This window comes from Chamaea fasciata, unplaced genomic scaffold (assembly GCF_029207755.1).
Source record: "Chamaea fasciata isolate MVZ Bird 193981 ecotype frontalis unplaced genomic scaffold, bChaFas1.0.hap1 SCAF_7, whole genome shotgun sequence".
In the NCBI taxonomy this organism is placed as follows: Eukaryota; Metazoa; Chordata; class Aves; order Passeriformes; family Sylviidae; genus Chamaea; species Chamaea fasciata.
The window spans coordinates 37288367-37360455 of record NW_027094092.1 but is presented as its reverse complement, the minus strand read 5'-3'; the positions used below and the strand labels follow the sequence as shown (position 1 = coordinate 37360455).

At 39.7% G+C, this 72089-nt stretch overlaps 1 long non-coding RNA gene across 1 annotated transcript; it reads left to right on the top strand.

Annotated features, from left to right (window-relative positions):
- The first annotated feature begins 14597 nt into the window (after nucleotides 1-14597).
- On the top strand, nucleotides 14598-47048 carry LOC136291770 (uncharacterized). Its single transcript, XR_010721712.1, has 3 exons — nucleotides 14598-14909; nucleotides 46198-46324; nucleotides 46445-47048. It is a non-coding gene; the product is annotated as an uncharacterized lncRNA (long non-coding RNA).
- Nucleotides 47049-72089: the final 25041 nt, after the last annotated feature.

The window sequence follows — 72089 nt, the reverse complement described above, 5'->3', positions numbered from 1 at the left end:
CTCATGCCATATTTTTTTCATTGATGTTTCACTCCCCTGCATTTTTGCTTTGTTTCCTTTTGTGAGTTGGTGAGGCAGTGCTGAGCTTGGTACTAGCTTCCCTTGACAGTAAGCATTAAACTGTTGCAAATGTCTCCCTCAGACTGTTAATTATCTTGGAATAATTCATTAGTGAACGCACTTGCTTTATGCCAGCTACGTTTGATTGGTGAAGCCCAGCCTGAGCTGGTGTGCTCTCTTCCAGCCTGCCCATAGCACCAACAGTGGTGGAAACCCACGTTGTTTCCCTGTCCTTGTGCTGAAGGGCTGTGGTGCTGGTGCGGGCTCTGGGGCAGGGCTGCTGGCAGCCCGAGCGGCAGTGCCGGCTGCCATGGAGGTTTGAGGGCGGGCTGGGAAGCGCTCAGGGCATTTCTCTGTGGCCGCCTGTCCCAGGCACAGCCCTGGGCGTTGTGGGTCACACAGCTGCCATACCTTCGTTTCTGGTCTTCAGCTGCTTCAGTAAGTTTGTGTATTTGGCCTGACAATACTTAAAGCAACACAGATTTTTGAAAAGGGTTGAGTGAAAGCTACTGCTTACTCTGGATCAACACAGGCTGGAGTGCAGGTTCTTGTGGGACCATGTTCCACTTTTAAGGGTTGAACTCCTGGCCTTTCGGGTTTTGATCACAGCATCATCTGTCGTCTTCATACCCATTTCGTATTTTCTACTTTTTTTTTTTTTTTACTTTTGCTTGATTCTCTAGAAGCTACTGAACTGACAGTGCCTGGACTTAATTTCAGATCTGTCAAATGGGAATCACTTTGAGGACCTACCGGAGTCAGAGAAGGAAGAGCTGTGGCAGATGGCCTCTGAGAAAGAGACTGGGACAAAAGGTCCGAAGAGGTTTGAGACTGTGACTCAGTCTCCACGGACATTCTTGCACAGAGCTTTGCAGTCACTGTCCCTTTGTAAACATATTTTGATTGTGCAAGGCTGTGGGGTGCAGCCTTCCTGCATCCTCCTCGACTTTCTCCTCCCCTTCTTTCTCTCTGTCCTCCTAGGACAATGCCTCAACTGTCTCTGCCTCTCTGTCCTCCACTGCCAATGACTCAACCTGGTTCCTGCAGCAGGGCTGCTTTCCTGCAAGTCAGAGAAGGGCGTGCAATCTGTTTCACTAGATGCCATACTGGCTTTTAAGGGAGCCACTCTTTTCATCAGACTCCTCACAATCAGATGTGGTAGGTTCAAAAATTCTTTGTGACACCTTAGAACCTCTCCCCTTCCTTCACCTCAGAGCCATCCAATTTTTCTGCAGCCTGCTATCAAACTGCAGTGCTACAAAGACAGGGACAAGGGTGGGCTGTGTTGTACATACAATTGCAGCTCAGCTTTTATCCTATATGTGTATATATTGTTTTCAAGTCTATGTGAATGAGGAAGTTCTAATGAAATCTAAAAATATAAGGGACGTTGACCTTCAAGAGATGTTTCCTATTCCAGCCGTTCAACTCAATCTGTGGTTGCTGCTGCTTTTCCTGACTGCAGAGAGAGAGGCTGAAATGAGCAATCAGCTTGTTTATGGCAGGTTTTAGTGCTTCACTGGTATAATAAAAGAGGCTTTTGCAGAAGGGATTTGGTTCTCATCTACTACAGTGTTTTCTGCTCCATTTTGCTCCATAAAAGCTAGGCTCTTGTTTACAAGAATTAGCAGCTTCCCGAGGTTTCTGCTGATTTTGAGGAATCAACCCCTTGCAGTTATGTGACACCAGCATGTAGCTCCCACTCCACCCGGTGCTTGCAGAACGACTGTTCCCTACGTGCAGTTGAGCACTTGGATTAAACACCTGCACAAAACAATTGGCACAACCCAAAGGGTTGTTAGAGGCTCTGTATCCTGTTTGGGAATCACTTCAAGTGAAATTAATGATTCTTCTCTGCGTGCAGACTTTTAAAAAAGAAATCTGTTTTTATATGTGCAATTAATCCGAAGCGGTTGGTGTGCACTCTGTGCTGTTACACATCAATAAGACAGCAGCTTTATGACTTTTAATTCCATAAGATGGGTAGTATTCAAGACAACTTTATTTTAGACAACAAAATCCTTGCACAGGTGGTAACTGTGACGTGCATATCCCCCTGACCATTTACCTTTTCTCCATTTTGGAATGAGCGGGAGAATGTCATTTAAAAGGCATTTATGCATGTGGTCCCCACATGACATAGATATTAGAGCTAAATTATTTTCATGGCAGAGATTCAAAACCTGAAAATTTCCGGTAGGCTTTGTGTGCTGATTCACAAAGTGCTGCCAGCACTTGGGATATTATCATGAGCCTTGTGATAGTTAATATTCTGTCCTAAAACTTCAGGTTTTCTCTTCATGTGATTTTTTTGTATCTAAGTTTCCTATCAAAAAAGAAAAGCCCATTTCTCTCCTAGCTGCAGAGAACATCTTGAAATATCATTTCCCCTCCCAAGAGCCAAAAAAATATCAGGAGGAAGGTAAAGTTTTCCCAGCCTTTTTTTTTTTTTTTTTTTTTTTTTTTTTTCCTTAGTCTTTGGAGTTTTTGATTCCCATTTAGCTCTTAGTTGTTTGGATCTTTCTTGTGGATTTCATGTGACTGCATTTGGTGCCAGAGATGACCAATCTACATTGTGTTTATGGTCTGATGTTTCAGATGCAGACAGAACCGTTTTCTTATGGCAGATAAATTTTGCATGAGGAGATGCTATTTTACTACAAATAAGTGCTGTCCTGTAGGTTTGCTTCATCATACACCCCTTCACATAGGACCAGTGCTTATCCCAGGATCTTATAAAGTTTCTTTTGTTCTGTCATGTAATTTAGCAAATGATAGTTTCCCGAAAGAGATAAGCCAGATGTCTTGTAGAGAGTTCTACCTGTGTCAAACAGCTAAGATAAGAATAATGGATCCTGATGGATCAACTTTTCTTACTACACTCACATATGTGGTCCTACATGGACAATAGTATGTTCACCCTATAGTATAGCAGTAAAAATCTATTGTTCCACTTTTATCTGAAATCTGATTTCTGCATTTTTACTTTTCTCTCTTGCAGTTCAGGTTCAACTGTTCTAAACAGAACTGTATAACTAAAATGCAATTTTAGTTGAATGTTTAAAGTAAAAATGAATTGATGGACCCTACATTTCTTTAGAGTCAAGCTATTGAAATCCAAGGCCATTCACTAATCAGCTACATCCTGTGAAGAAGCAAACCTGTCTGTCATCTGTAATGCAACTGTTTTCTCAGCCCAGTCTAATGGCATTCTGCCCCATTTAAACAAAACTGGACTGCGCAGTCTGTCACTGCTCTAGACATGCTGCTGGACCACAAAATATTTATACAGAGATAGTGAAACAACCTGTCTGAGGCAAGGCTTCCATCAGGAAAGGCCTGTAGATGGTGCTGTAATATAACTGGAAAAAAGTAGATTTACTGTGAGGCTGGATGGCATTGTCTTAGTCCTCAGAAGCTGAACTCAGATCTATTTTGCTTAATTTCATACCTGCAGGACTTTGAGTTCTAAGTAACCACGCAAACTCAGTTCACTGTAGATGAAGTAGTACAGGAACCTGCAGATGGGCTCAGGTGCCCTGGCACACCACCTTCACCATCTTCCTCATGCTTGGTACAGCCTGAGCTCCACCTCACCAGACTGGCACCATGATCGTATGGGAGAAAATTGTGCCATTGACTGATCTGCCTACTTACATCTTGGAAAGGACTGGGTGTCCTAAAAATCCAGAGTTCTTGCATAAGGATAGACTTTTTCCAGGAGAAGGAAATGGTCAAAAGAACAGAGATAAAATTATTTGGGTTTCCCACCAGCCTCAGTTTTTTACCAACTTGGCCCTCCTAAGAAACCTCCCAGCTCTAACCTACAGCTCACATGATGGTGGGTCAGCTGTGGCTGTCCTGACTGCAGGAGCTGGGGGGTGCCAACTTTAGCAATTAAGCAGATTTTAAGAGAAATATTTTTGCTGAAGAGTTGACTCTGTGTTGTTATGAGCTTCTCTCAATAACTGCAGGCTTGGTGTCTCCCTCCCCAACTGTGAGTTATTATTGGATTCTTTACTCTCTTTCATAAACTGCTGATTGGTGGCAGATTGTTTAGCAGCTGCCACCTGCTATAGTGCTTGTTGAATAAATTTCCCTTTTTAGTTCTAGAATAGCCATGGTCTGCTAACAGCTCTGGAGGCATTTCAGGAGCAAAGGGAAGAAGACAATGTTGGGGTTTTTTTTGGCAGGGTTCAGTACTGGTCCAGTGCAATTCTTCTGGGGATCTTGAGCCCCAAAAAGAAAAGCATTTTTAAGTATGAATAACCTCCTCTCTACCAAGGGGAGATTTAGACATGTACCTAAATTCTATCTTTTTTTTCCAGGATGTAAGTGCTTTCCTGACCTGCAGTTTCTGATCATCTGGAGTCAGGCTTGAGTGCTCCACTGAAACAGGGCTTTTGTGAATCCTAAATGGCCATTAGAGATTGTTCTGTGATTGAGATGATACTTGAATCCCGGAGAGACTACATAATGCCTTGTAATTTAAGGAGAAACTGTAGGGAGAAGACTTCTCTTTTGAGAATATTTATTTTGGGATGGTAAAGTTGTGGAATAGATTCTAGAGGGGATCACTTCTCTGCAGTCCCATCTTGGCACAGGGAGAATTCTTGTGAGCTCTGGCCATCATGCTCACCTCAGTGGGCACAAAGCTAATTACCATCTGTATCTGCAAAGCCCATTTATCAGGAAAGATCCTGATGATGTAGAGTACAAAGAGAAATGAGGAAGATGCAGCAGCAGGTGTGTAAGAAATGCTATGCATACAGGAGAATGGCAGGGGTATGGGATGGTTAAGGAGACACCTATTTTCCCCTCTGCATCTCTCAGTAAGTCTTGCCCAACAGGGTAATATCTTCCCAGCAGGTTCACCCCACTCAAAGCAGCTCTGGGCCCCCATCTTCCAGGGAAAATTAAAGCAGTTCAAGTAAGAAACTTGAATTTTTCCTTCATAAAGTCCAAGAGGAAGGAGAATATTAGCATGCGACTTTTCACATGTGGATGATTGACCAGTTTCTTCCTCTTTGCTGTTTGTCTGTGGTAGAAATTGAGGATGTCAAAATCAAGTATGTGGGTGGTGTGAGCAACTGATGGATTCCTCTCTTGTAACAGCTGTTGTCGCTTTTGTCAGGAAGCTTTTTTAAAAACAAGAATAGGAGGGGGTAGTACCCATTGTTCTGGCCAGAATCCAATTTGGATAATTGCATTCTGCCTACCTAAAATTGTAATGGCATGTTTATGCTTCCCATCTCCATAATGCCTGAGGACCCTTTGCTTGAAACTTGTTTAAATATGAAGTTGAGTCATCAACATTAATTTTATTCTGTATTTCAATCAACAAGTAATGGTTCTTGTTTGGGTAATACAGATCTTTCATAATAATATTATTTTAGTGGATCCACTCTAATATTATATTTTAATATTTTTAATATAATTTCAAGGTGAATGTCTCTAGTGGCCTGGTCTTCAAAGATAGGATCACCCATAGATGTAACTTGTAGTTATTACTGCATGCCAATCTGGAAGTCATGCCATTCACGTCTAACAGTTCAAAACCACCATGAACCACTTGGATTAGTGTGGTACAACCATCCCACATTTTCTGTTAAGCTGCTTTTTAAACCACACATATTGCAATTTACTGAGGTAGTGCCTAAAAAACATCTAAACGGAATTTAATCTGGTCTTCAATGTCTTGATCAAGATCACTGATTTTAAATCTCTCTGGACTTCCAGGAAGGTGTATGGAGCCATGCTTAGACTTGCAGATTGGTTAGTTTATATCTGAATTTAAACATAAATGGAGTTGCACTGAGCATGTTTTCATTTTAATGTGGGTATATGGAGAGAAATGCAAATTTAGAGTTTGCAGGCAGATTTGACACTGATTTAAAGCTTAGATCCAGAGCAATATATGGATCTTAGTTTTAACAAGTCTCTCTAATGCATCCTGTTGAGGTACTTGTTGGATGACCCATTCCTGGACTCGTCCTCCTGGAGTATGTTCAGGTTGCAAACTTCAATGAAACTCTCTAAAGAACAGCTTCTGTCGAAATCATTTTTACACCCACTGAGGTCTCCACCAATCTGGGAAGTCCCTGCTGAGTGGCAGATCTGTCTCAAAGGGCCTGACAAGTTTTTTGCTATGTCCTATCCATATCCTGCTCCTGTAGATAAAGCTTGCATGTTACACATCTTTCAGTGTGGCAATGGGCTGTCCCTCTTGGCACCTGGAGAGACCGTCCTCTTGCATCTCTTGCCCTGTAGCGTCAGTGCTAGACACACATTTATATCCTTCTCCAACAGTGGGCGGATTGCAGAGTGTGGAATTGCTCTTCCCAATCCATTTCCAGACTTTAAACCTCCTCATGCTGGCTGAGATTCAGGCAGTTGGAAAAGCAATCTGCATAAAAGAGCGAGGAAGCCTTTTTAAACCTGTCATCTTCATTCATCGATCAAAGATTATGATCCTACTTTCTCATTGTTTTATGGAGAGCATTTGTTTGTTTACTACTTTGGCAGCTATTGGTACATAAGCAATGCATATACTATAAATATCCCCATTATCCAGAGGCCCAGCTCGATGAGCACTGCCAGGCACTGTGCTCACTGCCATCAAGTTGATAGAAGCACTCCAGACAATAAGCGCTGAACTTGACAGGGTATGTGTATTTCCATCTTTTTCAGCATGAAAGGCAAAAAGACGAAATCTGTGCTACTCAGACACCTAAGAGAGAAGCCGGTCATCCACTGCTGAAATGTGTTTGTGAAGGACACGTGGGAGGCAGTGCCAAGGAAGGGCATGGAGATCAGCGCACATGGCAGTGGCAGCACTGGGTGGTGTAGGAAGGGGCCATTGGACAAGTCAGTGCCCTGAGTCAGAAAACAGGCTGTGAGGAGCATGAAAACAGCCAAAACAAAGCTCAGAAAGCAGGCAAGGAAGAGGAGAAGGACATTGGCAGAGAGATGCCTGCAGAGCTGAGAAAGGGAGTTAGGGCTGGCTGACAGTGGGGAAGATAATGTGATGAGTGAGAGAGGAGGTGATGGGAGGAGGAAATGAACATCTAGTTCTTTCTTCTTTGCAGGGCTGTGCCCCATCCTAGGGAATGTGAAGTCCGGAGTCCTTGCTAAGCAGTGGGCAGAGTGGTGATACCCCTTTCATGGTGATTGCCCCTTTCATGGGGCTGCCAAGGCCAATGCTGGATTCTTTGAAACCATTCAAACTCAGAAAACCTTGGTTCTTTTTCACACTTTGTATTCTTTGTCAGAAGGATTTTTCAGATGGACATTTTGTTGTTGCGTGAAGGAATAAAACCATGCATCGTGGCCACAAAGATTAGTAGTCAGACCCATTTATGCACGCAGCCATCTAACTGCTGTTATTTGCATCCATATAAACAGAAGCTATGCCAAATTCTGGCCAAAAATCAAACCCATTGTGAGCTGCCTAGAAGGCTTTAGCAGATGGGAACCATATAAATAAAATGTGATGTCGTTATTAACTGGCCCAGCAGTTCAGTGTGTTTCTAACAAAGATTATTTGGAATGGCATGAAGACCGTTCTCTCTTGAAGGATGAGTTTATCTTACCTGTCAGACTGAGGCTTTAAAAACAAAATGTACAGTCCTTCCTCTTCAGGGGCAATGATGCTTTGAACCCCATTGCTTCCCACAGTGTATGAAAAAGGGAATTGCTACACAGTTTGGATTAACTTCTGCCAGTTACATCAGAAAATTCATGTTACAACTCTGTATGGCTGCTTAATTTACTTCCATTCTAGTTCAGCACCTACTCTCTCAGCCCTAGGCCCAGTAATGATTGGCTGTTCTTTGGGATAGAGTTCATTTCAAATGAAGGAAACTTTACTTGACAGTGAACTGCTTAACTCTTTACAACAATAGTATATCCTATATCAGAACAAAATAAAGACTTGAACCCACCAAATGTACCAGCATTTAGTTGTGGAAAACTCAGACTCTGTACATGTGAACCCAGTGAGCAGAAAGAAATAAATCCATATCCTCACTGTGATCCATGTCTCCTGTCCGGTTCTAAAATCTCCAGTTACGAAAAAACTCACAGGCTCTTCCTGGAATGTTGACTAGCCCTTTAAAGTGGGCTGCGACAGTGACTGATACCTCCCAAACACCTGTTTTCTGTTCTCTCATGCATTACAACTCCCTCTGCTTCAGTTCAGACCTTACATGTTTTCCTCAGGCTTTCTCTTTCCTATTCATGAGGTGGTTGTTGCTCTCCACATTCTCTTCTCCATTTCACTAGCAGGAAGGAGAGCAGTTTTCTTGGGTTTTAACACATTTTATTGTCTGGGCATAGTTGCTCTTTGTGCTCCATTCTCATTTTTTACCAAAGGCAATGCTTCCCAGTGCTGATGAGACCCTGGTTGTGCCAGGTGGCTACTGCACAATTCTACCATGTCAAGCAGCTGAATAGACTTTCTGGAAGTTTCACTTTTGTCGAGAGAATCGTCTTGTCAAAATACAGGCTGAGAAAGTCTATCAGGAATGACGGGCTGTAGAGGGAGGCCAGTATAGGGGCTGAGTTACTCATGCCTTGGTGCCACTGGTTCTCAGGGATTGTTTTTGTTGTGCCTGGAGATGTGGCACTTCTAGATTTTAAAAAGCCATTTTGATGTCTAATGTTAGACAACAACCGAGTAATACAGGTGTGTTCCCACGTGATGACTGTGAACTGAATTATGGCAATATGTGAGCTCAGGAGAAAATGCTGCTGGAGGTGGGTAAGGAAAGCAGCACCTTGGGCTCTGCTGTTCTAATGTCTTTTTATAGAGTGATTATCAGCTGGTCAGAAGAACTCCTATCAACTCTTGAACCACTGCCATATCAGTCCAGAAATGAACTTCATTCAGTCATCTCTGTATACTCTCCATGCATTTTGTACATGCCTTTCTCATGGAACTTAATGTACATGATGGTCAAATACTGGGGGAGTGGGTGTGTAGAGACAGCAGAGCAGGACTCAGACTTGGAACAGGCTGTATTGCATATACTGCCATATCCTTTACCCTGCTACTTGATTGGTTTTTTTATTTTTTTCCAAAAGTGCCTCAGAAATAGAGCCAAAAAGAGTAGAGCTTCACTGCTAGTAAGAAAGCGGGGCTGACTCACTACTACTAAAGGTGAGTTATGTAGTTAGGGGATCTCTTTATGAGTTACTTTTCCAGACACAGAGATACTAAAGCTCATCCCCACAGGCCTGCCTGCTGTCTCCTCCAAGGCTGTGAAAAGCATGTTGCCACATGGTTAACATGACCACTGGCCTTGGTGCTGGGATAGCAGCCCGAGTGTGGGTGCACACAAGCACACACATACACATGCACAGACTAGAAAGGTGAAGAATATTTTTACGACATTATTTTTATGGCAATCTATTTCAATGGTTAATTTAGTTTAGGGCACTGATTTATAACAAGTTTATAGATCTTCTTTACTGTTCTTTGTTGAATTATGGAGGTGGCATGTGTGAAATGGAAGTACTTGGCCTATTGTTCTGCTTCTCACGCAACCAGTATAGTTGAGACAATAAAAAGATCTATAAAATTAATATATACAGAGAGAAAGGGACACAGACAGAGAGAATATGTAATGCTCTAGAGTCTGATATCACATTTATCTCTCCCAAAGAGGTTAAGACTCAGAATTTACATGTAGAAATACCAGAAAGATCTTACCCTCTTACATGGAGAGAAATGACTTCTAAGAATCCACGCTATTATCTCCTTTATTTATAAAGCCAGTTTTCATGGTGTAATTTTTTTGTGTCTTTTTTTTAGGCTAGAACCATATTGCTTTGCTTACTGCTTGGAGCTAGGCCATCTATTGCTGAGGGCTCACTGACCTGGAGCTATTAGGCAGGCTTTTATGGAGACATAACCACACTAAGATTTCAATTCCCAGTTTTCTTTATACCAGTGCATGATATCGTATTTAAATATACCTGCACGTGAACACATGCACATTGTAATGGGAAAATATTTATACATCTCTCAACAAACCCTATATACTAAAACTTATTAATTATGATAATAGCATTTTTATCTTACCTATGCTGAAGCATGTTCAGTGTATACTGCTGACTACACAGAGGGCACTTAACTCCCTATTCTACCTCCTCTGAGGCTCTTTATGCTATTTCAGGCCATTGAGAAGTGTTTCATTTAAGGTCTGGTACCTCAGGTGTTTTAGGACTTACTGTTTTTCCCTTCATATTTATAATAAAGTAGTGTTTCCAGGTAGCCTTACTTTTATCTGTAATCATATGACTAGGAAATTGGGAATTTTTTACCTAATTTTGCTTTAATGCTTTCTTTAGTAATCATCTTGTATGAGATGGTAAGGAGATGAAAGCAGGCATAAAATACACAAAATTGTACAGAGCACATGTTTTGTATCATTAACACTGTTCCTTTGAATGACTGACTGTTGGTTTACTCTTGTACCAACAGCAACAGCAGTACTCCTTTTTCTCCCTTGGTCAGAGGCATGCTAAGATAATTCTTAATCAAAGCTTTAACACAACCTTGCAATGAAATATGACCAAGGCAATTAATCCATATTAAAATGGTGAAACCACTTCAGAGCCATGGTATCTTGTCCAAGATGTGCAAATCTCTCAGCTCTCCACTGATGTATTTGCTAACTGCTGCTATTTTAAACTCTCCTCTTTCCCCAATCTCTTCTCTTTGATTAGTTTTCAGTATGTTAAATTGGGTAAACAAATAGGTGATGGGTTGATAATTGTGAAGCTGGTTGATGCCTTGTCCTTTTATGTGCCTAAAGGACAGCAGTCTTCTTTAGTAAACCTATTAAAGCACCATCATTTCTTCTACAGAGTATAAATATATGGTAATATGAGGTCTGTTTTCTTGTCACCACACATCACCACTTCTATTTGAAGAAAACAGAATAAATGCACCAAATATAATATTACAGTCAAATGGAAAGAAAATTCCTGGTTTCTACTGTCAAAAAGAAAAAGCAGAACAATAATTTTAATAGAATTTCAGTTTATCCTGTTTGGTGTTAAAGAATACCAGTTTATTTTATAAACTACAAATAATTTAAAGATTTCAACGGTTTTAATGAAGTTTAACAATTCTGTGTAAGATGGATATTTTTGTCCCCATTTGGTGTATCCTTCATCCTGTGCAATGGAAACCAGTGTTGTCCACACAGTCTAGGTTCAAGGTTACTGACACTGACAAATTATCAAAGTGCTTATTTTATTTTTAATAAACAATCTCCTTGAGTTTTTTCTCTCCAGAAACATAAAAAATAAACCTGAAAAAGCCTTATTTTTGGAAATATACCCTAGGAAAGAGAATGGAGCTTATTTTCCTGACAAACACAAAATTTGGAGAGAAAGACGAAATTACAGAATTTGGCTTAGTGCCCAGCAAATTACTGGAGAGGACTATTTGGTAATAAAAAAGAAAATACAGTTGTGCTCTACATCATTCACAGATACAGATCAGAACAGCCAAGAATGGCTCTCTTTTTTTGAAGGAGCGGCTCTGTAAGGATATTCAGTTCTGTAAGGATACGGACTGATGCAGACAACTAGAGCTAATAGTGGTACAACAAAGCGTCGTAATAATTTTTTTTTAAGCCAAGTCAGCTTATTTTTTCCATCAGACATTGAATTTCAAATATTTGCAGTAGTAACATCACAGACTACAGGCATAAGTAAGGCAATATTCAGGTAATGCAAAGTTTTATCTGAGGGTAAATACCTGCAGGTAGCATCATATGGGTACAAAAAGCGTAGATTGTTTTGCTTGGAATATTTAATTTTATTTGCAAACACTTGTCAACAGAACAGTTGCAGCTTACTTTTTGAACATATTGTGTCCCACATATTCAAGAAAGCATTTTATTTTATTTTTGAAGCTGCTAGTTTTTGAATGCTAAAAAGAACAGCTGCACTCACATCATGTAAGGGAGGATACAATTTCTCCTATATTCTGCATATATCAAATTCCAACCTCTGGTAAGGCTTGTAATACCTTCCAGGTGATGGTAGGAAACTTAAGGATACAGAACCAACTAGTTAAATGCCCCATCCAATGATCACGTTTGTTTACCTTGCATCATGGCAATATGTTGGTGCAAGTGGCAGGAAGCTGGGCAGAATCACTCAATTATCAGAAGGCTGGAGACTCTCCCTGTGGCAGAGCCTGTGGTAAGTAAAATAAGGACTTTCTTTTCAGAGAATGGACAGACTCTTAGTCTTCTGCATTCTGGCTGAAGTGGAGAAGGGCTTCTACAATTTTGTGAAGCATTAATACAAGCTAAACTTTCAAGAGTGCTCAAGCCTTCATTGGTGTGCCTCCAGTTGCTGTGGGGGTCTGCAGTCTGTAGGGAATGTGTACCTTGGCAGCTGAGTTGTTTGTGTGTCTACTGAACCCACTCACCACAGGAATGGAACTTTAAACTGTGGATTGAATTAGCTGTTGGAAGGAGTCATCAGGGAAGATGAATAGGCTCACTGTCAGCTGAGATCTTTGTATTCAGGTGTTTCTTTCAAAATTATATATACTTGTCTGTCCTCTCTTGCTTTTGTACCTTTTTGCTTCTGAAAGTATCAAAAGCTATTATTTTATCCTCTGTACAAAGTTTTTGCATGTGCAGTGGGAAGGAGATGGCAAAAAGTAAATTGGTTTCACTCTGTCAAGGAAAATGGATTTAAAATATCTATTAGGACTGAAGAGCACTTATCTGAGCCTCTTCTTAGACATTTCATCTTGTAAACAGCTTGATCCAGAAGGGCAACTGACAAGTCTTAATCAGCTGTCTTCTGCAAACCCTTTACAGAGGAGCATGCAAGGGTTACAGTAATTTTTGCTTTAGTTCTGGCATCTGTCCTAGGCAGCCTTTGGTGTGGTGTCTCAGGTAGCTGCCTATCCCTACCTAGCCATGACAAGGGCTGCCAAAAAGCCTTCCCTCTGGCTGGGTCAGGAGCTTATTTCATTTAGAGTCTGTTATGTTAATTGTGTACTATGATAACAAACCCTGTGAGCTAATCACTGTCCACTTAGGCAGAAAACCAGATATTCTTCATACCTGTCTGAATGATTCTAAAGTGTTCCTTTCTTGCCTGTTGCAGCTTTCCTTTGCAGTAACAGATACAAATATCTTTCAGGTTGGATGAATGGTGCCCACAACGTGTTTCTTTTGACAGACAGTCTTTGCAGCTGAAATTCGTGCCTATTGTTTCAAATTTCTCCACAGTCTTCTCTGTAGAATTCTTTGCAGAAGCCTTTAGACAAAAACTCTGGGCCTGCAAGGGGCAAATAATGTGAAACATGTTTCTAATGAGTAATAATTACAGGTTTAAATAGCTGGCACAATCAGTGTTCAGTGATTTCATTATTAGATGGCACCGTAATTTATGCTAATCCTGATAACGGTTCCGGATGAGAGAGGTCCAGACACAGGCGATTGCACTGCAATTATTTACACCCTGTATTTCTGAAACAATAGATATGGTAATTTGGAAATCAGATGACTATGGGTTCATTTATTCTGGTAGGAAACACATGTAACAAGTTGTGTCAACAACATAAAATTAAATAGGATTATTTGATTTCCTGTTCTAGGTTTATTCCTTGTTAGCTTTCATTGCTCTAGATGACCCATGAATCAATGGAAGTTTATTTGGGGAGACTTGGAATTTTAAAATTTTCTACCCTTTCCAAGTCTTGCATTTGGATATATGTTCTCAGTGCAAGTGAAAGACGGAGATTGAACTTCATGAGTCTGCCCTCATGTAGCTACCACCTTTGTAATTACTGCAAAGAAAGCCAAATCTTTTAATCTTCTCCAGCCATTCCTAAGTGACTGGGGTATTCATGCCTTTTAACTCCACTAGGCTCTTGTGCAAGTAAGCCATCAGTAAACTGAATTTCCAGATCAAATCATGCCAGTGTGGTGGGTGGGTGGCAGGACATCAGGGATCTTATCAGAGGTGTTTTAGAGGGGAAAAGAAATGGAGGCTGGAGTGATTTCAGTGTGCAGAACACTGAGAAAGCTTTCAGCAGGAGAACCTGTGCTTCAGTCTCAGATTCATTCCTCAGCACCTCAGCTGAGCCAAACAAGTCAGACTCTTCATGTGTTTAAAGCCCATGCTACGTGCTTTGTGTGACTGGAAGATCAGGTCTCTGGTGTAAATAAGTGAGGTAATAGTTGATTGTCGGGAGTTCCTGGAACTATCAGGACTCTGGTCTTTCTGCCAATGTATTATTCACTGTAATTAGGACAATGAACAGCACTGAAATTCTATTCACTGCATCTCATCTGTTCCTCTGGTGAACTTGAGGAGTCTTTCTTAACACTTCCAATTTGAAAATTGCTGTTGATCTAAGTGAAATAGATGCTCATGTTTTAGGAAGGAGCTTTTAAATCCAGAATGTGGTCTGGATACTAATGACCGGTGTGTATAGCTTGTGTTTATTTTCTGTGATTGCTGGGACTTTGCTGCAGGAGGGGGTAGGAGAAGGCATGCAAATATTCTGTAGCTATTCATGGAAAAGAGATAGTGAATACTGAAGAGCTCATCAATGTGCAATATTTTTATCCTGATGCATCTGAAATAGTTGTAGGATAGGGGAGTGCAGGTGACCTCAGCCCTGATAAGTAACAGCTGTGTTAATTAACCAATAAAGCCTCGCCCCTGATGAGTCACAGCTATGTCCAATAAGGATGAGTGAGATAAAAGAGGGGGTTCAGTAGTATGGGACAATCATTATGGAGGAGGAACTTTGAGAGTTACGAAGCTGGATCCTGGGGAGAGAAAATTGCTGCTGTGAGGTCAGTCTGGGTCTGCAGATAGAGCCTGTTGTTGGAACTTACAGTCATAGTCTAGCCAGGTAAAAGCCTGCATTCAGAGTCTGCAAACCAATACATGTAGTCACAGTTTAGCAGGCAATACCCAGCAGTCAGAGCCTGCAAGGGAACCCACAGTAGGAGCTTGCTGCAGCCACAGTCAGTGACATAGTTGGAGTTAAGATTACTAAGATGTGAAGAATAAACCAGGACCCTTTTAATGCTGTGTTTAACAAGAAGCCTGTGCCTCGGCTCATTTTAACTCTCTGATAAGAGGGCTGCTGCAACAAATAGTCTCTACCATCAAGTCTTTTTTGTGATGTGGCAGGAAGTCTGGGTTGGCCCCTGTTATACAGGTGTATGTACAGGTGTCACACAAGTACTTGGCAGTGCCACAAGAATAGGGGAGTATTGAGGTAGCTTTGTCAGCAGCTCAGCAGTGTCTGGGCTAACAGGACTCCTGTGTGTATCTGCCTGTCTGCTCCCTAGTGCTCTTGCTGGCTTTCTTTTGCTCACATCCAGCCTCCTGCTGCCGCCCTCCCCAACTCTCTTAGGTGGGTTGCAAGGTGAGGCTGGCCTGGGTGCCACACTTAGAAGGCTTGACTGCTCCTGGGAAGCTGAGGATTGCTTTTGTGAAAGCTGAATGTCTATATAACTGTCAGCTCCCAGCAGAAAGGATGGAAAATATCTGCTCAACAAGCTACTGTAATCCACATATTTTGAGAGTGGACAGTTAGAGAGGCTTGGAAAATCATATCCAGAGGCTTTGGTAAACCTTATCTGAACTGCTCAAAGTGTTTAAGCTGAGACATCTCACAAGAAAAGCTCTTGCTGTGGTTTTGACGCTGCTTTCAGCATGGCTTGGATTTCTGATAAGACATTCTTTGTGGCATGTAATTTTCTATTTCTGACTGTAGCTTGCCCTGGGAGGACACAAGAACAGCAGCTGCAAAACAGACAGGTGAAACCTCTTACCCTAGCTTTTTATTTCTGCCAGCTTTAGTCTTTTAGCGTTTTGGACAGGTGAAGCTGCAGCTTAATTCCCTTTTCATTTGAAGAAATTTGCTTATGTGTTTAGTAGAAATACAGATTGCTAGAGGGAGAAACTTGATGGCAGAGTACAATGTGTTGTCAGTGTTAGGATGGTAGCTGTCAAAAGCAGACTTCATTGTAATCAGTTTGTCTTAAGCTTTATATGCAACCCATTAACTTTCCAGCTTTGACTTGTATGATACCAAACCATGCTTAGAAAAGGAAACACTCCAGGGTCTTGATGTCTTCCAGGAAAGTTTCTTCATTTGCAAGCTTAATTTATAAATACAGAAGTTCCACAGAGTTTCATCTTCATTTCACAGGATAATATTCTGCATTTAAGTGCTGAAACCAGTGGATATAAACCACTTCATTTGGAGACCACCTACAGCATGCAACCTAGAGTAAAAGGGTCAGCTTTTGTCAAGGTTAAGATAAACAAAGACTTAACTGGAGGAAACATCTCCATTCTGGAGTTGTTTTATGTGGAAGTTACAAATCGCTTTTTTTGCTGTGCATTGTAAATAGTTTTTCAAAATGCTGGTGTTGTGCTATTGATATTTAAGATCACCTTATTAATCATCTTGGGGAGTAACAAAGTTATCTAAGTTCACGGACTCACTTCCAAAAGTGGATATTAATAAAGAGCAGAGAAGAAATAACATTTTAAAATACAATATTAGTAAACCTTTGGACAGGAGTAAAGATTAATTTGAAAGGACTAGGTACATAATAAAAAGGTTTCCTAACGTTGTGGAAATGATCTGGCCAGGTGTGCAGTGTGGGGAACAGAAAAGAAACTGTATGGAGGCAAGTGGTGGTGAGTGTTGTGCAGAAGAATTATGCTAAAATGTCAGTAGATTATCTTGATTGTGCATGCATTTGGAGAAACAAGATGGAAAGCAGGATTAGGCTGGCCTCTTGAGCTGTGAGTAAAAAATGTGAAAAGCAAATAATTTTCTTAGAAAGAAAGGTATAAATCTTACCCTTGCTGTCTCTGCAATTTATGTGAACTCTGGCAGGAAAAAGTTGCAAAGAAAGGCAGCTCAAGGAGGTGTAATCTCACAATCTGAAGGAGACAAGGTAGTTGCCAGGGTTAGAAAGAGCAGCTGATCTCACAGGGAAGAACAGGAGATAGTCAAGAGGCTGTGGAAGCAAACAGAGACATGGTGGGGAGAAGCAGTAATTTTTCAGTGTTTGCCTTTGTCCTTCATGTCACATAAAGATGTCAAAATTAACATGTTTGCCATACAGAGTGGTCAAATTTTCCATGTGCATCAGCTTCACTTGGTGTAAGAGCAAACAACTGTGATGCGGAACTGGGAGTATATATTTAGGGATGTTCAAGGGCTTATGGGAAGGAGAAAGATAAAGTCTACATTAAGAATGGAATAAGTTGCTTGCTTTTGACCCTGAACACCTTTACAATCTATTAATTTAGTAATGTTGCATTATAATCTCATTAACAAGGTTTCCTCAAAGATAAAATAACAAAGACTACCAAGAGTAGTGTCTTCAGAAACAAATAGCATTCAACTGAAGTTAAAAGGCATTTTTTAACCTCTGAAAGAGTGTCATGTACATTTCTGGCTGTTTGAGTGATGGGAAGGATTTCTCTTTCTCGTGGTATTTGAAAGTGAGTCAGGAAAATGCATAATGCATTTTATATGAACAAAAAAAGTATAATATGAACTTCTAAATGAGTGCTCTGGTGTAAGTCATTAAAAATGTATGGGTTTTTTTGGTGGGGGTGAATTTTATTAAAGACAACTGTTTCCTCAGATGCCATTTGCGAGGGGTGAGGTAGAAGGAAAAAGTGAAAAGAAATATTTTGTCTCGTTTCTGTTCATTTTACGAGAGAAGAGCTGCTATTTATGAAAGGATATCGAAGTCTCCATGTGTGAAATGCACATCAGAACCCAAGCTACTTCTGCTGTGGACAGCCTGAGGACCAGTTTGATTTATTTCTGATGGTTCTTTAGGATTCAGATGTTGGGTTTGGCATTGGAAGATATTGGACAGGATTTGAAGAAGGCCTGGCAAAAAACCCCCTCAGCAACACAGTACATGAGCCAGCTTTTGGTACAGCTTAACCTGGCACTGCTTCAGTTTGCTTCCACTGACATCAGCTGCTGATTTTCCTCATGCACTGTGTATGCAAGAACAGATCGGACCTTTATGTTCAGTTGTCTTGTTACCCAAATCTATTTAGATGAAGGGGAGATTGGGCTATTGGGAGGGCAAAATCCACCACTCTGCTGCTTTGACCCTCCTGTGGACAGCGTTTTCAGGGCAAGAAATTGAAACAAAAGGATTGCTAATAATTCAGAACAGAACTCATGCACTCTATTCGGTAGTGGACTTGAAAAAATTAATAGTGGCAGAAATTGTTTGAGCTGAACTTTTCCCCCAACTTTTCCAACTCTTTATGGTATTTCATATTGTACTTCTCTCTTCTCTTTGAATGATGACAACTCTGTTGTGGATTTTGACTTCCTTACATCCAACTCCTCCCATCCATGGTCTTGCCTGGATTGTAGATGTTTTTGAGGAAGGAACATCTTATTATGTGCCCTTAAGTGTCTGTCACAATGGGGTGCTTCCACCTGACTGTGGTATCCAGAAGCTACAACAGTGAAAATAAAATGTAGTAGCAGGAACCACAATACTCAATTATCCACCATTGCTACCTGAAGGAACTCTGGAAATGTGGCCAGGATGTACCAAATCCAAGCCCCAGGATACCACTGTTGATGCCAGAAGTGTTGCACGGTGAGGCATCTGTCAGAGAGGAAGAAAGTGAGAATGAGATGTATGTGATTGTTGTGTAAATAAAAAATAAAAGGTGTGGTACAGGATTAGAATAAGTAAATACAATACCACATGCATGAATATTGTACAAATGAAAGTTAACAACTGATTCTAGTTGGAGACTTTGACTTTTTAAAGAGAAAACATCCATATGTTTTATGTTGTTTTAATCACTGGTTTAGACTAGTTCAACAGGAAATCAAAAAATGCACTTTAAATTATTTTTTTTAAGTGAAAAATGTATTTCTCTTGCCTTTTATCCTCCTGCCTGTCTTTAAGAATCCTGATAGAAGTTCAGAGCTGTAGGCTGGCTCAAAAGCAAGAGACCACTGCTACTTTGAAAGCAATTTAATTTTAATACAAATTATTTTTGATGCAAGACGCACTGAATGACTCTGAGAATTAGTAAAAAACCCCTTTGAAGTCTTGAATTTCTTTATTTCAGCATCTAACAGAGCCCAGTTTTATAGAGATGGGTTTGTGTACTTCATTTAAAAAAACCCAAACTCTGTAATTAGCATTAATTATCCTTTCTGGAGAGGTGTTTGGAAAAAAGCCAAGGATTAACTGAAAAGAGGAGCCAACATGCCTTCTCCTCAGGGGTTGCCTGAGTTCAGCTTGGGGAGATTCTGCTGTGAAATGTGAGACCTTTACACTAGGCAGTCTCCTGTAGGAATTGGATCTTTCAGTAAAGCAGCTACATGTTAACATCTGGGCTTTTGTTTGTTTTGATTTTTTTTTTCCCCTTAACCATCAGCTGGGCTGGAGGCCCTTCAGTGTGGAGAACAGGCCTTCCTACTTCCTCCAGTAAGGTATTCCTCCTACTCTGTTGTGATGTCTATAAAATTTCCTACATGGACCTTACAGTATTTTTTAAAAATTTCATTTTCTGTGTCTATCCTTGATAGAAGTCATGTGAATGTGATGTAATTTTAAGGTGATATTTAGAATTGTCTTCCTGTGGGAAATACGTTTAACTATATTCTTGCCCCTTAAAACACTGCTCTTAACTTTTGAAAGTGTTAATTACACCTTCCACTCTATTAAGTTGCAGGTGTATTATACATCAGAAAACAAAACCGTTCAGGATTGTACAGAAGAGTGCCCAAAGCAGAGCTGTGGCAGAAGCACTGAAGCAATCTACTTAAGGCTTACTATGTGGAAAGTTACTTTGAATTATTTGTGGGATTCTTAAATTATGTAAGAGTGATTTGTATTGTATGAACTCTCCTTAATGAAGTAAAGATTCTTCCTTGCTCTGTAATAGTAGCTCTATTCTAGAAACCTGGTGACAGTCTCACTGCAGAGATGCTCAGGGGAATTTTGAAGACTGAGAAATGGAACTTATAAAAGGCTCTGTGTATCACCTGTTCTTAAGGGACTTAAAGTCTTGCACTTACTGTGTATCTCAGCAAATAAATCACATTGAGTGACTGCATAGATCAAAAGTAGCTGTTTGCATGGCTTCTGCACCATATCCCCTCCAATCTCCACTCTCACTTGATGAAGGAGAGGGGCTGCCCTAAGCTCTAGTGCAGTCTATGGCTGAAAATTAATTCCCTTTACCACTTTTATTCTCATCACCTAATCAATCTTTGTAGTGCAAATACTGGAGTGTAAAAAATATCTAGATAAGTGTTTATTATGTTTTCCCTTCTCCCTGGAAGAATATTTTGCTTTTATTATTTTGTTAATATTTAGGCAACTATAAAATCTCTATACTAGCTTTAAAAAGGCAGAAATATTAAAACTGGGCTTCAAACATAGTCATTCATGTAAAATTGTCATGGTAAGCCTGCTCGTGCTATCTGTGTTGCCTCAAAAAATGCCTCTAAAATAATGCTTTTGTGACTGGGGAAAACATTATCTTCAAACCCTTCTACAAGAGGACTCAGAAGGTTCAAAAGGAGCCTTTAGGAGTGGTCTCCCCAAACAAATTATTCTCCTGAGCTGGGAATTGCATTTTGCTACCTCTTAAACTGATTTTTTACCACTGATGACCTCCCTTAAGCATATGGAGTCCCTCTTAACTTGTTCTTTGTTTTCTGTCTTGAGTCCCTGCTGTGGAAAGGTCTAAAATGACAGCAGCTCCAAATGCGAAGTCATCTTTAAGACCAGTATTGTGAGACTTTGTAGGACAAGGCTCCAGTTATATCACTCCCCCAAATTTTTTATCTGAAGCTGTTTTAGTAGTCATTTCCTTGTTGGTGGTTGTTCATTGTTTGGTTTTGTGTTTTTTTTTTTTTTTTTTTTCCTCTTCCTTCCTACCACCATTCTCCTGGCTTCTGTACATTTAATCTCATAAAATCACAGACCAGCTCTATACCTCTATACCTATGTGGCCATACTGTTTTAAAATTTTGTTTGTTAAAAGCTGTTTGATAAATATTATAAGAAATCACTGCTGCTTTGCCTGGTGCAAATATCTAGATATCCATTTTGCCATCAGTAATAAGATTGCCTTTGAGGGTGCTTTCTCTTACCCAGCTGCAAGACTTTTACACTACTGGAATGACTGGATTTGATGATCTTAGAGGTCTTTTCCAGCCTGGATGATTCCATAATTCTGCTCAATATTTACTGCTAAAAATAGGGGTTGCTGTTTACTGTGAAGTGACTCCTTGCCACAAGATGGGTACACTTTTCTTTGATACCTATGCTAAATTTATAACTGTCTTAAAACACACTGAAATTTGCCTGAGGCACTTCTGAAAGCTTTGCTAGAGCTCAGTTTAGTTTGACCTACAGAATGCCTAATACTTACTTGGATTTCTCTTTACATATATGTTAGTGTGTGCTGCTCTGTGGTTTCCTTCATCAAAGTGCTGCATTTTAAAACTGGATTCCCATCCTGCATTAGGTAGCTCTGATCTCACTAGGGAATTTGAGTTATTTTAATATCAAGCTATTTTCTGATGTTGATTTCTAATTGTAGAAGGGCTCATAAATTGTCTTAAGTAATGTTTATTTAGCAGCAAAGAAAATGGAGTAAGTCTAATTGTTAAATGGTGAGTATCTATACCTGTGAGTTTGCCAAAAGGGGAGAGGCAGAAGAACCATAAGGGTGGGAAAGCTAGTACATGCCTTTGGGCAATCTTTTAGTCTAACTGCGTAGGTTTCAGATGGTCTTGGTTTTCATCTCACAGTTTTCAGTTATTCCACTAGGGTAAAATTGTTCTAGTCCAGATTGTTTTGCTCCTAGAAAAGTGAATGTACAAGGTGTGCTAGATATAATCAGCACAGGGAAATTAAAAGTATCTGGAAATAGGAGTTATTCATGCTGGTAGTCCTATTTTTACTTGATTAAACTGATTGTGAAACTGGCACGATGCACCAAAGGATCCTGTGTGTTGTGGCAAGAGAAGTTGACAGGAGTGTTGCTCTGCTGTACTAAGGGTGCTTCTTAAGCTCATCCTTGGCTACTTGCAGGTGTCACATTCTTATCATTTGAGCAGAGGATTTCTGGAAGAAGGGTGTGATCAAGACCTTGAGCTAATGTGATGCCAAACTGTACGTGGTCTTCTGGAACTCAGTGTCAGGTGAGGATGGATGTAGATGCAGTGCTGACAGATGTGAGGAGCCCCAGGGTTCTGCCAAGATGAACACAGGCTCTCTGTGTAAGATGCTAGTTGTTACATACTCTTCACCTCACTAAATCTGAAATTCCTCCAGCTGAATGCCTGTAAGGGCCTCCTGAACAGATCTTTCAGCTGGTCTATCTCATAACAGTGCCAGTGAGTCCTGACAGAGACTCCTTTAATTTCTGCCTGTGCTGAGTGCAAAACTTTCCTGGAGTAGTTTAATAAATAGATATTTACCTAAGGGTTACTGAAAAGTCCCTGTGGGACACTGCTAGGAACTGGTGCATTTTCTGTAGAGTACAAACTGTGTCAGTACCAACTTCTTTGCGTTCTCTGCAGGGATGCCCTTGTTTTAAAGGTCCTGGAACATTCAGCCGTCCAGATGGATCAGTCATCAGCCTGTTGAAGTTTCCATAGAGACAGGGGGTTTGCTGACTGGTATTGTAACAGCTGTGTTCTTTTGATGACCTTTGTAACAGCTTCAGAGTGATTGAGTTGGGCCTGAATCATTTACTTTCCTTATTCTACTTCACAGAACAGCTTAGTTGTGTTTTCCTTCAAATAGGTGCTTTTCTAACTCACATATAAGGAGGAAGTTTCTTAAAGATTGGGTTTGTGTTGTGGCATGGAATTAAAGTTTATAAATATTTCAACTGACACCTCCTTTGATGCTGTGCTGGTGGGTGTTGCAAAGTTGGCCTGTGGTTGCTGTATATGAAGCCTGAGGGAGGAAATCTTGTTTCTCAGGAAGGGTGAGAATGAAATTGGACGAGATGTGACTCCAGGTAAATGGAATAGCTTTTGGTAAGGGGAACACTAGTATAAAATGTTCATACAGATTAAGTCAAGACATGTAGGAAAAGTAGTGACATCTTTAAGGTGGTTTATGCCAAACTTCTGTAAAAGTACACAATGAACCCAGCTATGTGTAATATCACCTTTGACTGTCTGTTGCTTGCTGTCTGTCCTGGGCACAATTCATCTGTATAAATATGCCAAAGAGCTATATCCTGTGATAGCAAAAAAGGATGGCATGGCACTGTAATATGCGTTTCTGTAATAGCATTAAGTGACCTAAAAGCCAGTCTGTGATGTCTTGTCAGGATGCAGAATGTATTTTGGTAACTTTCTCCCTCCAATGTTGTGCCTGGAGGTCCTACCACTTAGTATTTTGTTGGTTCCATATGTAAATCAAAAGGCCAAAGAGTAAAATTGGAGATATTGCCTGTCTTAAGGAGTCAGAAAACCTTTCCACATTAATAACTGGACTGCAGATTATGCATCCTAGATAACTCTCTGGTTAAGTCATGAAATACTATTTTTCAAATACTGACTTCAACTTCTATGGCTCTTATGGAGTATGAATTGTTGTGGTAAGTTTGAGGAGCCTTTTTTGGTCTGAAGTTAAATACAGTCAATGTAAGGAAGTAGTTATTTGTAGCGAATGCTATCTGCATGACTGAAAGGCAGTGGATTAAGACCTGAAGTTTAATTTTCTTCTTTGAAGCTTGCTGATTTGGTCTTTCACCCATATACTGTGCTATTTCAGCTCTCAGGGTGCTTTCAGAATCCAAGAACTTGCCAGTATATCAGCTCTGCTTTCCTCCTTTGTGACATGACATCAAAAATTTCAGATTTAGTTTCAATATGTGTATCTTGGCCACTTCAAAAGGAATAAACAGTGGTTCAGGTGTTCAGTTGCTGAAATTAGTTCAGTAATTTCCACCTAAAAATTAATTGGAAGTGAATGCCCATGTTTCCCAAGACCATGAGATAAGTTGTTCAATAGCCAGAGGGTTTGGCTAATAACTGAGCTTTTGGTGAACAGAAATAAACTATTGCAAGATGCCTTAGAGCTATGGAAACTATTAAGCCAAAATTTCTTTAGGTTTTCCTGATGGATCATCAAATTTCCCTGAGCTGAAAACTGTTGCTCTTGAGACCCATCAGGAGAACTGTGAATTAAGGTCTATATTTACTGCATGGTTCTGGTGTAGGATTTTGGGAAATCGAAAGCATTAGCATTGTATTCATTGCTACAGTAGGAAAACAATGAAAATATTCAGGCAAGGCATGAAAAAAAAAAAGGCGAAACTTGGTTTCAGACACGGGTTTTCAGAAGTTAATCATGGATGATAAAAAGTTCTTTAGCATATCAAACCAAATGCTTGTCTTGAGAAATTCTGAATTTTCAAACAGTGCTGTAGCTGTATCTGAGACTAACAATTCCTTTGAAGGGTCTCAGCTTCCTATGGCTGTTGGAAGAAACCAAATATTTGGTTTCAGTAGCTTTAGTTCATGTTCTTCTGTGTGGGCCAGGCAAAGTCCTAGTTCCCTGAGCTGTAATTTGCTGGCAGCAACACTTTGATGTTTCCTCAGAAGAGGTAAGGAAAAGTCTGCCTAAAACTCACTTTTGTTCCTGGAAGACATCAATGCAAATATCTGAGTATTTTACTTTCTGTCAAAAAATGTGGGCTGATTTGTCGTCCCCCTGGAGTAAATCAAGTCTGCATGTGCTATCATAAAAAGAACTGCAGGAATTTTTGGTTCTTGGCACAAAGCCATGCAAAATGTGCCTGAATCTTTGTTTAACTGCACTCATTTCATACCCTTGTTCAAGATAAACTCCCCATTTTTTTTGTTACTGGCCAAAAGTCTATAATTTGATTTTCAAATATATGATTTGTTGCCAAGCTCCTCTATTTATCTTTTGGTCTTATTTTCTTAAGTTATGCAGTAAACATTTAATTGCTGTAGGGGCATCCATGGATGGCAGGGAGAAGGAATTCTGCTGACTTGAGATATTCTAGAATACATGGTTTTATTGCATGGGTCGTGGGTAAAAAGGGCCTTGCCTTCAACCCCCAGCCTTGGCTGAAAGGAAGTCCCAAAGAGAGAGGGAGAAAGAACAAGGGGGTAAGAGTTAAGAGAGAATGGAGCAAGGGAGCAAGGTGGTGGGGGTCAGAGAGCAGGGGGAAGAGGTAAGAGAGCAGGGAATAGAGAGGCGAAGAAGCAAGAGCAGAAGAGGAGCTAAGAGAGCAAGGTCCTTTTTACAATGCATTATATCTTCTTTTGTGATGAACATTCTAATTTACAGTGACCAACCAATACAAGACACAAAATCCTAGAGAATCTAAATGTAGCCTATAAGAACTACTACATTACCATACCATGTTATATTTTAGACTCTAAAAACTACTCTTTAGACTTTTCTGTTTTGCTACATTGACCTTTGGATCCCTTAGCCAGCAGAAAGGTATCGTTCCATCAAAAGGGATTCTTCTTCAGCTAGCTAGGCTATTGTTTTCAGGTTATATAGTAACTAAGACTCGGTATCCTACAACTCAAAGTAAGCTTCCATTTATATTTCTATTATAGGTTTCATATTTTCAGAATCTTTTGTTAAGCAATCATATTTATAAGGTTTCCCTGATTCATCTACCCCAACAATTGCAACTGTCACTGAAAGTTTTCTGCTTTACTTTTGTCTTGGGTACCTGTGAAGAACCCATGACAAATATTTTACGTAGTGTCTAGTACCTGATGCATTATCCTGTGTGATGGCTGGGGTTTACTTGTTTCAAAAAGCCCACCTCTCCATTTGACTGTAATTCACATTTTCTAATATAGATTTTAATTTCATTATAGAAGTCCTTCATTTCCCAGGTATGCAGTTTACTTGGTTTCCCAGGTTGTTCTCTGTTCACCCCAGTGTGGCTGAGGGTGGAAAAGAGCAATAGCCTCAGAATGTGGATGTGAGCTAGACTACCCATTTTTGTAGTCCTAAAGATAATTCTGATTGCTTTGGATATCTCTAGTATGTTTTAGCTTGTATCAGTGTGGACTCCAAAACACCAACTATAATGAAGTCCAAATGTAATGCACCGTAGAAAATATTTTAATTGCCTTTATCTAAGCTTTCCTTCTTCTGTTCCACACTGTTATCTCCTGGGGTTTTGTGATAACTGGCTTCCTATTCTTCCCTCTCCTGTCTCTCACCTATCTAGATTTAGAGAGAAATTTTTTTTACCTTTATCTGTTTCGTAAGATTTTTTCTATCCATTGTCTAAAAACACTTCTGATTTCCTTTTAAGATAATACCCTAATACATAAACTTTTTTTTTTCATAATAATCTGGTGTCTTGGAGTTTTACTCCTGCCACCATTGATTATATCAATTCTACCTTCACCTGTATATATGTACATGTATGTGCATCTATTCCCACCTGCACAAGATCAGATTCATGTTGTAAATCAGCAGACCTACATATCGGGTCTGAAGACAGGAGGGTTGTTAGTTTAGAAGATTCAATTCTACAGTCTAAATTATGTAACTGTACTCTTGATTTATTTTTCTTTCCCAAGCTATTGACTTTATTTTAAAATGACTGTTCTAATAAAGGATGCATTGTAAGTAATGCAGATAAATAAGCCGTTTGACAGTGGGATGTGGGCTACTGGTCAGTTAACTTTAGAAGTGGTAATGTTTTGTTTACACTTGTTGGAATAACCTGCACCTACAATATAATATAATTTTCCTCTCACAGCTTTGATATTATGGAGCTTTGTGGACACTCTATGTTTCCATTAGGCACAGAGCAAGAATTTTTTTTTGTCAATGTCTCTTTATTTTTAGGAGATGAGACAATAGAAGTAGTAGTAATATGTGGAAGAAGGCCAGGTGACAAGAATAAAAGCCAGGGTCATGACAGAGTGTACTAGTTTGAAGAAGGAGCTAAACATCATGTTCGGGATTAAACTACCCCTTTAACACTCCAGTAAGGAGCAATGAACCCAATGAGAAAAGGATGTGTTTTCTGAACCTCTCACCCCCAGCTGGCTCTTAGCTGACTTACACAGATCCATCAGCTTCAGAAAATGCTTTTTAACTTGATGTCAGTGCCTGTTTTCCAGGTTCCAAGCGAGCCCGGAGAAAGATTGTGTGGGACCCCAAGGCTTTTTGCTTGTCTATGAATTTTGGGTTATTTGAATTTGTCTGTTCTTTCTCCTTCTCCCTTAGAGAAAATGCTTCTTCCTTCAGAGGGAAAACAATCCTGAGTGTAGGGAGATGAGGTGGCCAGACAGAAAAACTGTTGTGCTTCAGTGTGCATAATTCCAAAGGCTGGCTATGTTTCCAGCTAAAAAAGACATGAACTGGGTTCACTTTCAGACTTTCCTTAACCATAATTTGGTGCTGACATATTTTCCTAATTTCCAACCAGTAATATTTCTCCTGGTGACTCTGTCCTTCTTAATGTGAACCACGATTTGTTTGACTACAGTTTGAAGATACTCAATTGGTAATTTTTCTTATACATGTGTCCTTTCTTCTGAGCCTTTTACATCTGCATTCATTCTTAAACAGTTTCTGCCTAATTAAATCAGATCTATTCAAACTCTGAAAGAGAAGAGCAAAGGTCGAAAAATGTCAGACACCCTTAACAACCTCTATTAAATCTTGCTAAACTGAAGGTGCTCTTACTTTCAGTCCAGAAATGGCGTCTTAGATTGCAATAATTGATGTGACCTCCAAATACTTATGTATTATCAAGAATTCCACTGAGCAAAAGAGGAAAGAATGGGATAAATGTGCCTAACAGAAACTGTTCCTTAGTCCAAGTCTCCCTACAGCACTGGGAAACCCTGCAGATTTGAATGTAAAAAGTGGTAGGAATGATGTCCACCAAATTTACCAAGTCTTCTCTGGGATTTATTTTTATGCTAGAGAGAGAAAGAAAAAAGCACTTTGCTGCATTCAGTCAAAATCTCAAAATTGTTCTCTGTGTGTTTGGAAGGGTTTGATACTCTGTGAGGGGAGTCAAGCTGCTTGGACCTGAAATGCAGCTAGTAGGAAACTGAGACTTCGTTTAATTTTAATTGGCATAGGCTGCCCTGTGTGTTAAAAATAGCAAGGTAGGCAAATTGAAGACTCTTGCATCACCATTTGGTATGGCTACTTTCCTGGCAGTTCTGAGATTTGGGGTTCAAGTTGCTTTATAATTTTGCATTTAGAGAGGGAAAGATCTTGCCGCTGGAAGTGGTGCCTGTGCCCATAAAGAACACAGAAGAAGGGACAGAGTCTTCTAGTGGCTGGAACTTGAGGATGTACTTCAGCCAGGGATGAAGTAGATAACCTGATTCTTTTACCCTCATTTTCCCAAGTCCTAAGGTATTTAGTGAGCTGGGGTAGAAGAGCCTTTAAACCTGCTTCTCTGTGACTGGGAGCATTCCCAGCTTCACTGACAGCTCCTATTGCTGGATGTCACAAGAAACAGCTGAGTTTGCAGCAGGGTCAGAGTAAGTCTCTAAAGCCAAGCAAGGTGATTGCCATATGTGTGTGAGCTCCAGGGCCCAGCCAGCTGAAGTGAGAGCCGAAGAACTCCTCCTTCCTTTGTGAGCACAGGAGCTCATTTCATGTCCAAAGCACACCTGTAATAAACATTTTTCCATTGTTTAAAATGTTAATGCATGCATGAGAACATGGAAGTGACATGAGCAGCACTGTGCTTGAAAAGAACAGTGTCTTGTCTCCAGAATGAAGACCAAATCATACAAGTTATGGTTTGAAGCTGATTAGAGGTTTAGAAGTGGAGACTTCTGGGGCTTCTTTATTTTTTTCTCTCACACTTTTTTTTTTTTTTTTTTTTTTTTTTTTTTAAACTTCAATTTGACTATTATTTTCCTTTCAGGAAAAGGATTGAAAACTTGCAATTTCCTCCAAAATGAGGATTAACTGGGCAAGCTTTGATCCCTTTCCCTGTACTTCTTGTCATCCCATTCACTTTTCCTGTTTTCACTTATTTTTGGAAATTTTCCTTCATTTTTTTTACATTTCATTTCTTCATATTGTTCTCCTCTCTGTTTACCTTTCTTCCCAGATTACAGGATTTGAATTGGAGTAGTTTTTTGTAAGTTTTGGTCCTTTTCACTGCCCCTTATTTCATCTCAGTCCATTTGGTTGTTGCCACTTCATTTCCAAATTTTCTGTGTTTTTTCAGTTGCATTTTATTTGATAATTTCTCCATTCCAGAGTGTTTGTTAGACTTTGTTCTCTGATTTCAAGATTTCATTCCCTTTCCTGAAAGGGAAGACACTTTAACAGAGTTAGGATTATACTCCAATGGTGTGAGTAATGAAAATCCAGAACTTAGATCATTTAGGCTTCAGAAAACAGCAGAAGACATTTTTCTGAAACACTAAGTTACTTTTCAGATCTTTGAAGACATAACAGGGCACTAAGGCAATAAATTCTTTGTGATTCTCGAGACAATCAGGAAGAGCTAGAACATCACTAGTAAATTCAGAAAGAGTGGTAGTATATTCAGGTGATCTGTGAGGATTAACACCCTCCTTGGTGTTTCTACTAGATGGTGGTGATCTGGAGGAATCCCTGGGAATGGGCTGAATTACCCAGACACTGGAATGCTTTTCCACTTGAAGTAGTGACAGCAGAGAAAGGAAAGACTGAATACATCTAAAAAGTAATTTTTAGCCCAAGAAGTCAGTGATGTGTGAGAAGGATTGGAGTAAAATAAAAATGTTTTCTGACAGGAAGAAATGGATTGGTTATGTGCAGAAGTAAATCAGCTGCATAGAAGTTGAGTATATGGTGAGAATCAGTTACGTGGAAAGCAGCACTCCCTAAATGACCTTTAGATCCACATTGCTAAAGGTTCATCAGTTTGAAATTACTGTCTTGGATGAAAATGGCAAACTTAGCATGAGCCTCTGAAAATATAAAAGCATTTAAAAGTAGCTTTCTGTGCACTTGTATAGAGGGCTGTTGGTAAAGAGAAAACCAACTTGATAAAGAAGAAATGAAGCTGCCTCATCCAAGCATGTATAATAGCTGTTGCTATTCAATACGGCTGAAAGGTTTTTCCTGCAACTAATGGAAAATTCAGCTTCTAGGGTGTCACTAATTTTGATAGAGATTTCAATGTCTTCAGTTGTCTCACACTGAAATGGGATGTGCAAATATTCTTTCATGGTCTCTTGTTTTCTTGTGTGTTGAATCCAAAATTACTGACCCTTGGTGCTAGGACCATATTGCTGATAGTTGCTTAAAAGGTTGCGTGTGGAAAACCTAATTTCTGTCTCGACTTCGGAGTCCCATCATGTAATTTAATGTGTTTTCCACCTATAGACATCCTTGGCAAAAGTAATCTTCAGTATGAGACTTTTTTTTTTTTAGTTAAAAACAAACAAAGCCTAAAAAAAAGGCACAAAACTTATTGTCTTTTCTATTCTTACTGTCCTGCATTTTATGTAACATTTTCTTATGTTCCATTTGGTTATAAATGGAATTTTAGGCACCATGTAGTAGTAGCTGGCTAAGGCTCATTTGCGCATGTGATTTCCACCCTTGTGTCTACTGGTCCACTGAAATCAACACAATTTCAGAGGCATTGGGAACTTTGATACTCTTAATCTGGACCCAAGTGTTTGTGTTAGAAGGACAATAAAGTCCAAACATTTAGTATAAGGTGTCAAAACATGAATGTCGTGTGCTGCTTAGAACCAGTGTAACCTCTTTGAAGCCACTGGCATGATTCTAACTTTCATGGAGTGTATCTGGCTTATTACCCAATACTTGCAAAGAGGGGGCTATGACAATCAACTTCAGACCCCTTTTAATACTTCAGTTTGAACTCTGCACTCTGGAGAAGTGTGGGGTTTATTTTAAATTTTTGACTCAATTATCTTTTATTTGTGCACTTCAGATACAGCATTAATATTAAATGCTTGTACTTCATGCATGCTGAGCACACTCCTAAACTATTGCATGCATTGTAAAGTTCAATATTATTGAGAAGCTCTGCTCCACTTGCTTTTTTACTTTAATCAAAAAGCAGAGCTATATCAGTCAAAAGCTGTTTCTTAAATTTAAAAATGCTATGCACAAGATTCATCTTTCTCTGGAGCCTGGAGTGGGATTCCTGGAAATCTTAAACCTGTTGTTTCTTAGTGACTTAAGGACAGAAACTGTGCGCAGCAGCATTTAGCTCTTAGCCAAGGCCTGGCATGAAACTTCTGAATAGAGAAGACTAAGGCCATGAGTATAGAGAACCTGCACAGGTTTGATGTATTCTGGAACACAGTGACCAAAGCTTCAGTTAGATATGTAACTGCTAAATGTAGGAACAAGAGGACTTTTTTGCCTCCTGCTAAGCAGAGGTACTCTGCATTGGGACAGCTGAGGGGGAATCAGAGAAGCTCAAAATAATCCCAAGTGTCCCATGAACATCTTACCATGACCCTTCTTGCAAAGTGAGTATCACATCTGTCCCTGCTGCTGAGTGCTATGAGAAGTGGCAGAGTGTGACTTCATTTCCTCAGTTTAGTTGATATATTTATTACCTGCTCTTAAACAAGAGCTGATGGCTTTTCTGGATTTTCCAATACCTCTCTTTTCATTTGCCTGCTTTTCTAAAGCAGGATGCAGACCGGTTGTCTGTTTTACATGCTGCAGGGGACAATGCTGCCATTGTTGTTCATTGGTAAGCATTTTTGTCCATAATTCTCTTGATGACAGTTTTCGTTGTTGGCGATCTGAATGAGTGGTAAGCATATTAGAGGAGAGGAATGTAAACTCACCTTATGATGTAGGAAGAATCTGATATCCCTGTCAGCTGCAAGGATTATAAGGTCACCAAGGAGTGTTTTCTTTGCTTCATCGTTCTGAAGTGCCAGGAATTTGTGTTAAAGCAAGTATGTTCTGCAGCTTGCATGAGTTGCATACGTTCATGAGTTTTTAAATGTGCACTTAATCTGCACATTAAATATTAAAGTTCCCCATAACTGAGCTACTAGGTTTTAAATTGTATGTCTCAACATAGCAAACTGGTTCCTTAAATGACTGCGCTTTTATTGTCTTGTTATGCAAAGAAAAAGATAGCAAGCTTCGTTAGAGCCTCTGTCTAGGAAATCTGTGAGTTGATGGGCTTGATATCCCAGTTTTCTTCAGACAGCTCTCTTGCAATTCAAATAACTACATTGCCCAATAAAACCAGAGAGAAAAACAATTTTCAGAAACAACCGTCTGAGTTGGCCAGAGGGTAACTACTTTCATTACACACAGGGGAAACATGAAACCTGCTTGTATTCCAGGAAAAGAAAGGGATCAGAGTATTCTGTCATATGGATGTAATAGTGAGAAAACAAACTTGGCCTCTGTTAAGGCTCTGTTAAGTTTTCTTAGAGGTCAGACAGGATTTTTTTTTTCCTCCATAAATGTAATGAATGGGGCTCAACATAATCACAAAAAAGGATTTAGTATTTGTCAGTATATTCTAGAGGGAAAACGTCTTAGTATTGAGGATAGTAAGATATAGTTTCAGGGTTAAACCTGTTCATCCTGTCTTGTACTGGGATGAATTCAATCTGGTTGACTGCAAGGGAGTTTGAGAACTAGTGTTTCGGCTTTAGCAATGGAGTAAGACCTCGGTTTTCTACAGTCTAGAGCCAAAGTCACCTGGGTCTAGTTTGTTTGGGGACTTAACCTCCTCTACCTCTTGAAACAGGCCTCTCCAAAGTTTTAATTGTCACGGTGAGAGGCTTTTTCATGCGAAGTGACGGCTGAGAAAAATGCCAGATTTCTTTGCAGCAGATCTAATATTGGTGTACCCTTTGATGGATTATTTGTGAATGGTAACCTTATGAAATCAGGAGGAATTATCCTTCATTGTCAGCATGATCATCATTGTGTCAGTGATTGTTCTTGGAAATACCCCACATGGCTTGACCCTGAACATAGGGTACATAGGGTGGTGCAGTTCTTGCTTCAAAGACATTACATTTCTGTAATGACATTGTACAGGTTTTGGAAGGAAAAAAGCTATGTGATTATGTGGCCATGTTTTCTTCTGTGATAACTCTGTGCATAAAGTAGCTTTCTATTTTCCTGACTTCTCCAAGTAGGAATGATAGGTTCACAACTTAAGACCATTAAGAAAGAAAACCAGCAGAAGGACCAGCAGAGTAATGCGGTTGGGGATGACATAATTGAGGCAATGACAAGAGGAAATTATTTTGGAAGTGAGTGCTTCCAGCAGCATTGACAAGTGAGTGTAAAGTTACAATGACAATGTCTTTTTAATATCTTGACAACAGCTCTGGTAGGCTGGCCGAAAGCAGCGTGCAGAAAGGAGTCCCTCAGTGGAAAAGGAAAGTAAAAAATGTTTGCAGTTTGACTGGAATGATTCTTTCAGTTTCAGCTGACACTGGAGGTAGAGTCAGAAAAGACAGACAGATTCATAGAACCACTGCTGTTGGAAAAGACCTCCAAGATGACAGAGACCAACCTTTGACCACACACTACCACACTAACTAAACCATGGCACTAAGTGCCACATCCAGTCATTTCTTGATCCCCTGCAGGGATGGTGACTCCACTGCTTCCCTGGGCAGCCCATTCCAATGCCTGTTCATCCCTTCAGTAAAGAAATTCTTCCTGATGTTCAGCCTGAACCTCTCCTGTCTCAGCAGGAGGCCTTTTCCTCTTGTCCTGTCACCGGTTGCCTGGGAGAAGAGCCCAAGCCCCACCTGGCTACACCTTCCTTTCAGGTACTTGTGGAGAGTGATAAGGTTACCTCTGAGCTTCCTTTTCTCCAGGCTGAACGACCCCACATCCCTCATCTGCTCCTTATATGACTCACAAGAAGTGAGACTATACGCCGAGAGATATATAGCTCAGTAGAAGTGAGGTACATCTGCAACTCCTTGGCATGCATGACACAATGGCAGCAGAGGGACTTGGACAGCAGACTTAAAGGGAGGAATTTTGCAGCAGGAAAGAGGCTGGACCTTCATTCCATACCCAGTGGAGACAGTCTGGGCAACCTAGATTTGACTGATCTGAATACAAAAAGAACCAAACATTCCAGTGTCGGATTCTCCCCTTCATTTTTTACAATGAAATTACAGACACTGAACCCAGCAGCTGAAAAGCCTGCTGAATGAGTTTCTTTGTAGATAGAAGGAAAAATCTGAAAAAAAAAATTATATGTGACAGCTTTGACAGAGGGCCCATGAAATGACAGGGAACATGAACAGAATGTAACACTGGGGTTGTCCTGTCAGCCTACTTTCATTTTGTTACCACTAACTGCATCATTTCTGGCCAGCCACTACACAGAATCACAAAAAAACCCCCAAAAACCCAAACCAAAAAATTCCATATAAACATCTTCTGTTAGGTAAACTTTGTGTGGAAAAGCCTAGAAATATCACACTTGATTACCTGAAACTGCTCATGCTGCCTGGGGCTGAAGAGAGTGGCTGTCAGCTTGCAGCGTGTGATTTGAGGTAGGATTAGATCTGCTGTAGATCAGCAGCCACTAGGCTGACCGTAATTCCATAGTATGTAGAGGTTACAATAGTGAATTGCCACGTGCTTGGCACTCCTGGGCAGTGGAAATGGATCTGCCTGGAATACAATCGTCTTGCAGTTAGATCGGTTTCCCCAGAAGGAAACTAAACAGAGGGCGAGAGTAATAGAAAACTGCCTGTGAAATAACCTCTGACAGTCTGTAGAGTTCTGTGACACCTTTATGTTCCACTGCACAATAAAAGGTGTTTATGCAGTTTATAGCTGTTAATATGGGTGGAACTATTGTTAAGGGTTTTAACTCTTCTGTGATGCAGCAGATGCTCAAGGTGCACAGGTGCAGGTATCTGTATATTGTTTGTTCCCACTTTGGCATAAGGAAATGCTGCTGTCATGCTCCTGGGGAGAGCTGGGCCAGGGGACAAGAGTGGTGGAGAGACAGGAAATCTTGAGTTTCCTGGGCCGGATCCCAGCTGCAGTCCCTGGCTGGAGAGGGTCCAGCACACATGCAAGGCACTGCTTCCTTGCAATGTTTCTGGTCACCATACACTGAGCACTCTCTCCTGCAGAATTTCTGCAAAATGTCTTAGGCAGCAGAGAGGAATACTTGCTTCAGGCTCTTTTCACAAAACGAGGGGATTAAAGAATGACATGTCCAAGGTACTGTCATCCTTCCTTTAAATGTAAATCAAGGTGGTTAAAATATTTGCATAAATGCTATCCACCTAGTGAATCAGGCATCAAGGTGTTGATCAAATGAAGCATTTTCTAGCAACTTGGTTTTGAGATGAAATAGATAATTGTAGCTGACCTTCAAGCAGGAAAAAAAAAGGCAATGCTCTCCAAATTAGTGCCAAGTATTGGTCTCCTTTGAGGGATCAAGAAGCAGCCTCAAGTTATTACAAAGATGATGGACTGAACTGGACAACAATTGATCTGTGCATTCCTTCAGTTAGTCACCTGTGAGACTCTGTGAGGAAGTGTTGACAATTTCCTATTACTTCTACTTTGCATGACCCGTTAGTAACCTGACCAGTTCTCCTTAGGCTTCCCATCAGTAGGAGTCATAATCTGTGTGCTCTTGGACAAGCAAGTCATGATGAAAATACACCAAATTGGTTGTAATTATACTAACATCTTCTTCTGATTTTTTTGTGTTCTGTTGATTCACACATACACTTTTGCACTGGAAATCGCAGCAGAAGAAAGTCCTTGGTGCAAAAAGATGAATTGCACAGAGTAACTCTCAGGTTTTACTTGAGTTTGAAAACTGAGCTTGGGAAACCCTGGTGCCATCAGCTGTCTGGAAATACATCAGTCATGCTTTTCAGCAAGAGTGCAGTAGGTTTGAGTCGTTGAATTCAGAGCACAGGTAAGTCAAAGGAGATACTGAAAATTTCAAGTAGACTGGACTCACTGTTTTCTTACCAGACTCCCTTAAGAAGAATATGCTATAAGCTATTGACCTGAGGTACCTCTAGCGTTTTAATAGTAGCAACTGTAGGCAATATAAAAAAGCCTAGTTTAATACTTTTTAAATATTAGTCTCTCTCCTTGGATGTGTAGCTGATATCTAAAATATTTACTTAACTGAGTAGCATGAATAATTTTGACTGGAAGAAAACTCCTGCACAGTAAATCCCTGTATGTGAAACTTAGTAGATGATCTGACAGATGAGAAAACCCACTTGTTTTCCTCTCTGCACTGCATGATTTTTCAAAAATCTTTACATTCAAGTCAGCTAAATTCAGGTCATTACCTCTGTCAACATTTGGTCTTGGTCATCTTTTCTCTTATTTCTTTATTTCCTGGGCTTAAATCTCAACAGTATTTAAAGTGAAAAGGGCAGCCAGAGATGTCTGGTTAGTTAGGAACAACAAGACCCTATTAGATGACCTGTCAAATATAATACCTGGCTAATTTTTTTTTCCAAGGCTATCTAGGAGCTTAAATGTCTCTCTTACTTCATAAGTCGTCTTTTGAAAAGAAGACTTTCCTCACTGGGATAGAAATAGTTGTACCTAATAGTCCAGCTATAGCAAAAGTCTCTTCACCCACTATATCATTCTGTGTAACTATGCTAAGAGGATGAATACACTATAAAAAGTCCACTTTTGTGGAACTCTGCATAATATTCTGCTTTAAGTCAAAATTCAGAGAAATGTGACAGGCTATAAAGTACAATTAAAACTGAGTACATCAGTAATAAGGAGCCACAAAGCATGCATAATCATGAGATAAATGACCTCAATGGACAGATGATGATGAGCCAAGGAGAAGCCAAGGTCAATTATCAGAACTTCTAATTTTAATGCTATAATTAATAATGAATATTTCAACAAAGAATGTTTAAAGAATAATTGTATTCTGGTATTAAAACCTGTTAAACGTTAAACTTATGCAATTTATGCAAATGAATCTGATAAGAGGAGACAATTAAGGTTTATAATTAACAGATAAATACAAATGATCCAGTGATGAAGGCCTTGGTTTCTCCTCTGTCTTATGAGACAATGTAATTGATTTTTATAAATGCTAATTTATATGCACTGCTAGCCATTAATACATTGAAGAGATCATTTATTAAATTAAAGATGAATAGTGGTGTATGCAAAGATAGTACCTGAGTTTTCAACATTCTAAAGATGAAAAGGAAGCAGAAAAACCCCAAAGCTTTGAATGATTTTGCTTTTTTTTTTTTTTTTTTTTTTACTTTTTATTTTTTATTTTTTTTCTGCCAGACAACTTTTGACATGCCAAGTGCGAGGTATAGGAAAAAAAGTTTAATGGAGACAAACAGTCTTTGTTCAGCGAGTCTTTACGTGACAGTAAGAGGGATTTTTGGCACAATGCTTGCCTTTTAACATTTGTTCTCATGGACTAGAAGTAATGTGCATTCTTATTTTGCTTTGCTGTGCTCTTTCTTTGTGTTCTTCTATGGGAAGATGGCACGTTCACCCTGGAATGAAGCTGTTTTTAGTGGGGCAGGGGGAGTTTTTCAGGACAAGTGTGCTAGCTTGGCATTCTCTCTCAAACAGTCACCTCCTTGTTTTCTGAGGTGTTACGATGACTCTGTGCTTATTTAAGAGTTACTGACTTCTCCTCCTTTAAAAATGTATGATGGCATTTTGCCAGCCCCTGTACTTATGAATACATATAGTGAGTTTCTCTCTTTTCTTTCATTTAAATCTCAGTATTGGCAGGAATTCTGAGCCAGCTATAAAAAGGGATGCATTTTACATTATATTTTGTATCCACCCTCAGAACAGTATTGCTTTTTAGTTGTGCAGGAGCAACTGAAAACAATAGTTAAAATTAAGTGTAGCTTTATTTTGACAGCTCTTCCTTTCTCCTCTTTTAGTTTCCAAGGGTGAGGTTTTTGGCTGAACTGCAGCAAAGCAGGTGCTTGAAAGGCAGCTCCAGGAAAGTGGCTCCCAATGGCCCAAAGAAAGTCCTAAAGGGTCAAGGAAAGGGAAATGAAGAAATCATGCTGGAGCAGATCTGATTACCTCTGTGATTAAATCTCTAACAAAAATATAACAGATCTTTGTAATATCTAAACATAATTACAGTCTGTTCTAAAGCATGCTCAGTAATTTTTTCCTCCTGTTGTGTTCCTTGCATCTGACTTCTGTCTTTGGCATTGTAGTCTGTGCTGAATTGCACTCTGTGGAACTGACTCAGAAGGTCAGCACTACAGGAGCTTCAAAAGTATGGATACTTTTGTGGGAATAGGCAAAATGTGCACCTACTGATGCAATCAGTGGAAAATCCATGGTCTTCCATTGGAGAGTGATGTGGTCTGCTGGGTTCAGTGGGGCTTCTTGATCGAAATCCATGCAGAATTTGACTTAAAAAGACAAGCATTCATGTTCTGCCCCCAGCAGCTATGGTACAGCCCAGGGTGTTCTTCCGAACACTTTTCTGGTGCTGTTGCAGGCAAGTAAGGAAAAGCACACTTAAATCTTGTCTTCTCACACAGGTCATCTAACACAGATTAGCTGGGGATATTCACCATAGATCGGAATTATGGCCCTCTGCTTCTAGATGTCAGTATGATGTGCTTCTCCCAGTTTCTGATTTCGTTGAACAAAAAGTACTGTTGATTGTTTATGGTAGTTCTACACCATCTAGCATGATACTGACGTAGGCGTTATAGAATAAATGGGTCTAATTTCAGTGGCACATTGAAGAAGTATTTTCCCTGATTGCTGGACAACAAACCCAAGTGGTAAGGCAGAGTTTGTTCAGTCACTGCCAAATTCCCTCCACTGGGAGTTCCATATTTTAGTCATATTTTAGCCCCTTCTGTGAAGTGTGGTGATGGCAAACAGTATCCTTCCAAGCCTGTTGCCAGCTCATCAGGTGTTGGAATCCTAGAAACTTAGATTTAAGATTTTAGTGTACAGTAATACATATGGGTCAGGATAGAGGATTTTGAGTGTTGTCTTTGTCCTTCTTCACCTTCTTCTTCCTTCTTCATGGATTTAGGTGGTTTTCTGTAACTGGGTGAAAAAGGTCTGCATTATGGGCCTTGGGTGGTCATTATTGGGTCAAAAACATAAATAATATAGGTGTCACCTTGGTATTGGGCACTCATCACTTAGATAACCTTGGAAACAGTTAGAAGCACTCAATTTTTAAGTCATTTCCCTAGCTTGCTAATTAAGCTCACGGCTGTGAGCCTGAAAGTACTGTAAATAGATAAGATATAATAAACACTCCCAAGTCTGAACTTGACGTCTTTGTTTCCCGTGTTATTAGTCCTGACCTCAGCTGAGATAAAGAAACCACAACTGTAATGATCAGGTACATCAATACTTGGAATAAGAGAATGGCAAACTACTTTTACTACACTGTTTGCATTGCTTTTTAATCCTATGTAGCCAAATATGTGGACAGAAAGTATGATTAGGAGGAAGAGGTGTCAGACTTGTACTCGAAGCTCTTGGGGCTTCCTAAACCCCTGGTGTGGCCAGAGCCAGCTGGAACAAGTATCAAATGGAGGAGGGCAGTGTCCCTGTGCTGGGCACTGGAGCAGCCTGGCGGGTGGTGGGCTGCAGCCTTTTATGTTCTGCCCGGTTTCAGACTGGCTTTTGTTGCTGTTGCAGTGATTCAGCACTTTGCAGTGAAACCCCCTTTCACTGGGAAGTTGCAGATTGATTCTAGCAACAAGTGTCAGTAAAGATCTAGAGAATAATTCTCTTGGGAATTTTGAGCATAGAGCCTTTTTTTTCCCCCCAAGTCTTTAATGAGCCTTAATATAATTAATAGATTTGTTGTGAAAAAGCTTGTTGCCTTTGATTCTGGAGATGAAAGTCCAGATATTTCTGGAACAATTAATTATATTGTATTAAGATTCAAGAATGTGGCTTTGATTTAAACAAAAAAAGGCAATTTGAGGACACATTTTTCTGAATGACCTACTATGTTTTGTATTCTTTCCTCTGCTCCCCCAAAAGGTACTGGTTTTGTACATACCCCTATTCGACTGTCATCACTCTTACAGTCTCTAGAGCTCATAGCCTGTTCTGGAGGTGAGTATTCCCTGAAAACAATCAAGCAAAGACCAAGCTGAGGCCTCTATCCTTCCCTATGGATACAGGTAGCAGTCACACTGAGGATGTCTGCTCCATTTCTATCTTTATTGAAATCATATAGTAAGGACTGTTTTTAAAACTGTTCTTTCAGAAAAATAATGCTGTAAGATCAAGGCTTTTTATTTATCTGAACTGCTGTAGAGCAAGATATGATTATATGCCAATAGCCATAATGAAAAGGTTCTAATAATTTGAAAGACATTTTCTGAACCTGTTGAATTCTTCTATGTATTTTGCACTTACCAGTCCTTTACATGTTTTGTCATAGTTTTTAATTACATGATGGTAATTGAAATTGGAGGTGTTTAAATTAGGAAAACATTAGCTTTTTGGAATTTGTCATGTTATGTAAAAGCAGTATTTCAGAAATTTCCTTTAAATGTTTTCGGAAAACTTTTGTTTAAAATTCTAGGAGTGTACTGTTGTTCATGTCATTTCAGTTTTATAGTTTACATAATCCATTTGGAGAAAACATCTGCTTTCTTCATTTCAGCCACCAGGAGACACTTGCTGTACAGAAGCGATAAGGTGTTTTAGTTAATATAAAGGAGAAGCTGACCAGAGGAATTTGAGGAATAAAGTACAGCTGACAGCATTGAAATTGTTATAATGGACTGTATTTTAGACACCAAGTAAGCTGGAGGGAACTTGCAGAGGTCATTTAAGTCTGACATGCTGCTCAAAGCAGGGCTAACATCATGAGTAGCTCAGATTGCTCAGCCTGCACTGATCAAGCGTGAACAACCATGCAGAGGGAGATCCCACAGCTTCGCCAGGCAGCCTTTTCCAACGTTTTACTACTTCTACTGATGTTCTTTCCACCCTTATCCCCCACTGGTATTTCTCTTGTTGCAGCTTGTGACCTTTGCCTCAAGTCTGTTGCTGTGCAGCTCTGTGGAGCAATCGACTCTGTCTTCTTGAGCTGCTGTAGGTAATGGAAGCGGCTAGAGTACTGCTTTAGCATGCCAGGAAGAAATGTCAAATGGTAGTCCTTGACTGCAATCAACAGGAGGGCTTCCTTAGGGTAATATTTTGAATGACAATTTCCATTTCCAAAACAATCTTTACTTTTAAATTCTATTTAAAAAACTTATGACATGGACTCTCAGTATTTCTGATTTTTTTTCCTGAATTAAAAATAAGAACTTTTAACATTTTTGAAAACTACTCATTTACTTGTCTGAAAATCCCCAGTATTTTTCACCCCAGTATTTTTCACCCCAGTATTTTTCACCCCAGTTAGATGCAGGGTCTTTTCTGCTAAGGGTGGTAAATGGATGTGGGGCAGCTAACTGCACCTTTTTTTAAAAATTCTTCTCATCTTCTTACCAGGGGTCTGCAGCTACAGTACAGAGCCAGACCAGCATTAGCTGGGACCAGAGAAGGATGGTTACACTGACAGACCAGTGCTTGGCCACACTACTCCTCCTCTGAGGCAAGGCTGATGGTTCCAGTTGTCAGCCAGGGCTAATGAGCTGGTCCAGCCCCACGCTAATGCAGCTGTAATGTTTCTGGCAGCTGGGCCAGTATTTCTGTGTGGCAGTGTGCTTGAGGGTGCACATGGCCTGTTCACAGGGAGCAGAGCTGTTTGTGAAATGGAGACACCTGAAACTCTCTCAGAAGCTCTGTGTTCTGCACTAGGGATTCAGCTTTTGGGGGATAGAACCTGCATCTTCAGGAGAGCACAGCAGGGCTGGAGCCAGCTGGTTACGCTGTAGAATGGTGATTTCCCTCCCAAATCCCTGTCCCAGAGCCAGGAATTGCTTTTTCCTGCCCGGTTGGTGCCTGGTCTTTATTCCTTTACTCATTTTGCTACCAGCAATGGTCATGCTGCTCCTCTACTCGTACTAGGGACACGTGTGAGGAAGCACACTGGGGTGAAAGTGTTGGGCTGCTCTCTTGCAGAGCATCAGGGCTGACTGTGAGGGGCTGGAATTGGGGGGGGCAAGCTGGGAGCTCTGAGCCTGGACCAGAAGCTCCAGGGGACAGTTAAAGAGGGGAATAACATAAAATTGTTACCCAAGTGATGACTTTTTCTCAAACAGACTTTGACGCATGTTTTGCTGGTATTTTCTTCAGCTGGTCTTTGCTGGTTTTCTTCAGTTCTCCTGGAGAACTTTCAAAAGACCTTTTTCTTTCTGAATGGCAGCTAGATATTCATTGCAAGCTACCTATTTAAAAAGTAATATTGAGAGATGTTCCCTGTGTGGCACAGAAAAGTGAAAATAGTTCTACTTACAGGCAATAACACTTCCACAGTGAATGTTTCATTCTGGTGGGAGGAGGATCTTCAAAGCTTGTTTATATTTGTGTTTCTGTCTAAGCATCGTGGTTTTGCCTGCAAAGAGATTTTGTTCTCTTTTTGGCATGAATGCACCAGTTTATTCAGCTTCAAGCAATTTTGCTGAGCTGCAGCACAGGTTTGACTGACTCTTTCCTCCTACAGCATGGTTGTAAATCACTGCGAGATGCTACTAAAGGCACGTCAGCTGTGCAGAGGGCAAGTCCTGCATGGAGAGGGGGGAGAGGAGTTCTCTTTGATCAGTCTGGCTTCAAAACCTGAATATGGCTTCAGCTGGGAGGCCACAGCCATATGAAGGTGCAAGTTCAAATTCTTCCTTCCAGGGGATTGCTCTTGTAGCTGCTTCTCAAATGTTCAGTGTTCGGTTGTTAAAAATTTTACCTGCTGCAGCACTGCATAATTTGGGATTTCACTGGAGATCCTAAATGTCCTGTTAATTTATGTGCCAGCAAGCACAGTGCTGTTATGTTAAATTCAGAATGAAAACATGAATGGAAACATGAACCCTTGAGATCAGCATGAATCAGATGGGCAATAAAAAGAGGATTTGATTTGTTCCAAGAGATTTTGTGAGTTGGGCTACAGCTGGCACTGATGATATAATCTAATACCTTATTAGGTTTTTTTCAGTGAATTAAATAGCCACTTTTAAAGAAATGAATGTCTAAAGAGGAAATATTGCTTGTTAAAAAACTGATACCTAGGTAAATTAATTAGTAACTTGGTAAGGATTTGACATGATATCTTGCATTTAGCAGGGGAGAGAAGTAAGGCCAATTTCTCAAATGATCTTCGTCTCCGATACAATGCTTTGTCTTTTAAGATTGCAGGCATGGGCTGGTTGTTTACTGTTTGCTATCAGCCAAGTGTATTTATTTATTTATTCATCATATTTTAGCAGGAAAGAAACATCACAGTGAGGAGGCAGAACTTCTGAGAAACACTTGAACCCAAGGCCTCCTGAGTTTCAAAACCTAACACATTGAAAAACCTGGCTTTCTTTTTCTCTCCTACAATTTGATGACCAGCAGACATGCAGAAACATCCATCAGGGAGTTTGTAGCTCCAGTCATATCCCACTGTTATTCTCCCTGTTGTTTTTCAAAAAACTGGCCTTGACAATGGACCAGGAAGGATGGTAAGGGCAGAAGATGTGAAAGTGCAATTTTTTACTTGTGTGAAGAAACTAGAAAATGTCTGCTAAATCTGACATTCAAATATAGTCATCTGTCAAACAAGTCTGACTTGTTTGTGTTTAGAGTCAGGTCCCTTCCCCTCTGTTCCAGCCCCAGCTCCATGCTGTGATATGCAGGTCTCTGAATCTTCATCACTCTGCCATGTTCTTATACAGGCAGTTTCTACACCCTAGCACTTAATACCTTAAAATGATTGACCTCTGCACGTTCTGTTCCCAGTTTCCACAAATGTGCATTTCTTAGTGATGTGTTTGGGTTTTTTTTTTCTTGGTTTACAACCTATTGACTTTCTTGCTGCTTGGTTTTAATTGGGTTGTTTGATAGCCAGGACTATTTAGCTTTAAGTACTCGAGCAGATGATTGGATTCTTTAAAGGTTAAAGAATCCTATTTGTTCTCTTCCACAACAGATTTAAATCTTTACTCTTCTTTTTATAACCAAGAAATTGTTTTCTAAAAAGCAGTCTGTGGAAAGCATTATTAACACTCACCAGGTGTGAAGCATGTGGTGACAGCTTTGTTCTTTTAGATACATGTAGACGCTTAAATGACTTTTATCACAAATGAAAGCATCAGTACTGCCCTTTAAGTTTTCAGCTTGTTATTTCAGAATGCCTGTTAGAAATAAAAACAAGATAAGGACATCTTTTAGTGGAAAAAATTAGAGACCTCTCTTAATTTTGGCTCAACACCTTTGAAGAGTTTTTTTTCCATCAAGGAATTAACTGCTTTCTTTAACATCCCCTGCAATTCTTCTTGGACTTTTCAGGAGGGGAAGATAGTGTGCTTAAGCACTGGTATTAGGCCAGTGGCTTGATGCTGATATCTGTTGCAGCGTGTATTTTGCATATTCTGCAGAGTCTTGAAAGTGTGCTGAGCTCCTGAAGGGATCCAACATACATAATCCTTGTGTGTTTTTCTGCAGGAGCTCAAGGCAAAAGCAGGGATTTAGAAGGAGCTAGAAGACAAGCATCTGAAGCTCATCAGACAGCCAAGTCGAGATATTTTAATATATGAGAAGGAAATTAAATTAAATATTGGGGAAAAGATTTCTTTTTCACTAAAGCGTTCTAGTCTATTGGAGCAAAGGGAGTGGCTGTTTATATTGCAGCTCTCCTTTTTTTCCCTAAAAGTACTTTGTGCACGGGGCTCTCACTTGAGGGTAATCTTTGTCATAACTCATTAGCTCTTATCTAAAATCAAACTACTATACTTGATTTTACATGTGTAATACCCTGCTTTTAATATCGTAACGTGGTTTCATTTGCCTAAAGAGCTGGAGAGCAGGAAAGAGGAGATGGTGAGGACAGAGCTGTGTGAGTGCCTCCACACACACACAGAGGGAGATGCCAAGTCAAAACTGGGGAGTCTTTTTACTGCCTGTGTAATGTAGGGATCAGTCCTGGAGCCTGCTATGATTATTCATTTATTTACAAAGAAACATACTGGAAGACAGGACTGTAAATGGGCTGAAGCCATGCTTGGATATGGAAGAAGTTTTGGAAACTGAATCTGACTTTGCTATTAATTCATGCAGAACTGGGCTTTGTTTGCTGAATTGTTTGCTTGAATGCTTGCTGGCATGTTTGTGTGTAGGTACAGCCTTCAGGTCTATCTCCTCAGTCACTGAGAACTGCCAGTTTTCTCAAGGTCTTCCATAATGAAGCGCTTTTGCTGGAAAAGTGTGCAAATTGCATGAAATTGCTGAGATGCCATTTTTCTCAGGTGCCAAACAGCACAAATGACAAAGTTCACGTATTATAATATAGCTAAAAAGGTATGTCTCATTAATGAGATTGTAAGGGCAGTGTTTTACTGGCTTAGGACAGAAAAATAATAAAAAAAAATTATGTGAGGATACAGTACTAAGAGTCAATATAAGGAATACCTTTTTGAAAAAAAAATTCTGTACAAAAGTTGTCCATAGGATTCCAAATACTACCCACTATATTGTATGTTGTTTAACAAGAAGCAGAGTTCTAAAGTGTACTGACAAGCAGAAACACTTCCTTCCCTATGCATTATGTGCAGCAGTTTTGAATTCTAGCTTGAGGAAAACCACCCCAAGTGTTCTAAAGCCAGAACTTTGGCCTGCCTTGCAGCTGGGAGGCACATCAAGATGCAATAATATTTACACAGAATATTATTTAGTATCTAGTTATGTGAAATGTATTAATCAGCACTCAAATCCTTTTTACTTGTTTCTGGACTCACCTGAATGCCTCCATAACTTATGCTTAACTAGACTTGTTTGGCTCCCTTGCTTGGTTCTAGATTTCTAGGTGTCTAGAAATGAGCCCCCTTTTTACTGGATCATGAGGGAATCTGGGGAAGATTTCTAAAGTTTGCACTGTAAGTGCTGCTTCTAGATGCAGCTTATATTTGTAAGTGAAGACATCCTTGTGCTATGGCACTTCCTGCAGGAGTCCTGTTTGTGTCCATAGAAGGACTGTGCTTTGCAGAATGAGAACAGCACCCCAGGCAAGGAGTGGACACAGCTGCCTTTTCTGTGATCCTGGAGGAAATGTGTTTGAGGTGCTCAAGGAGAAGGTAAGTTTAAAACTGAGATATGCAGGAGACGAGTGGCACCTGAGGTGGGAGTTAGGGATGCTCAAGTCCTGTTTTGGGTCTCAGACTGAAAAGTCATTTTCCTGTGTTCTCTTTACACAGCCTGGGAAGCGTCGTCTTCCATGAAGCATGAGATCTGCTTAGCTAACTGTTGGAAGGTGTATCATAGATAAATCTTACATTATTCTTGTGTGTACTGTAGGGGGGTTAGTACTGTTTGCCATGAGCTGTTCATCCAGTCAGCGCTGCTGTTTAATCTATTTTCTTCTGGTAAGTTGCTTATAGAGGTTTAGAGCAAATGGCTGTTTTGCAGGGAGCTACACAACAGATGTAGGAAATGAATCTGTTCAGCCACTCCTGTAAATGCTAATGAGTTCAGCTAGATAATACTCTTGTTTTTAATTCAGATGGACTGCTATATGCTGGTTCCCTGAGCACTACTTGTACGAATTTTATCTGTCTTGGTAATAAAAAAGACAATAAAATGGGTATTCTACTTGCTAAATTGCAACAACTGCTGCTGTAACAATTGAATTGCAGCAGGTACAAACAATGGTGTGTGCTGGCATGGCTACCCAAGTTTTAGAACTCTCTCAGACACAGAGGCAAGGAGCCAGAAAGCCAGTGGTTGCACCTAGTTCTGCAGACTGTACATAAAATACCAGATACACTCTTGTTATCTAAAATAGAAGTACAACAATGTTATTAAAAGGGTTATTAAAATTTGGCACTGAAAGAATCCAGCTTGGAAAACCTTTATTTATCCTGCCACGTACATAATTTTGAATAGAATCTGTATTGTGCCATGCTTCTCATGTGAGGCTTGGAAATGTCATCCTCCCTCAGCTCTTAGTGCTGCAAAACCTCAACCTTAGAAACAAATCAGGGCAAGACAAGGAAAACCAGGACACAATTCCTAAATCTATCTGTCCTAATTTAGGCAAATTGTTTAAGTCGATGTTCCTGCTAGCTGTGAATATTTTGATGCTTAATTGTCCAGCCAGAGATGTCTATAGTCTTGCTTACAGCAGTTGGGTTGTAGAACAAGCAGCACTTTGACATTCTCTCTCTTTCCCATTCCACACAGAGAAGACTGAAGTGACTCAAATTAGCCGACATATTTTGAGTAAGTGTGTGGAAGTTTATTCTCTGAAAGAGAACGTCTTGGTCATTGAGGATGAAATTGCCAAATTGTAATTTCAGTTTAATTGCTTTTCTTTCTGTGAGAGGAGGGAAATGAGGTGCCTTTTTAATTATTATTTATTTATTTATTCCCCAGCAAGAAAAAAGGGCTGGGGGGAGGGGTGTTGTGTGTTTTTTTGGTTTGTGGTTTGATACATAGAAGCTTCACCCCACTGTCCCTCTTTCACGCACTTGATGAAGTAACAAAGTAATTCTCGGTACATTAATGCAAAGCATCCCCATCTTCACTTCCTTGGAGAGCTCTGCACCTCTGGAGTACTGATGTGTAGGAATTCCAGCCTGCAGTGATTCTCAAATGCTTAGTGAATGTATCTCACAGTGAGCCTTCACAGCTGTTCCTCAGTTTCCCTACCCATAAAATGAAGACAAGATATCATGAAGATGGAAGATCATTTTTGACAGCTTTGAACAAAAAGCACTCATAACTGGCAGTGTTTCCTACCTTTATTTTCTTCTGCCGTCTGAATCAGAGGGACTTGTTTTTGAACCTGTTACCTAACTTTTTTTCAGCAATTTTTACACTTCTCAGCCATTTTAGTCCGAGCATGGAAGAGACAGGTATAACAACCTGTCTAAAATACTTTCATAACCATATGAGAAATAATGTCGAAAATTATTAAAATTAAGGACACACATTGTATACCCAGCTGCCAGGTCAAGGCCAGAGCTACAGGAAACTTTAACATAAATATTAATATAGCAGGCACTTTAATTAGCTGTGCCCTTCAATCACTTGTTATTTGCCCCCTTGGTCTCCATCTTGAGCCTTCATAGAATAGGATGACCCCTACTTGTCAAGTCAGATTTCATTCAATTTATCTAATTACTTTTGGGACCCTTTTAATACATGCTCCACAGAGTGCTAAGATTGCCCAGCTCTGCGTCTATTCCTGGACTCAAATATATAATACAGGATGCAAAATGCACATCAGAACTCCTGCTTAACATATGCACAGCCTGCTTTAAACTGCACTTCTTATTAGTGATTCCTTGCTTCCAATCAGCTGAAATAGCTGGGAGCAAGTATACTTCATTTTTCTCATGTTAATGCTTTGCCTTTTTATTTCCGTCTTTTTCCCTTCAAGGCTGTTTTTGCTCCAAAGTTAATGGAAGGAGAACTGAAAAAACTGTCTGAGAGCATACCATAGAAGTGTAACCTTTATGGGGAGGTGTCGGTACTGGTGTAAAAACACTTTTATAGATCTTGCCACATGGCAGTGATTCCCCCATGATGAGCTGCAGCCACAGTCACACTGGTGGTCTCTTCCAGCTTGTGGATGCCTTGCTGGTCTCGGGTAGCAGTGCACATTTTAGCTTAGAAGAAAAATAATGCTTTTTTCTCATTTGTTGCACAAGTTCCTTAGGAATAGTACACAGACTTCAAGCTTTGTGCAGATTGTGTGTTGAGTCTGATCTCCTATAATGTTAAGTGCTAGGGCCTCATGTAACCTTCGGATTTAAAACACCATTTTCTGATTCGGTCCTGGATAAAAATTGATTGAAATCATATGCTGAGTTTTAACACTAGCATCCAAACACACCTGTCTTTAATAAAGATTTGACAGACTTACCTTTGACTATTTTCTAATCTTCCTCCTTACAAGGTTAGAGCTGTTTTTAAGACAAGCCAAGTGTGAAAGGGAGAGGCAGAGATAGTGGCAAGGTGAGTCAGACTTACCAGAAGGATTAAAAAAATAAACCTTGAAAGCAAGGGTAATGTCTTGTGATATGCAAGATTTATTTTTTTAATCCAAAACCTCCTGTTTCTAAAAATAACAAGTATTGGAAAGAGAACAATTTGCTTGTTATGAGGGGAAATGGGCCAGCTGCTTAACAGGACACAGCAATTCTAAACAGTCCTAATCAGGAGGGGAAGCAGAATGTGCTACTCAGTTGAAGTTCAAGGGCAATTTATAAAGGCAGAAAATAGTATCTCTTACTCCAGACAGAACATGACTAAATTAAAAGGGATTATATCTTGAGTGTGTGAAAAAAAAATTCAATAGAATTACTGCAACCTGGTAGTAACTGGCTGGAAACCTATAGCTTTTGTTCTGGATCATTTTGCATTTAATATTTTAAATTGTAAATTTGGAGGGTTCAGCTGCATTGAGCAATATCCTTGGGTTGGTGGGTTTGCTTGGGCCAATGAAACCTGAAGAGGTTTCTGCAACCTGTTACTGGCCTATGTAATTAGTAAGATTGGATGTCTTCACCTCTCTGGGCATTTTGATTCCAGCCATATTTTTTGGAAATAATTAAGAGGAAACAGCAATGTTTTAATACATTTATGGGTCCCTTCCTTTCCACGAAGTTTTGCTTTTTGGCTCCAGCCCCATTTTTCTCCCAATCCCTCACCCACACACTCACAGAGCATAACCCCAAATCTCAGCACTTATTTTCTTAGCAGCTTTGGGAAGTGGTTGAACATGCAGAAACTGAAGTTCAAAGGGTACAATTCCTGCAAGTGAGGCACGGACATTTGCAAAATGTATGAACTGTGATCTAAGAAATCTCTGGTAACAAGGACATGCTCTCTCAAACATGGTATTAGTTAAGGTTTCTTTTGATACTTTATAGTACTTTAATGCATTTTCTAATGTGTTAGTGGAATAGAAGAAACAGAACAACATCTAGGAATAAACTGTCTTCAAAAGTCTTCAGTTTCTAGTTATGTAGAATGTGTTTCTACTGTGAAGATGGTTTTTTATTTTTGTGATATTTAGGCTGGTTTCTTATGTACGAGCATTTTGCACAAAGCATGTTTAAATGTATGCATATTTATTAAGACATGTCAACATTTTATGTAGTAGTTTTGATATTGCATTCTGCATTCAGACAGTCCTGCCGGGCTTTCTAAGGGCAAAAAGGGGAGGTGGGAGGGGGTGGAGGCCTTATTATGTGATCTTTATAGAAAAATTATTGACTGGATGGACGGATGATGGTTTGCAGCTGAAATTTCTTGAGATATGTAAGAACTGAGTAAAGATGGTCAAATGTTCTTTTAAACAAAAGAACAGTTTCCCAAGGATCTAGTTAACTCCCCCTTCCCACCCCATTTTCTGTGGAGAAGTGTTGCCTTTTTTTAGAATTCAACATAGAGCTTCTTTCTCTCAAAAAAGCCTAGAAATATTGCTATGTTGTCTTACAGTGTTTTCTAAGCTTCTGTTTTGTCTTCTGTAAGTCAGTGCCTCGTCTCCTGTCTGCAGCTCTTGCTTTACTGTGGTGTGAGTGTCTCCAAGTGGAAGGTGCTGTCATCTCAGTTAACAGGGAAGATCACAGAATACAGACTTGTCATCTGAAAGATGAAGGAAACAAAGAAGTATCTGAATTGATCACTGAGGCAGTATTTCCGTGCCACCTTTTTGATATTTGCAAGTGTTAATTTTCAGCCTAAAACTGAGAATATTTTTGAGAGATGGAACCTGAATGTCCAAATGCCCAATAGTATACTCATTTATGCTCCTACCACAGCAGTGGTAAAACCTTTGAACCTTACTGAGAGGCATGTTTGGTAGGGTCTGATTCGGTTTATTTTGGAGGAGCTGAGTCCGACCCTTAACTAAAAGCACTGGGAGACGTTTTAGTGCTAAGGAGATCGGTTGCCTGCAAAGAGCTTGCAATTATGCTCCGAATGTACCCTCACAAAGGCGTGTTTTGCCTTTACTTCAATGCTGCAAGTCAAACCATCACGTTCCAGTCACATTTTCAAAATTATCCATCCTTCTTTGCCATTTTATGGAGTGCTGCTAATACGATGGAATGGGCACAGGAAGACTTCCCTGTGCCAATTCGAACAAAAAGGGTTTTGGCTGCCTTTCAGACTGAAAATAGTAGGTGCTTACGTTTTTAATCACAGTGTGAGCAAGAGCTCACGTACACACATTCACACACAACACGCTTGCTCTGACGTGTGAATGTGGGTCTGGAGGTTTGTTGTTGACAGCAGGGTCACATTCAACAGTGGCTGTCTGATCAAACAAAAGTAGGCTACAGCATGGCAAACAAATTGTGCTCTGGGTTTCTGATCTATCAGCAGCCTTGCCAAAATGCCAGCTAGCTGAAAAGGAGACTGCATTGTTTCTAATGAAACATGCTGTGCTCACTTGTCTAGTGTGTGCTTTAGGAAGCAAATGCAACAGGTCTCCTTTCATTTGCTCAGTTCCCTCTGTGCGGCTGCCTCCTGTTCCTCACACATTAAACAACTGCATTAGATCTTTCCCAGAAGCTTTATGTATAGTTTAATAATTACATTTGGGAAAATAACTTCTCTATCTTACAGATAAGATGTGCTGATTTCTGTGCAATTTATGGTTACTGAAACGCTACACTTTTGGGAAGAGAGAAATCTAAAAAGAAGCACTGTGTCCTCCTAAATAGCCTCATTATTATAAAAACAATTCCTTGCACACATAGAGATAAATCTGTGTGTATGGGCTTAATGTTGTCAGATTCTTGAGTAGTGTAGGATGTGTACAGAAGGTTATTTTTGGAATTGTTTTTGTTGTTGCCTAATTGCAAATGAAATAGTGGCACTTCCTGCTACCATAATGTACAACTCCCTGCCAAGAGACCTGTTGTAGACCAAAACTCTTATGCTTAGTACAGTAAATAAGAATCTTGTTAATTTAAATGATTCTTATTTAACTGTGGAATATATCAGCTAACATAAAAAAGGCATGATCAGATGTCCCTGTAGCCTCCAGGCTCAGCTGACTCATTTTTAAACCCTGAAAATTCTAGATGGGGAAGTAGATAAGGAGAAAGCATTCATGAACAGTAGATGATACCAAAAGGTCTTGCAAGCAGGATCTGTCCCTGTGTGTACTGAACAAATTATGCTTGTGGGGAATGGTCAACAGGGACTAAGGAAGGGAAGCAAGAACTTTCAGAGGTTAAGTAACCATGGTTTGTGTGGAAATCTTGGAAGAACTGAGTTTATCTAATCTAGAGAAATGAATAACAGCCTCAAGGTACCATTAAGAACATGGTACGAGTGTGGAGGGGAAGGACCTGCACAAGTCCTTACCTGTTATAGCGCTGTGGCTAAAACACAGCAAGCAAGGGTGTCTTATGCTAGATATTAAAGATGTTTTTCAAGCTGTGTATTGTCAAATATTGGAATGGATTCTGTGCAGTCCCTGTCACTGGAGGTTTTACAGTTTTAGAGTCCCATAGAGAAATGGATTGATTATTTTGGAGGAGAGGAAAGAGCATGGACTAAGCGCCCTCTTGAGAAGATCCTGGTTGTGAACAGGGGTCTGATTTATACCTGGTGTTCCTGTGGCTGCCACAGCTGTTGCTACCATAGCAAAAGGATCAAAGTCAATTTGCTGTCCCTGTTGTACCATAGATGTCTTTCCAAGTCAAAGAGCATCTTCAACACTTTCCTTCAGAAGAATTACAAACACTGCTCAAAGTGACAGCCTGTAGCAGATGGTAGATTTCTAGAAGTGACTGCAGCAAAGATCAATTTCTGCCTTTAGTGGAGGGGCTTTAACAGTTACAAACAAATCAATTCCTAGTAAACATTAGTGATGTGGAAAATGTACATATTCAGGGGTCACCTATCAGAATTGTTTTCCTCTGCCAGGTGGGCATCATTTTAAGAAACCTTCTAGTGCCTGGCTAAATTCACAGTGACAGTAAAATACAACACTCTTCTAGCTATTTGCTTTACTGATGCTATTTACTTCAGCTGATGCTCTTGAAGAGTCTTCCTGTGATTTGTTATAGGACCAGGTAGACCTTACCTGGATAATTGCAAAGCGGTGTGCTATTTTGTTAAATGCAGTATATTCTTCAGAAGTGTATTGGTTTTAATAAGGTGGAGACATGAAAACTCTGACTTTTTCTAGTGCTTTATGCTTAAGTGATGAAGTCACTGGCCTGCCATGATACCAGTTTTTGGGAATGAGCGGCTGAAACATGAAGTTGACTTAGTGACTTTACAAGTCAGTCTCCCAAGCAAATATATTCCTCTGTGGTTTTTCTCTGGGTGAAAAAGACATCGAAATACTTTGTTTCTGTAAAAGGCTGTCAGCTGTGGGTGGTTTCTTTTTTGGGTTTTTTTGTGTGTTTTTTTTTTCTCCCCATTGGGGGGGGAAGAAAAAAACCCTTTAAAATTACTGCAAAAGAGGGGAATTTTTTATTTAGCAGTTTGTGGAGTACCTGAGGTGCTTGTTGCTTTCCCATGACACTGTAGTGCATTGCTCCCTATGCTTTGTTACTGTGCTCCTTTGTCCTTTCACTTTACCCAGATCTGAATAGAGATGATGTTTTAACCTTCAGGATTGTGCAAGGCATATAAAGTTACCGCTGTACTTTTCCTGGGTTGCAAGTCAGATAGACTCTCCTGATTGATAACTATATATAATGTGAATTAGTACTTTACCATAGGGAGAAGCTGATCATCCCTTTTATTCCTCTAGTAATTCATATTAAGCTGTTGGCCCATCTTAAACCCACACCTTAACCTTTTTCTGGACTCTCCCATTTCTACCTTCTAATCCCTACTTCCCTATTACTGTTCTTGGGTTTTAAACAAGAAGGGTCCTCTATTTATTTAGTAGGTGTGAGGGCCCACTGGTTTACTGTATGGTTATGTCAGCTTCCACATTACAACTTGGCTGAAAGCACGTGGGGACAGCAATAGGACAGGATTCCCTCCTCCCCTCCCATCCCACGTGTGATTTATGCAGTAGGTGTCAGAGTACCTGCTCCTAATGCTCCCATAGCTGGACTGAATTGTAGTCTGGACTACATGCTCCACAACATACTTTAATAACGCGTCATAGATTTCTGTTTATTTAGGATATATATTTTAATACAATTTTTTTTCTGTCTTTATCTGAGAGATAGTCTGGCTGTATGGTTGGGATGTACTTTGGCACCTGACACAGCTCAACAGCATCTCTGAAAGTGAAGGTGAGAAGCTGTAGCAATCACGCCACTCTTTGGCACAATTTTCTAAACTCCCTCTTAAGCGAGGGTTTGGAGCACTACCTTTCTGCCTGTATCAAGCAGAAAACAATCTGCTTCTTACCTTTATTCCCTGCTGATCTTGTTTCTAAGCTGTGGCTGTTTTGGAAAACAGAAACTTCTTTACAATGAAGAATGACCAGACATTATATATTGTACTCTTTCTCTGTGTGTGTGCGTGTAAAACTGTTCAATTGTGTTGTAACTTGGAATTCTGAATAGTATTCTTTCATTAATGTTTTTAGAGAGCTTACATTTCACACTGTGTTGTAGTGTACTGCCACAGGAAGGGTTTTATTATTTATTGAATTTCTTCCTGAATAAACGTAAAAATCCAACAAAGGAAGTATTACTGTACAGATAAGCAAGTGATGTTAATAATAAATAATAAATATAATGACTGCAGAGCACCATTCAGGTCACTATGTTACTGTTATTTTTTTTTCCTGACTTCAGGAATAAAAGATTATTTGAAGAAGCTTTAAAAATAATTTTCTTAATTTCTTTCTCTTATCACAGAGCTAGTCTACATACAAGTCGATTCCAAGAGCATTGAAAGTATTTTGGTGTTAAGTCTGCCTATAGGTTGGTCTTTCCACTTAGCTTTGAGGTCTTGCCTATCTAAAGAAAATTACTACTGATGGCCTGTGAGCAATGTATGTAGTTGAGCTGGTCATGAACATAACGTGACTGCAAGCGTCAACCAGGATAAACCATCTTTTACTCCTTGCAGGAATTGTGACTGAAATACGGTTAAATACAGAGATTTCTTAGTACAGACTTTACAAGCTTCATTTTCTAACTGCAGACATTTGAGGGTGCTCTGCTTTTCCCATGAGTGTTGCCTTCTACTTCCTCTCGTGTTGTTTGAGAAGTGTGATGGTCTCCAAAGCCCTTGGGTCTTTCCAATGCTACAGCAGTGGCAGACTGGGATGGGAGGTGATGCTCTTGGCTCAACTGGCAGACATCCCACAGCTGATAAGAACCATGTTCCCTTGAGACTGCATGCACATTGTTTGGGTGATCCATTTTCTAAGGTTGCTCTGGCAACCCAGGTATGCATGAAAAAAAAATGGTTATTTCTTGTTAGACATATTTGGTTGCCTTGGTAACAAGAGAATAATTTATCTGAAATGCAACTGGATAGGATAATTGATATATTTTGAGGAATGCCTACAGGCAATAATAGGGATTTGTCTGCCACCAACAGTTCCAGACTTCAGAAAAAATAAGGTTAGGCTCTGAAACAGGAACAAGTGTGTTATTTCTATGAGCCTGGATGTAAAGGTAATACTGTTCTTCCTCATGCCTCTGAGGGATCCTTGATGGACTTTTCTGCAACTTTAGTGCTGATCAAACTGCATCTATGATTTCTTTTGAATATTTATTTTACACAATCCAAAGAGTTTAGAAAACCTCAGAAGTAATGAGCTCCCACTATTGTTTCGTTTCTTTGTTCCATGAATGAAATGCCTTGCAGCAATGTTGGAGGCTCCTGTACAGGAAATTAATATTGACAATGATGACCCATTATTACAAATACTAATGACTGACTACCAGGCCTTAAAGGCATTAAAGCCCCTGGTTGCTAAGCTGTCTCACTGTAGTCCAGTCTTTGTGGAAAATTTAAGAATCTTGATCATCCAGTATTTGATGTGTACTTAAACGGCCTCATGTTTTCAACACCTTGTTAAGTGTCTTCCAGCCCTTGTGCAGGACACACAGTCAGACCTACTCCCCAGTGAATGAAAGGTTAAAATCTGATCCGTTTTTGTCTCTTTCTGCATAAAGGCTGACGGGTAGGGGAGTAAGAATGGCATGGAAAAACAGATGGGAAGAGTGCCTGTGGGAAGGCTGAACAGGTGACCCTGGGGTCCTGGGACTTTTGTTGGGGTACATGCTGGAGCACAGCTCTATCTGACTTCATAGCTGGTTAATTTTCTTGTAACACTAACCTTTTCAGAGTGATGGTTTTCCTGCTAAGCTGTTCTGCCCTAGGCTTTTTTCTCTCACCTGACTCAAGTGTCTGTCCTTCCATGACTGGTGTCTTTTCTTCTCCCAGTAACTTCTTCTGCTCCCAAACAAGATATAAAGCTGGCAACCATCTTACACAAGGAATGTTCAGCCAGGTTTTAAGGGTGCTTATGTGAATTCACCAGAAGCTTGACAGTTTAATAGCATTTCTGGAATATAATCTCAAATTTCCCTGACATTTTATTATTTTCATCTTTTTCATTCTGGATATGGAATCTGATACCAAGAAAACTCTCTATTCATTTTAAACTAGCTCTGAATAAGGTAGAGCTCAGAAAGATATCTGTTTTCCTGGAGAGGAAAACTATAACTTCTTAAAGTTTCCCAGGAATATAAATTCCAGCAATGATAGATCACAAGGTCAGTATAATTAGGAAAAGGAAGTATTTACTTTATTATAGCTAGGCACCAAATGGTGTGTGCTTTCACCTTGAGAACCCTAGATAGAAAATGTTTCCAGAAAAAGAAAGTTAGAGCCCTAATGAAAGTAGAAATGCTTTTCATTCCCTCAAGACACTGTTTATTGTGTTAGTATACAATCCATCAATGCTGTAAATAGTCAATAAATAAGGTAGTTGTCTAACATACCTCAAGATTTTGTGCTAAGGGAAATATGGTTCTCTCTGTAGCACAAGACAAGATCCTTCTTTAGTCACAGACAAGGACAGCCTGAATGGATAATGTCTGTACTTGAATCCTTATAATGAAATTTGCAGGTGGTCAGCCATTGAAAAGCCTTTTAAATTTATTTGTGCTGTGCAGTAAACTACTTGAGCCTGAAAACTTTTGACTTTTAGAATTCACAAGTAACTTTTCAAACCATGCAAATAGGTAATATTTTTCAAGGAAAATGTTCAGTTCACTCTGGTTGAACAATTACGAGTATTAACTCTGTAAACGAAAGTGTTTAAAAAAAGTACCTCAGTTGAGGAATTCTAATACTAATGCAGTAGATGGTGGTATGTTAACTCTTGTAAACCTCTCTATTATTGTATCTGATCTATTGCTATCTGTTTTCCTGCAATAAATAAGCATCTTAGACTTCAATTTTCCTGCAGGAAAAAACCCAACTTTTTTTTTTTTTTTTTAGTTGAGAGAATCTCAGCCTGAAAATACTCAGGTTTTTCAGGGTTTTCCTTGTTTTATCTGGCCATGGGCAACCTCTGTGGAAGTTTGCTGTGACTATTTGCATTGGAATGAAAACTGGAGCATCTTAGTATGCAGAAATCATACCCTGAGAAACTACATCATGCTTGCCTGTTGAATAAAGCTGAAAAGTACTGTTCTTCCTCCTCCTTTGGCAATTTCAGAAAAGTTCCTGACATCCAAACAGCTGTCCAGCTGCCACGGGGCAGAATCATTTAGAGCTAATTAGCACTAGATCAAATTTCAGTTATCTTAGAAAACATTTGGCATACTGTTGCAGGCTATGTTATGGTCTTCTTCACTGCTTGTTTGATAAATTTTAATTTGTAAATGGACAATTTTAACACTACTTTCAGTTTATTATTTCTCTAAAAGAGCATGTAATTGATAATGCTGAGATGTTTGGTATGCTAACAACATACTTGTTATTTTGCTGTTATCTTCCCCGTTCAATATATTTGAGAATGATTACAAATTTCTTTAAGAGCCTCTTACATAGTATGGAGTTTCCTGGGAAGTTGGTAAGTCTAAAGCTTACAGAAACTTACAGCTTCTTCAAAGATGAATAGTAAAACAGTTATTTTGAAGTTTGGTTGTACTGTCTGCCTTTCTTGTCTCCCACAGTGGAAAAAGCCCCTGACACTCTATGGGGATTCTCTTCAAAGAAAGTGGAACATGATCTACACATGAAATTGTAGACTTCATTGAATTATTAAAAGTCTGCTGCTTTCTGGCAGCAGGGTCAGAAATCTTCAGTCCAACTCCATATTTTACCTTTCTAGGCTTTCTGTCTCTTTCTACAAAATCTGCAGCTGACAAAATTTAATATAGTCTCTGAAAGGACTCCTGAGCACTGTTATTGTTTCCTTTGATTGCTATGGAGATGTTGTAAAAGGGACAGAGAGAAAATTTTAAAAATTACTTAAAACAAAGTCAAAGGTGGCCATTTGAAATGAGAAACTCCTTGACTCTTTTCCAAGCACCTTTCAGTGTTTCCATCTTCTGTCTATAGTTTCCGACTCGGCAGAAGCTGGACATTTCTTTAGTATCAAGAGAATGGTGTCCATTATTTCATGGGAACTAGTTTCTGTGCATTAGAGATAGAAGGAATTCACTTGCACTATGAGGATTTCTTCTACAGCACTGCAGAGCAAGAACTGTAGAAAACGTCCTGCCTGTGGTTTGCCTATTCTGGAAGTTCAGCTCTGTTTAAAATGAATATACAGGGTGATGAAATCAGACCTATACTAGCCTTATAATTAGGAATGTTGCTCTGGGGAACTTCTGAATCACTGGAAATGCTATAGCCAATCAGCCAGGTCACAAAAACTCTTGTAACAGCTGATTGAGTTCTGTTTGAATCTAGTTTTTCTTTGTAGTTTTTAATTTTTGCTGAAAGGCTGTGCTGTGGCCTTCCTGCTTTCAAGGCTAGAGAGATGATCCTCTATCCCAGCTGACCTCTTATGTGTTGTTTTGAAATTTATTGCTAGTTGATTCAGCTTGTTTTTGTGCTAATATTTTCTTTTTTTCATGGCTTCTTTTCCTTTGCTTTTTTATTCTCTTTTCCCCCTGCTGACTGTTTTATAGATGGTGTACCTCTCAGTCATCAAGCTGTTGGGCAAAAAAAGTCATCACTCTTAAGAGAAATGTGTACTACTCCATAAGGTATCTGCTGTGTATTTCCCTTTTCTGTTCAAACTGGGGAACCAGTTGCAGTATGTTTTCATTCTGTCTCTCATCTGAGTTGCCTTCCCATGGAAACTGGGACATAAGGGAGAAAGAGGGAAGCAAGGCCTAACGTCCTTATGTGGAACTGGGTCATAAAGGGGAAGAGCTTACAAGCTAAAGACATGAAGCATGCTTTAGGGTCCTGCAGTACAGCTTGATTTTCTTTGAAAAGCGTGAATGATAAGGGGATGGTGAAATTAATATATAGCACCTGCTCTATCTGGAGATCATGTTCTTCAGACACAGAATGGATCAGCTAGATCTCACTAGTGCTTTGTAAGTAATCTTTTTTTTTTTTTGCTTCTTTCCAAAAATCTTGCCCAATAGAATCCTCGTCTACAATCTGACTCTTTCACATCTGAATTATATTGGTAGTTGATCATTGTTCAGGAGGTTCCATCCATCTCAGGTTTTCTCCCTCTTTGGTTCTTACCAATAGATATATTTATAGCAAGAAGGCTTGACCCACATGTGTAACCTTGTGTTTGGTACAAGTGACATTTTCATCCCATATGTCTCATTCGAGCTTTTAACTTACTTCAATGTTTTTTCACTGATCTTCCTCTGTATTGGGACCCTTATGTTCTGAGACAAGAGCAAATTTTAATGCTGCACACACATTTTTGCACCATATTTAAAAAAATAGGAATCAAGCTTATTCTAAGAAGTAATGAGCCATTACCTGTTAATTACCCTTCATCTCCATACCTGTGAATTCTAATTTTCTTGTAATCTCCCCTTTAACCAGTTATTCTCCTAATTTATAATCTAATATAATATTAATCTCTAGTTTCTTACTTAGTGATTTCTCTCTTCTGTTACATCATTAAGTAGTTTTACCGATGTCCACGTAGATTGAATCAGGTGCCTCTCCTTGGTCTTAATAATTATTTACTTTCATGTTTAGTCTTGCTTGTTCTACTTTTAATAAACCTGTGCAGCATTTCTTTCCATTTCCTTCCATGTCTTTAATTATTCTTTCCATCAAAGTTTGCTCTAAAAAATTGTGTACAATTGTGGTCAGACTAAGGATCCTCTGTTATGTTTCTTTCTCCTTGCTGTCCTCTGGCTGTATGACCTCTTGGAAGATTTGACAATGATTGCTATGGAGCAGACTTGCTACTTCAGAAGCTATTTCTTTTTGAGGCTTTGAAGTAACGCAGACTTTTGCAAGTTGGAACGTATGGAGGCCTTCAGCCTCTTTCTACTCTAACACAGTACTTGTGGTTCCTGTTTTTGTTCTGTTTAGCCATTCTTCATGTGCATCCCTACTCAATATTTCCAAAATATATGAGTTAACTGACATAAAAGCACTTGGGTTTTGGTCTAAACTGTAGTTGTCTTTAATCTCTATCCTACTTCACCACAATTTCAGTTCCCATCTGTATTTTATTTTTATTTATATTATTGAAGTATTAATCTATATAGCTTATTTAGCTATGTTATCATTGCTACCTTTTGGTATGTCTCTGCACAGTCTAATTCTGTTTGACTTCCAATAAAATTGCCAGCAGAATTATTCCCATAAGATTTTGACATCATTAATTTTCAGATTTTACCTCTTAAAATGCCTGTCAAAAGAAAGAACATGGCATCAAAACAGCACTTGTTTGTTTCTGGTCAATAAGATACCACATCATATCACTGAGTTTTATCTTCTTGGATGTTGTGTTGGAAGTGGTAATATGTTGAGTCTTTCCCTTCCCTTCCCTTCCCTTCCCTGAACTTTTGGAGAATTCTTTGCATTAGCTCATAGGTATTTTCAGAGTGTTCTCCAGCATTTTCAGCATTTTCTTGAGGGTATAGAGAGGAGGAAAATGTAATAAACAGGATTTTTTTTTTGAGGGGGGGAGGGGGGGTGTTATTTCCCTAATATTAATTTTGGTACAAATCACAAACCTATAAAAAATAAGGAAAAAAATCAGTCAACTTCCTTAGTAGATTTTTGCAATATATATTCTATAGATATTCACTATATATGTTCAAATGATTTTCAAGGTAACTCTATCCTGATTTTTAATGCAAAACCAATTAAGAAAAGGAGATAAAATAAGGGCGTAATTTTTTCTTATATCACAACTAAAGCAAGCTTGACAGACTGGTTAGTCATTATTTGAGATGGAGAGAACAGGAGGAAGAAAGACATGACAGTTGTAAGGCTACTTGATCAGTTTGGGAACAAAAGCTTCTACCTGGTCTCAATCCATCATGCTCTAGTTTGGGACTTTGAAGACTTTATGAAATAGCAAAGGATAAGAACTGGAACTGAGCAGAAAATTTTATCTTATTTGCACCCCTATCCAAGCTTCATAATTAACAATGAGTTAATTTTGAGGCTACAATTCCTTGTTTTACATCTATTACCTAAGAACAAATGCTGGTTTTTGTTGAGGTTGAGTCAATTCTTCACAGTAGCTGGTGTGGGGCTGTGCTTTGGATTTGTGCTGGAACCAGTGTTGTTAGTTAAGGAATGTTTTTATTACAGATGAACAGTGCTTTTTACACAGAGTCAAGGCCTTTTCTGCTTCTCACACCACCCAGCAGTGAGAAGGGTGGGGATGTAGCTGGGACAGCTGACCTCAGCTGACCCCAGGGATATTCCATACCGTATGGCATCATACTTGACCATAGAACTGTGGGGGGAAAGTTGTCTGGACAGCACTGCTCAGGGCCTGGGTGCACATTGGTTGATGGTGAGCAGTTTTCATTAGCATCACTTGTCTGTCTTGGGTTCTATTTCTCTCTCTTTGTTATTTTCTTTTTTTTTTTGTACAATTTTGAATTATTTTTTTTTTATTTCAATTATTAAACTGTTTTTATCACAATCCTTGATTTTTTCACTTTAAGCCTTCCAATTCTCTTCCCCCCATCCCTCTGGGGGAGTAGCTCTGTGGTGCTCAGCTGCCAGCTGGGGTTACAACACGTCAGCTCTTGACACAGTCCAGAGGGACCCCTGAAGACACAGGAGGAAAAAGCAATCCCTACCCGAAGACCTCAAGAATGATTGAGGGAAGATTTCTTGAGTAATGTGTTTAAATGCAGTTTTGAGATAGATATATGTCGGTGTGGTGCATAAATTATCACAAAGCCTTTCTTTCTGCAAAAGGGCAGGTTTTCATTTACATCATGACAGTCAAAAAACTCAGTCAAAAAGAGGTTCTGAGCCATGGGTGGGGTGTGAGAAGCCCCAGGAGCTGGGCAGGGACAGTCAGGCTTGTTGAGCCCCCCGGGCTGTGAAGGACATTGAGCCTGCTTGTGTGACCATCCTAGGCATGCTTATTTGAATGCAGCATTCGGACAGATACTGTGTATTTGAAATATAAAGTAAAATTGGGTCGATTCAGTCCTATAAATGTAATTTATGTAGTTTAGGTATCAGAATTTGGTGTAGTTTCCTGACCTCAGGGTGATATAGCACTAAGACTCATCTAGGTTCAGAAACTTCCACGCAAAGACTCTGATCTGTGGTAAAAGCTATTAAGATTTTAAATGAAATATAATCAGGATTTGGACACAATGTCATGGAAGTATCAGTGAGACAGAAGCTCCAATTACAGAAGCCTGTATTTAATGTTGTAAGGGACTTAGAAATGTTATTCTAAAACTGAACATAAGAGCCATAGAGTTCAAACAGAATTATTTTCCTAGCATATGAGGATCCCAAATTTCATGAAATTCAAGCTTATCTTATTATATTTTTGATGTTTCAAGAAAAAAGGGAAGAGAATGAGAATTCTTTTGCTTCCTCTTCTTGATACACTTTATCTTGCTTGGCTTTGAGTTAAAACTGTGACATTCAATTAGGTGCTGAAAATTTAGTCATTGATTTGACAGAGAAAAAATATGAATAATTTCACATAGAAATACAATTTCTGCAGGATCTCAAGTCCCCACTTAATGCTATAAAGCAGTCTTTTTTCTTTTGTCCCTCTCCTGCAAAGATTTTGATGGGAAAATTCCCATATTAATACCTATAAATATAGGTATTAAACAGAGCCAGAGGAGGGAGCCTCTAATAGTTCTATGAAGACAATGAAAGCCTGTTGAGAATTACAGCAAAGTGAGAAACTTTTCAATTAAAAAAAAAAGCAAGCAATCAGAGGCCTTTGTTGATTCCTATAGCTTTTAATGAAAAGCCCTCCATCTAAACATACTGTAGTTATCTTTTTCAGTGACTCAGTACCATGCCTCCGTGAAATGCAATCCATGACATACTTGCAGCTGGTGCTGCAAATGCTGCCTAAACTGCCAAAAACCTCTTCCTGTCGTTAGACCCAGGCCTCGCTCCTTCCCCTGTCACAGCAGAGTAGTGCTGGTCCTTTTCAACTCAATTTTGCTTTGCTTCTCCCCCCTTTTTGTCTTCCTTTCTGTCCTTTTCCTTCTTCCAGGCCTGCCCTGATCACGAGGCCTGTTGCCTACTTTATATGGCAATGGGTTGGGGTGGGGAGCCCAGCAGTGGGTGCCCTTCAAGGGACAGCAGTGAGATGGAGGCAGAGTTTTTATCAGCCCAGATAAACATGCATGGAGGCAATCCACAGGAGGATTGTGGTCGTGTAGGTCAGTTCACTCTGCTTTGAAGAGTGCAGACACAGTGTACTCTTCACATCCTGAAAATGATCTGATTTATACCTGGTGAGCAGCCACTGCAGCTGTTGATTCCTCTTGGAGGCTTTACCCAGTCTCCCTATGTGCTGCTAAAAATAATGTCTGAGCAAAATATTACTTAAAATTACAAACATTAGAGTAATTCAGAATGTGTGTGTACTTTCTGGCTACTGTAGCATTCTGAATCTTCAAAATGTGACACCCATATGACCCTACATCGTGTTTCTTTCTTCTTCAGTTTCCTGAGTCTGGGTACACAAAATGATATAAAAAAGTCAGAAGTCTGAAATCAGATTGCCTATAGGTTTAAAATTGTTATCTCTGCATATGGCTAGCAGTGGTTAAATGCTTAAAACCCTTCTATTTCTTGTTCTGTTAAGCAAACCACTCATAATTATCTACCGTATATAATAATGATTCCCTGAGCAGCAAATGAACAGAAGCCTTCTAACACACTGGCTGAAAGGACTCCTTCAGTCCTTCCTCACCACCACATGAATGACTTCTAGCAAGAATGAGCAATTACAGCTTAAGATAAAGGGTTAAGGCACTGTGATTCCAAGCTGTAACAACTATTATTAAGGTACTGGCATTGAAGGTGGATTATAATCTTTACCAGTGAAGTCACTTTTTTGCCTTCATTTTGCTCTACAGTTCCCACACTGATGAGTTATTTTAATAGAATTTGTATTTTACCTACTGCCTGTGGGTATGGTCAAAGCCCTGGCATGCAGTGAAAATTTTGTGCAGATTCCCTCCATCTGCTCCTGAACATTTTCAATCTTCTATTTGACAGGAAATATTTTCCAGAGTTTCTTCTTGCATGTGAGAGACACATGATAGAAAAAGCTGCTCCCAAAACTTCCAGAGAATGTATTCATTTAGCACTTGTTCATTTTGAGATTACAGGTGCCTGTTTAAGTTCTACCACATGTGGTTTTAGTTTCCTTTAGTTTAGTTTTTTAATAGATACATCCAAGACATAATGTTCAAATCCAGATCTGGGATCTTTCCAGAAATTGCAATGTTTTGCTTTATTCCATTGCTGAAATGAAACATTGTTTTCCTGAGTAACAAGTGAACAAGAACACCAAGGATTAGATATCAAATTGATAGCTTCAAAAGTATGCAGTACAACTAAGTGGTAGTTTTACTTCATTATATTTTTTCCTTTCTTTCATCTTTTAGCATTGTATCTCAAATAATCAGGTATGAACTGCTTCTCAAACGCAAATCTCTTCTAGCTGCTGTAGATAATCAGGCTTCAGATAAAAAACATGGTACTTCTCATTTTTATCCTCTGAATCTGTCATCTGATCTTCATGTGCTTAAAATTCAAAATTCATCTCCTTCTAAAGGTCCAGTTAGAGGTTCTCAGTCTGTTGCAAGTGTTGCAGACCATTAACTGTAGGTTGATTATGACCATTTTGCTCAGCTGGTGGCAAATATCAATTAGTGCACGCTTTTCTCTAGATGATATGGCTCTTGAATGGAAATGAAAGGAAGAAAATAGGCATTAAAATTGCACCCTTTCTTCTTCTGAAAACACTCTATGAACATGTTTGTGTCACACAGGCCTGAACTGCCACAGTCTGTTTCTCAAAACTTACTAGAATTATCTTAGCACGCTGTACTGCAGACAAAGCTTTTCAGTGTTCAGTTTTCACTGAAGTGTTTTCCTTTCTTTACCCTCAGCCTCAGATTAATTGTCTGTAAGCAAGCTTGCTCTCAAAAATGTCACATTTAATTGGAAAAGGAAACCAGAAAATAAAAAACTGTCTGGCATGGCTCCTCTGGGCCCCACTCTTAATAACTTTGCAGGTTTCTCTGTTTCTGACCAGCGCAGTGTTGGAAGGCTAGGCTCTCACTGTCCCCACTGCACCTTCTACCTGGAGTCCCTGGGGCACGATCCAGCCAGGATGACAACAGAGGAGCACAGCTAGGTTCACTTCTGGCTCACAGCCTGCACAGAGCAATAACAGGCCTTTTGTCACCACCTTCCCCTCCCTGCTTTGCTAATAACCTGAAGAAAAGCAATAACATGAGCTGTCATGTGGCTAAGGACAATGGGCAGCCATCTGCACTTTGTTATTTCTAGGCCCAACACTGCATCCCAAGCAGGGCTGGAATGGAAGGTGCAGAGCTCCGAAAGGAGACTGTGGATGAGGGAGAAAAAAGTTTTCCTAATAAAGAATTAAGCAGGAAGTATTTGGTTTAGAGCCTTCTGGTTTTCTGTGCTTTGTGTGTATCGAAGGGAATTGTGAAAGAGCTGGATGCCTCTTATGGCGTGCTCAGAATCTGAGAAAGTGATGACCCCAGCTCACCATGTAACTCTAGAACTGAGAGCTGGGATGTGTCAGTCCCTCTGGTCTACCCAATTGCCTGCCTGGTCAGTTTTACTGTGTGCCTCTGAAACTGGTAGGAATGTCTAAACCACAATTCTATTCTTGTGTGAATTTACTGAAAAGCAGAACACTGAGGTTTTGGCTCAAGTTCATGTTGAGAAAAAACTGTTGAAGCAGAGCATTCTGTCTAGGAAGCAGCTGTTTATAGCTGTTGTGAATGTGCACCAGCCTCGAGTTCTGTTTGATAGATAGCACATGCTCTCAGTTTTCAAAGCTTTCAAATGCTTTTCTTTGGTTTTGAGGCCAGCAGAGTAAACAAATCTTGTCTCTTAGAGGAAGAAAATTTGTGGTTATGGGAACTCAGTGTTATGGAAATACACAGGAGAGTGCCACCCTGCCCTGGGAGGGCCTCTTCAGGTGGGCATTCATCTGGCTGCTGTATTGAGATGCCAGCCGAATCCAAGTGATCCCCATTTCTGGCCTACAGGTAGAAAACTGTTTTGATCTAGAAAACAGCATAGTGTTGATGATTATCCATTCAGAGGGAGCACACACACAAGGCATTTCAGTGTTGGGGTTTTGCCTGTGACATCTGAAAGATTTCTCCCCATTTCTCTTCTGTGTTTTATCTTGGAGGGAGGTAAAATTCAGCAGAGAAACAGCTGCAGCCAAATTAAAACCCAGAGTTTTCAGTCCAGTGCAGGTGTGCAGTGAGTCCTCAGAATTCATGTGTCATAGATTTTTCCTGCCTTCACTCAGTGGTACATAGTGCAAAGAATTGCAGAAGACAAATTTATAGTAGGAGCCATTATTAGCACTTATTACTTGCCTGTTTACTGTTGACAATGTTGTGCAGTACAGATAAATCTCTAAAATAATAAGACTTGTGCATGTGGGGACTTCATCAAAAAAATGTTAATGTCCTTAAAATAGATTTTTAAATGTATATATTTTCACAGTTCTATAATTTGATTTCTGTTCTCCATAGAGTGATAAGAACAATTGATACAGAGAAATTAGGTCACTCTTTAGTAATACATTCAGAGACTAAATTTTCCTCATGATTTCCATGGTTTGTCTCTGTTCTAGACAGACTCTTCCCCAGGCAGGCCTGTGGGAGAATGAAAGACTCTCTTTGTGCTGAGAACCAAAACTGGAGAGGTAGGGAGGGTCCTGAGCAAGTAGCCTTAGGACTTTCTCCAGTGCTGTCTATAGCAGGGAGACTTGCCTTGACAGGAGACGGGCTGTGGGACATTTTTTGGTGGGTGGAAGAGTGCCACAACAGAAATAAGGTTCTCACCCATGTTCTGTATTCTCCAGCTGTATGATGGAGGGCTAGGTTGCTCCCCCCAGAATACCTTCTTCCTTTAGGACTGGAGGCCATGCTGGTTAGTGACTAGAATAAGAGTGGGGATTAGGAAGGTCTCTTCACAACTCTTGTCATTCATTTACCTTGGGTTAATTGCCTCACCTTCCTCATTCCTAAATTTCTTAAGCTGTAAATTGTGAACAATCATATCTGTGACTTAAAAAAGTCCGTTCATCAAGTTAAGCAACAAAAACTGAGTAATATCTATGAGACTAGTCTAGAACTGCCATCCTGTAGATGTTTTCCCCAAGCATGCCAAACAGCTGCAGCCTGTAATGGATTGCTTTTTTGTTCATTTCCATTGGTAACATTTCTTCAAGAAGAAGTTTGCAATGATCACTTTTGTTTAGCTCTGAATGTTCTAGCCTCTGTAGGTGCTACTTGGTCTCCTCTTTGACTCAAGGGTGGTGCTGCTGAGTGTTGCTAGGAAAATCAGGCTCCTGCTTTTTATTTTTGTCACAACAGTTTAAGGCAGTTGATCTCCAGGTTTCTTTTGTGTGAACAGGAATCAGACTGCACCAGCACCACCTCCACTTTTTTTACAACACGTTTTCATAGATGGAGAGAACCTGGTGCAGACCCCCAGGCAACTGTCATTCATGGAAAGCTTTGCATTTTCAATCACTTCTAAGAAATTCTGTATTACCATCAAAGCAAACAATTCAGCCAACATTCAGACTTAGTCTCCTCATACTGGGGGGTGGGCAGCTCGAGTTCCCATTAACAAAATGAGGATCACTTTTACAGAGGTTTGTTGGAAAGGGTGGGAATACTATCTTCAGTAATATAATAATCCATCTTGAAGTAGAACTAGATAGAAGTTGGAAAACAGCAAACAGATGCTACAAAAGACAAGTAAACCAAGGCTTCTGGAGAATATAATGTATTTTCAAATTTACACTGAAAGGAAATTAGTGCCTGCAGAAAATTTTCAATTTGAGTGATTTCATACAGGCCATGAGAACGGTCTTCAGACATTTATAGAGAAAAAGCCGTATGCAATCTCTTCACAGATTGGGGGAATAACTGAATAAAATTAATTTACATGACCTACCTCCAAAATTCTCTAAATGTTAAGTACCCGAAAATTGGTTTGCAATCTAGCTCAACATTGAGTTTGTAAAGAATCTGTGATAGATTTTAAATGGAGGAAAGTAGTTACCTGAAACTAGTAATTGTTTCCTAATGAATGAGGAATGCAGCTGACTGAGACAGTGGGGGATTTCCCTCGTGTTAACCAGGTGACAGCTGTAGAAACAGATGCAGTTTAAAGGCGCCATTTCAAGAGATAATATGGTTATGGGTTAAGGCAACGTTTTGTGGTCAGCAAGTGCACTGATACATCTGTATGTTTGGGATTGTGGGACAGTGTGAAATCGACCTCTGAAGAAGCAGGTCTGAGTCATTAGATGTTGCTGAGCATTTGAGTTGTAAGTAGCATTTTAGTTTGAGACCTCTTGATTATCAAGCAAAAATCTCCCAGTGTTTCCTTCAAGTTGCAATTAATATTGGTTTTTATCAGTATGTTGGACACAGAAGGATTTGAAATCTCTCTCAAAATTGCTGGTTACAGTAATAGCTACTTTATTAATTTTTGGAGAAATAATGAATTAACTTCTCTTGCAGCTCTTTAATAAGGAAGTACAAGCTGTCTTTGAAGTACTAGCAGCCCTGTTGTTCCTGTGTTATTCTGGCACATGTAATTATATCTCTCCAAGACTTTAAGCCATTATGTTTATCAAGCAAATCAGCAAGTAAGTCAAAGTACAACTCTAAAACTGAAGCAGCCTTGTCTGCAATGCAGGAAATAGAATTCTGCTGCTATTTTAGGGCACATGAGGCTATCCAAAATCAATCTTCACCCAAATCAGATAAGTTTTACCAATAGATCAACTAATAGAAATTATGGAGAAAGGTAAATATGCATGAAAGTAGAGGAAGAAGTCCCAGATTTCAAATCTAATGTGCTTCTGCTGTATCATGTTCCAGTCTGAAAAAGAAGTTTGCTGAAAGAACTAAATGAAAACAAATCTACCATATCGCTCTATACCCAAATGAAAACAGTATTTACAAATCTTCAGGTATTCATAGGAGAGAAAGTGTTCTTCCTATTAAAGTGGAATAATGAAAGAAAAAAAGAATTAAACAAGAATTACGTTCTTCAAGAAAACTCTAAATCCTTATCTGCATGGACTGGTTTTGTCTTTAAAGAAAAAATTAAATTTATCCTATTTTTACCTGTGATGACTTTAGTAGATTTAAAAAGTCTGTCTACCCTGTTTACACTGGCTTAGTTCCCAAAGAATAAGAGGGAGATCCATAGAGTCCTCCTAGACTTTCTCAAAATCCTTGTGTACTGTTCTAGTTGCAGCAGCCATCCAGTTTTGCATTCTGGGACATTTTCCGTTCCGTGTTTTCTAGTAGAATCTGCTGTATTTGTCAATCTCATGGTCAAATTAAAAGATTCTGTGATTCCTCTGCTACCATCTCATTGCGCAGGTGGTTTTAATGATTTCACCACCAATTTCATGTTGCTTGAAAGCATCACTGACCACTGTAAATCAGATAGCTATTGCTACAAACCGGGCAAGCATGTATACTCTTGTAGCCTGGGTGATGGTCCTTCTAAAAAAGTATCCTTTTCCAGCATTCTAAAAGGTTTTCGTACTTATACATTCTTTCTTCTTTTGGACAACTAATATGGGTGATGAACACAGGGTACAGAACTGTCTGCAAAATGACAGTAACCAGGAGAGGCTGTGGAACAGCAGGATCTGGAAGAGCCTTTAGCTGAGTGCAGGTCATCTGTGACTGTAGCACAAGGCCAGTCAGGTTCCCTTTCAGTAGAGGGGGTTGTCTGTCATCACCTAATTGTTTCCCCTGAGAACTATTTGCTGGTTTCAGACCAGTTTAGTGATACTTTTAAAAGTGTGAAGGCTGTAGTAACTGGTGATAATGTTATTTAAAACAATCCTCTACCCTCATTTTTCTAACACCAAATGCTACAAAGGAGATGAAATGACAGGACTGTGATTCCAGAAAAACACAGAGGTCACTGATGGGACCTGTTTATAAACCCTCCAATGTGTCTAAGTGCTTAACTCCCACTGAAGTTTTCTGCTTATTCGTTCTTATGAAATTTCAGAGCATAGTCTAAAATTAAATCTCTGATTTTGTCTGCAGGGGAAGTTAATTAGCAAATCTCAACTTGCCCACCAATATCACTTTCATTTGGTATTAAGAGCAAGTTTAGCACTCAAGTCTCTTGTTGTTTTTTCGTAGCAAACAGTCTCTGCTTATTATCATATTAAAGGAATGCCACTGGTTAAATCAAGCAGTGAATATAAATAGCTGTATTACTGCCATCAGGCATCAGTGTTTATTTAGTGGATGTGAATCATGCGCGCCTCTTTGATCTGGCTTTGACTAAGCCAGTGCTGTTTTCATACAAAAAAGGTTATTTGCAAACACTGCAAGAGTATGTATATATTAAACATGGAACTAATCAATATGGAAGGGTCTTTGCTGCTTTGACAACCCTGTGTGCTGCCATGGTGTCTTTAAGTGTTTTGAATTTCTCTGTGAGCACCCGGGTCCCTGAAGACACTTGCAGCTCTTTCCGTTGGCCTAGAGAAGATCAAGATTGAAATCTGGGCCCCACTGAAATCAGTGGCCATATCACTCTCGGGTCCCTGTGAAGGGCACATATCTGGCAGCAGGGAGGACAAAAATAATCAAGGACAATGCTGATTTATTTGTGGACTGGTTTGATTACAGTGCATGCAGGAGAGTATTTGAAAGAGAAATTTGTTTGTGCACAACCAGATAAGCAGGTAGACTCAGACCAACTTGTGCTCATTACTCACATTGAACTTCTTATTACTTTTTGCTAAAGCAAAGATCCCATGTTGAATTTTAAAGCTGAAGCCACATGCCTTCCCTTCAACAAACTATATGCAGACTATTGTGTGCACTGGAAAAGCAAATGATAACCCATAGGTACTGCCAAAGTAATGTTATCACAGTCATTGCGATAAACAACTTAGAATGAGACTCATTCTGATGCCAAACATTAACCTGGGCAAAATAGCTGACAGGAATAGTGTTTATTCAATCATGGGTCATGACTGACCTCATATGCTCTCCACTGAGGGAACTGGGGATGACAGATAAGTGGACAAATTGTAGAAATACCCCAACTATTAGGAGATTTCTGAGTCCAAAATGAACATCCGTCCCTCCCTCACTTTTTTACTTCTACTATAATGCAAGGTCATACATAATTTTTAGGACTAAAAAGAAAGCTGGACCTCAAGGGCAAATTTGGTCTACACTG